At 39.2% G+C, this 58,386-nt stretch overlaps 3 protein-coding genes and 1 long non-coding RNA gene across 4 annotated transcripts; 3 read left to right on the forward strand and 1 right to left on the reverse strand.

Moving 5' to 3' along the window:
* Positions 1-14,926: 14,926 nt before the first annotated feature.
* On the forward strand, positions 14,927-16,228 carry LOC139723935 (uncharacterized). Its single transcript, XM_071635135.1, has one exon. It carries the CDS (start codon positions 14,927-14,929, stop codon positions 16,226-16,228), a length of 1,302 nt encoding a protein of 433 aa, XP_071491236.1.
* A 2,620-nt stretch (positions 16,229-18,848) lies between these two features.
* On the forward strand, positions 18,849-26,088 carry LOC139723955 (uncharacterized). Its single transcript, XR_011710404.1, has 4 exons — positions 18,849-19,587; positions 20,732-20,797; positions 22,160-22,237; positions 24,035-26,088. It is a non-coding gene; the product is annotated as an uncharacterized lncRNA (long non-coding RNA).
* A 4,231-nt stretch (positions 26,089-30,319) lies between these two features.
* Positions 30,320-42,578, forward strand: LOC139723936 (acid-sensing ion channel 1A-like). Its single transcript, XM_071635136.1, has 4 exons — positions 30,320-30,613; positions 39,388-39,659; positions 41,231-41,340; positions 42,472-42,578. The coding sequence occupies exons 1-4, from the start codon at positions 30,320-30,322 to the stop codon at positions 42,576-42,578; spliced, it is 783 nt and encodes a 260-aa protein (XP_071491237.1).
* Positions 42,579-45,998: 3,420 nt separating this feature from the next.
* LOC139723937 (uncharacterized) lies at positions 45,999-51,677 on the reverse strand. The gene has a single exon (XM_071635138.1). The coding sequence runs from the start codon at positions 51,675-51,677 to the stop codon at positions 45,999-46,001; it is 5,679 nt and encodes a 1,892-aa protein (XP_071491239.1).
* Positions 51,678-58,386: the final 6,709 nt, after the last annotated feature.

The following is a 58,386-nucleotide window of genomic DNA, read 5'->3' on the forward strand; positions in this document are numbered from 1 at the left end:
ATAGCAAATATAAAAGTTCTGATATAAATGAGTTGGTAAGCTATGAAAATATAACGTGACTCTGCTGACAGTCGCTTATACACACTGCACAGTATACCAAATCCTTTCCGAGCAATACAATATTAAAAATGTATCTTGACATGACGTGCATCATACATAAATAAGGTTGGTCACCTCAGAGTGACAATATGTACGTTATACAGCGTGCAATAATCTACTTTGATAGTTCAAGGGAACATTGCACACACGTATGGAGCCCATTTCACAGTCCCCTCCTGAGCATTGTTTGGGAGGGGAGGATTGCCACGCTATTCTTTTGAATTCCACACCGACAGTATTGCGTCATATGCCATCACTGATAATGCCCTTTTCGACAATGCAATGCATATTATATGTTTCTAAATCTGCCCTCAAAGGCTCTAATGTGTAAGATTCCATTATGATTACTCAAAAGCTGAGAAAACATCTTTAGCGAATATTTATTAAGACACTGAGAACAAAAAGAGCAAAAACCCAGCCTATTACAAATTCCGAATTTGCGTGTGTCTAATGGTAACAGTTAACATTTACGTACAATATTTTTGCACACTAATGCATCAAATAAAAAAAAAGGAATTATATGGATAAACAAATACTTGCTGATAAAAAGCTGAAATACCCGTGGAATCGTGAAATAAATGACTATGGAAATGGCAAGATTGAAACCTTGTCACACTCCCAGGTACAATGACTCTCCAAAGTAGATATTTAACAAAAATGTTTAAATAGAAAACTTTTCATAGAGGATACTTTGGCAACTGAATGCATCTTATACATTGTAAATTTTGACGATCATAGAATGTGTACAGATTATTAGATTATTTAGATACCGTCACACACTACTACAACAAATGCAATACTACAGCTTGGAATACCAGAATGCTGAATAGGTCAACTGGCAGTGGAATACCTGGAATGTAATTAACATATACATGCATGTATACCAACGGCGTAAATCCGTACTGAGAAGTGGGGGGGATGGTCACCATCACCACGATTACAAGCCCATAACCGGACCGGCGCAGCCTTGGGGGGGGGGGGGGGGGGGGGGGGGAGAGAAGCTTGATCCCCCCCCCCCCACGCACACTTTACAGGGATCGGATGTCCCACTCTTTTGCATGAAATATAAAGTGGGAGGAAAGTGGCAACAAAAATATGAAGACTTTTTGTTCTTGTTGTTGCTTTTTTTTTTGCTTGTCAGATGACTTGCGGCGGAAAATCAGACCTTAAAAGTTTGAAGACATTTTTTGTTTTTAAAATATCTGTGAGAGAGCGGAGCGACCGGGTTAACGGGGGGGGGGGGGAGGGTGTGTGTGGGGGGGGGGTGTCCCTCTCCCACACGAGGAAGATTTTGCATTTTCAGACCTGAAATTCAGCGATCTGGTGCACACTTTTGGTGAAATGTTTGATTGTATTTTCATAAAAAAGCAATAGAAAATGAAATATTCACAATATATTATTGAATGACTAAATCGTGGTATTTCAGCTCTTGCTCCGCCTGTGCAACATCACTGCGAAGGCCTACTAAATAGTGGGGCCTATCACTAGCGTAGACAGGATTGGGGGAGCGGTTATGAGATCGTGAGGGAGCGAAGCTAGCGAGGGGGGGGGGGGGGGGAGGGTATGGTAGGGGGGGGGGTTCTCCCTCCCACGGTGAAATCTTTTTACATTGAAAATTTTGACATTTACAATCCAAAAACTGCCGTTTGTTGCTATATTCTTCGCTTTGGAAATTAAGGGGGGGCACACCGTGCGCAACTGCTGTCAATCACTGGCAGCAACATCAGGAGAATGGCATAGTGATTAAATGCGAGCGAGCGGAGCGAGCGAGCTTGAAAATTTTGACATAATGCTTTTACATGCTAAAAACTGCCGTTTGTAGCTGTACTTCTTCGCTTTGGAAATCAAGGGGGCCGCACCGGGCGCAACTGTTGTCAATCACTATGTAACATCAGGAAAATGGTATAGCGATTAATGCGAGCGAGCGAAGCGAGCGAGCTTGAAAATTTTGACATTTTACAGTAAAAAAACTGCCGTTTGTGGCTGTATTTTTTTTTGCTTTGGAAATTGATTAAGGGGGGCCGCACCGGGCGAAACTGCTGGCTATTAAATACGAGCGAGCGAAGCGAGTGAGCTTGAAAATTGTGACTTTTTACAGTCCCAAAAACTGTCGTTTGTAGCTATATTTTTCGCTTTGGAAATTAAGGGGGGCGCACCGGGTGCAACTGCTGGCAATTACTGGCAGCAACATCAGGAGAATGGCATAACAATTAAATGCGAGCGAGTGAAGCGAGCGAGCTTGAAAATTTTGACATTTTACAGTCCCAAAACTGCCGCTTTTGGCTGTATATTTTCGCTTTGGTAATCAAGGGGGGCTGCACCGGGCGAAACTGCTGGCTATTACTGGCAGCAACATCAGGAGAATGGCATAGCGGTTAAATACGAGCGAGCGAAGCGAGTGAGCTTGAAAATTGTGACTTTTTACAGTCCCAAAAACTGTCGTTTGTAGCTATATTTTTCGCTTTGGAAATTAAGGGGGGCGCACCGGGCACAACTGCTGGCAATTACTGGCAGCATGCAACATCAGGAGAATGGCATAACGATTAAATGAAAGCGAGCGAGTTTGAAAATGTTGACATTTTACAGTCCCCAAACTGTCGTTTGTGGCTGTATTTTTCGCTTTGGAAATCAAGGGGGGGGGGGGGGGACACACGGGGCGCAACTGCCGGCAATTACTGGCAGTAACATCAGAAGAATGGCATAACGATTAAATGCGAGCGAGCGAAGCGAGTGAGCTTGAAAATTGTGATAATTTACAGTCCCAAAAACTGTCCTTTGTGGCTGTATTTTTTCGCTTTTGAAATTAAGGGGGGGGGGGCGCACCGGGGGAAAATTGCTGGCAGTTACTGGCAGTACAGCAACATTAGGAGAATGGCATAATGATTAAATGCGAGCGAGCGAAGCGAGTGAGCTTGAAAATTTTGACATTCTACAGTCCCCAAAACTGTCGTTTGTGGCTGTATTTTTTTGCTTTGGAAATTAAGGAGGCGCACCGGGTGAAAACTACTGGCAATTACTAGCAGCAACATCAGGAGAATGGCATAATGATAATGCGAGCGAGCGAAGTGAGAGAGATTCAAAATTTTGACATTTTACAGTCCCCAAACTGCCGTTTGTAGCTATATTTTTCGCTTTGGAAATTAAGGGGGGCGCATCGGGCGAAAACTGCTGGCAATTACTAGCTGCAACATCAGGAGAATGGCATAATGATTAAATGCGAGCGAGCGAAGCGAGCGAGCTTCAAAATTTTGATATTTCACAGTCCCAAAACTGCCGTTTGTAGCTATATTTTTCGCTTTGGAAATTAAGGGGCCGGGGCGCACCGGGCGCAACTGTTGCCATTCACTGGCAGCAGCATCAGGAGAATGGCATAGCGATTAAATGCGAGCGAGCGGAGCGAGCGAGCTTTAAAATTTTGACATTTTACACTCCAAACACTGCCGTTTGTAGCTATATTTTTTGCTTTTGTTTGTCCCACTTTTATGGGGGAACCATCCCCCCCCCCCATCGACGCCTCTGTATATGAGGGTGCTTTTGTTAAGTGAAAGATCTGCTGCACACTCTTTGATAAATTAGGGAAATATACGTCAATCTCAAAAGTGTACAAAGTCTATCGAAAGGGATCCTGTATAGTGGAACTTTTGCATGTTTATGATTGCAATACAACGATCTGGTGCATAGTTCTGGCGATATTTGGACAATTTTCCATTAAGAAAGTTCGAGATTTGTCCTCATCTCGGGAATTGCTTGGGGGATAAATGATTTGTCTGCCTAAACACTCCCGTAGGGGCGGGGCAAATGCCCCTTTGCCCCCCCCCCCCCCCCCCCCCCCCCACCCCCGAGATAGATTCGACGCCCCTGATCTTCCCTGGGTATGCTCATAGATGTATCCTGACTGAGTTACCAGTCACTGTCGTTTCTCAGGAATGATTCAGGAAATGGAGGGGGTTCAATTATGGCGATATAGTTTTTGTTATTGTTTGTTTGTTGGTTTGTTTGTTTGTTTTCGTATATATCTTGCAGATGGTCCCCAGTTACTCGCGTCATAGCATGTTTACATATAGGCCTATACTATTTGACGTTGTCAACGTCTGAGCCATACCTAGTACAGTGTATGTCGATGTTACTTTCTTCGCGAGCGAGCGAAGCGAGCGAGCGCTTGAGAAAATTATGTATACATTTTCCTACAAGATAGAATGCTGTTCAGCTCTGTTACCTGTCTGAAGGCCGGCGTACAAACGTCATGCAATATGCCAAAATTGATACAATCACATTTCTGCTTCCTCCATTTTTTTTTTCAAAATTCAGGGGGGGATGATTGTACAGGCCATCCCCCCCTCCTCCATTTCAGGGGGGGATATATCCCCCCCATCCCCCCCGCGATTTACGCCCATGATGTATACATCAGAAATGGCAAGATTGGGAGACTTGTTACAGTCCCAGTCTGAATGACTTCCAAGTCACAGAGGTTATTTGGCAACTGAAAACAACTCAAGCTGAACAATCATCGATATGATTATAGTCCTATGTACAATCCGTTGCTTTTTATATCATCACACACTACTACAACGAGTGCAAAAATGAGTCTGGAATGCTAACGCCGAGTAGGTTGGATGGAAACAGTGGAAAAGATGCTCATGAAGATATGGAAGAATCTGTGGTAAGTAATACCTGCAAAGGGTTTCTATAGGGATCCTCAATAAATATGCTGATAGCTCAGCTATGGTATGTCCTCGTTTGAATATGATAACAATTTCTGTGTCAAATTTGCAGTGTTATGTCCTCATACATTTATTGAAACAAGTTCATTGTTGTATTTGCAGTGTAATATTCTCACACATTTTTGCAAACAAGTTGTGTGTTCTTTAGTGTATCAGGGGGAGGGGCATGTCTACACCATTGCCAGCACACTGGACCAAAAATGCAATAGAGAGAAAGACAAAGAAGAGAAATTAGCATAGGAAGCAATGTAATGTCCTCATTCATGTAAACAATTTCTGTGTCAAATTTGCAGTGTAATGTCCTCATACATTTATTGAAACAAGTTCAATGTTGCATTTGCAGTGTAATATTCTCACTCATTTATTTCTCTCCGAAACTACTTTGTTCTTTAGTCTATAAGGATGGGGGAGGGGGAGGGGGAGGTGTATGTCTACACCCTTGCCAGCACACTGCACCAAAAATGCAATAGAGAGAAAGAATAAGAAGAGAAAAGAAGAGAAATTAGCATAGGGAGCAATGTTGTGTCCTCGTTCATATATGTAAACAATTTCTGTGGTAAATTTGCAGTATAATGTCCTCATACATTTATTGAAACAAGGTCAATGTTGCATTTGCAGTGTAATATCTTCACACATTTATGCAAACAAGCGCTGTGTCCTTTATTGTATATGTGAGGGGTAGGGGGGTATGTCTACATATTTTCCAGCACACTGCACCAAAATGCAGTAGAGAGAAAGAAAAAGAAGAGAAAAGAAGAGAAATAGCACAGGAAGCAATGTAATGTCCTCATTCTTATATATAAACAATTTCTTGGATGAATTTGCTGTTGTGATGTCCTCATATAGTTCTATATTTCAATGATGAAATGTTTTATGTCTTTTTCTTATGAATTGCAGTCCACTCTGGCTAAGGAAACCCCAGTAAATGGAGGAAACAGCGGAAAAGATGCTCATGAAGATATGGAAGAATCTGTGGTAAGTAATACCTGCAAAGGGTTTCTATAGGGATCCTCAATGAAAATGCTGATAGCTCAGCTATGGTATGTCCTCGTTTGAATATGATAACAATTTCTGTGTCAAATTTGCAGTGTTATGTCCTCATACATTTATTGAAACAAGTTCATTGTTGTATTTGCAGTGTAATATTCTCACACATTTTTGCAAACAAGTTGTGTGTTCTGTAGTGCATCAGGGGTAGGGGGATGTCTATACCATTGCCAGCACACTGCACCAAAAATGCAGTAGAGAGGAAGAAAAAGAAGAGAAAAGAAGAGAAATTAGCATAGGAAGCAATGTAATGTCCTCATTCATATATATAAACAATTTCTTCGATGAATTTGCTGGTTTAATGTCCTCATATAGTTCTGTATTTCATTGATGAAATGTTTCATGTCTTTTTCCCATGAATTGCAGTCCACTCTGGCTAAGGAAACCCCAGTAAATGGAGGAAACAGCGGAAAAGATGCTCATGAAGATATGGAAGAATCTGTGGTAAGTAATACCTGCAAAGGGTTTCTATAGGGATCCTCAATGAATATGCTGATAGCTCAGCTATGATATGTCCTCGTTTGAATATGATAACAATTTCTGTGTCAAATTTGCAGTGTTATGTCCTCATACATTTATTGGAACAAGTTCAATGTTGTATTTGCAGTGTGATATTCTCACGCATTTTTGCAAACAAGTTGTGTGTTCTGTCGTGATTCAGGGGGAGGGGGATGTCTACACCATTGCTAGCACACTGCACCAAAAATGCAGTAGAGAGTAAGACAAAGAAGAGAAATTAGCATAGGAAGCAATGTAGTGTCCTCATTCATATATGTAAACAATTTCTGTGTCAAATTTGCAGTGTAATGTCCTCATACATTTATTGCGACAAGTTCAATGTTGCATTTGCATCGTAATATTCTCACATATTTATTTCTCTCCTAAACAACTTTGTTCTTTCATGGATAGGAGGGGGAGGGGGAGGTGTATGTCTACACCCTTGCCAGCACACTGCACCAAAAATGCAATAGAGAGAAAGAAAAAGAAGAGAAAAGAAGAGAAATTAGTTTAGGAAGCAATGTACTGTCCTCATTCATATATGTAAACAATTTCTGTGTTGAATTTGCAGTGTAATGTCCTCATACATTTATTTCTCTCCTAAACTACTTTGTTCTTTAGTGTATAGGAGGGGGGAGGGGGAGGGGTATGTCTACACCCTTGCCAGCACACTGCACCAAAAGTGCAGTAGAGAGAAAGAAAAAGAAGAGAAACTAGCATAGGAAGCAATGTAGTGTCCTCATTCTTATATATAAACAATGTTTGGATGAATTTGCTGTTGTAATGTCCTCATATAGTTCTGTATTTCAATGATTAAATGTTTTATGTCTTTTTCTTATGAATTGCAGTCCACTCTGGCTAAGGAAACCCCAGTAAATGGAGGAAACAGTGGAAAAGATGCTCATGAAGATATGGAAGAATCTGTGGTAAGTAATACCTGCAAAGGGTTTCTATAGGGATCCTCAATAAATATGCTGATAGCTCAGCTATGGTATGTCCTCGTTTGAATATGATAACAATTTCTGTGTCAAATTTGCAGTGTTATGTCCTCATACATTTATTGAAACAAGTTCATTGTTGTATTTGCAGTGTAATATTCTCACACATTTTTGCAAACAAGTTGTGTGTTCTTTAGTGTATCAGGGGGAGGGGCATGTCTACACCATTGCCAGCACACTGGACCAAAAATGCAATAGAGAGAAAGACAAAGAAGAGAAATTAGCATAGGAAGCAATGTAATGTCCTCATTCATGTAAACAATTTCTGTGTCAAATTTGCAGTGTAATGTCCTCATACATTTATTGAAACAAGTTCAATGTTGCATTTGCAGTGTAATATTCTCACTCATTTATTTCTCTCCGAAACTACTTTGTTCTTTAGTCTATAAGGATGGGGGAGGGGGAGGGGGAGGTGTATGTCTACACCCTTGCCAGCACACTGCACCAAAAATGCAATAGAGAGAAAGAATAAGAAGAGAAAAGAAGAGAAATTAGCATAGGGAGCAATGTTGTGTCCTCGTTCATATATGTAAACAATTTCTGTGGTAAATTTGCAGTGTAATGTCCTCATACATTTATTGAAACAAGGTCAATGTTGCATTTGCAGTGTAATATCTTCACACATTTATGCAAACAAGCGCTGTGTCCTTTATTGTATATGTGAGGGGTAGGGGGGTATGTCTACATATTTTCCAGCACACTGCACCAAAATGCAGTAGAGAGAAAGAAAAAGAAGAGAAAAGAAGAGAAATAGCACAGGAAGCAATGTAATGTCCTCATTCTTATATATAAACAATTTCTTGGATGAATTTGCTGTTGTGATGTCCTCATATAGTTCTATATTTCAATGATGAAATGTTTTATGTCTTTTTCTTATGAATTGCAGTCCACTCTGGCTAAGGAAACCCCAGTAAATGGAGGAAACAGCGGAAAAGATGCTCATGAAGATATGGAAGAATCTGTGGTAAGTAATACCTGCAAAGGGTTTCTATAGGGATCCTCAATGAAAATGCTGATAGCTCAGCTATGGTATGTCCTCGTTTGAATATGATAACAATTTCTGTGTCAAATTTGCAGTGTTATGTCCTCATACATTTATTGAAACAAGTTCATTGTTGTATTTGCAGTGTAATATTCTCACACATTTTTGCAAACAAGTTGTGTGTTCTGTAGTGCATCAGGGGTAGGGGGATGTCTATACCATTGCCAGCACACTGCACCAAAAATGCAGTAGAGAGGAAGAAAAAGAAGAGAAAAGAAGAGAAATTAGCATAGGAAGCAATGTAATGTCCTCATTCATATATATAAACAATTTCTTCGATGAATTTGCTGGTTTAATGTCCTCATATAGTTCTGTATTTCATTGATGAAATGTTTCATGTCTTTTTCCCATGAATTGCAGTCCACTCTGGCTAAGGAAACCCCAGTAAATGGAGGAAACAGCGGAAAAGATGCTCATGAAGATATGGAAGAATCTGTGGTAAGTAATACCTGCAAAGGGTTTCTATAGGGATCCTCAATGAATATGCTGATAGCTCAGCTATGATATGTCCTCGTTTGAATATGATAACAATTTCTGTGTCAAATTTGCAGTGTTATGTCCTCATACATTTATTGGAACAAGTTCAATGTTGTATTTGCAGTGTGATATTCTCACGCATTTTTGCAAACAAGTTGTGTGTTCTGTCGTGATTCAGGGGGAGGGGGATGTCTACACCATTGCTAGCACACTGCACCAAAAATGCAGTAGAGAGTAAGACAAAGAAGAGAAATTAGCATAGGAAGCAATGTAGTGTCCTCATTCATATATGTAAACAATTTCTGTGTCAAATTTGCAGTGTAATGTCCTCATACATTTATTGCGACAAGTTCAATGTTGCATTTGCATCGTAATATTCTCACATATTTATTTCTCTCCTAAACAACTTTGTTCTTTCATGGATAGGAGGGGGAGGGGGAGGTGTATGTCTACACCCTTGCCAGCACACTGCACCAAAAATGCAATAGAGAGAAAGAAAAAGAAGAGAAAAGAAGAGAAATTAGTTTAGGAAGCAATGTACTGTCCTCATTCATATATGTAAACAATTTCTGTGTTAAATTTGCAGTGTAATGTCCTCATACATTTATTTCTCTCCTAAACTACTTTGTTCTTTAGTGTATAGGAGGGGGGAGGGGGAGGGGTATGTCTACACCCTTGCCAGCACACTGCACCAAAAGTGCAGTAGAGAGAAAGAAAAAGAAGAGAAACTAGCATAGGAAGCAATGTAGTGTCCTCATTCTTATATATAAACAATGTTTGGATGAATTTGCTGTTGTAATGTCCTCATATAGTTCTGTATTTCAATGATTAAATGTTTCATGTCTTTTTCCAATAAATTGCAGTCCACTCTGGCTAAGGAAACCCCAGTAAATGGAAGAAACAGCAAAAAAGATGCTCATGAAGATATGGAAGAATCTGTGGTAATTAATACCTGCAAAGTGTTTCTATAGGGATCCTCAATAAATATGCTGATAGCTCAGCTATGATATGTCCTCGTTTGAATATGATAACAATTTCTGTGTCAAATTTGCAGTGTTATGTCCTCATACATTTATTGGTACAAGTTCATTGTTGTATTTGCAGTGTAATATTCTCACACATTTTTGCAAACAAGTTGTGTGTTCTTTAATGTATCAGGGGGAGGGGCATGTCTACACCATTGCCAGCACACTGGACCAAAAATGCAATAGAGAGAAAGACAAAGAAGAGAAATTAGCATAGGAAGCAATGTAGTGTCCTCATTCATATATGTAAACAATTTCTGTGTCAAATTTGCAGTGTAATGTCCTCATACATTTATTGAAACAAGTTCATTGCTGTATTTGCAGTGTAATATTCTCACACATTTTTGCAAACAAGCCGTGTGTTCTGTAGTGCATCAGGGGAGGGGCATGTCTACACCCTTGCCAGCACACTGCTCCAAAAATGCAGTAGAGAGAAAGAAAAAAAAAGAGAAAAAAAAAGAGAAATGAGCATAGCAAGCAATGTAATGTCCTCATTCACATATATAAACAATTTCTGTGTCAAATTTGCGGTGTAATGTCCTCATACATTTATTGAGACAAGTTCAATGTTTCATTTGCAGTGTAATATTCTCACACATTTATTTCTCTCCTAAACTACTTTGTTCTTTAGTGTATAGGGCAGGGGGAGGGGGAGGGGGAGGGGGAGGGGGAGGTGTATGTCTACACGCTTGCCAGCACACTGTACCAAAAATGCAGTAGAGAGAAAGAAAAAAAAAAAGAGAAAAGAAGAGAAATTAGCATAGCAAGCAATGTTATGTCCTCATTTATATATATAAACAGTTTCTGTGTCAAATTTGAAGTGTAATGTCGTCACACATTTATTGAAACAAGGTCAATGTTGCATTCGCAGTGTAATATTCTCACACATTTATTTCTCTCCTAAACTACAGTCAAACCTGCCTTAGCGGCCACCTGTCTATAGCGGCCACCTGTCTACAGCGGCCACTGAAAAATCCCCCGAGAGAAAAGCCCTGTTAAAGACCCTGTGTATAGCGGCCACCTGTCTAACGCGGCCAGCGGCCACAAATTTTGTTTCCCGCGGTAGATTTTAACCTGTCTATAGCGGCCACAGAGCCGGTAATTCAGCATGTTTTTCTGATTTGTGGCCGTGCCAGACATTCATGGGCAACGTTCAGTGATCGCCACCGCTGCATTCATCACTTATTCAGTCATAATAATGCATTAGTGTAAAGCTTTCTTCACGACTGTACACATGCTACTGTGCAACAATTTTATAAACACCGGCATTGTTCAATGCATGAAATACACGCGTGTATACTTACGCATAGTACATTATGTACATTAAATTCTTATCGACGTATCCAACGATGATATATGTACATGTATAGGCAATGCACATTAAGTTGGGTAACCTGTCTATAGCGGCCACCTGTCTATAACGGCCACTTTTTTCGTTTCCCTTGGGTGGCCGCTATAGACAGGTTTGACTGTACTTTGTTCTTTAGTGTATAAGGGAGGGGGGAGGTGTATGTCTACACCCTTGCCAGCACACTGCACCAATAATGCAGTAGAGAGAAAGCAAAAGAAGAGAAACGAAGAGAAATTAGCATAGAGAGCAATGTTGTGTCCTCGTTCATGTATGTAAACAATTTCTGTGTTAAATTTGCAGTATATTGTCCTCATACATTTATTGGAGCAAGTTCAATGTTGCATTTGCAGTGTAATATTCTCACACATTTATTTCTCTCCTAAACTACTTTGTTCTTTAGTGTATTGGGAGGGGGGAGGGGGAGGTGTATGTCTACACCCTTGCCAGCACACTGCACCAAAAATGCAGTAGAGAGAAAGAAAAAGAAGAGAAAAGAAGAGAAATTAGCATAGCAAGCATTGTAATGTCCTCGTTTATATATGCAAACAATTTCTGTGTCAAATTTGCAGTATAATGTCCTCATACATTTATTGAAACAAGTTCAATGTTGCATTTGCAGTGTAATAATCTCACACATTTATGCAAACAAGTGCTGTGTTCTGAAGTGTATCGCGGTGGGGGTGGGGAGGGGGAGGGGGAGGGGCATGTCTACACCATTGCCAGCACACTGCACCAAAAATGCAATAGAGAGAAAGAAAAAGAAGAGAAATTAGCATAGGAAGCAATGTTATGTCCTCCTCATATATGTAAACAATTTTGTGTCAAATTTGCAGTGTAATGTCCTCTTACATTTATTGACACAAGTTCACCGTGCATTCGTGATGTAATATTCTCACACATTTATTTCTCTCCTGAACTACTTTGTTCTTTGGTGTATAGGGAGGGGGGAGGGGGAGGGGGAGGTGTATGTCTACACCCTTGCCAGCACACTGCACCACAATGCAGTAGAGAGAAAGAAAAAAGAAGAGAAAAGAAAAGAAATTAGCATAGGAAGCAATGTAATGTCCTCATTCATGTGTAGACAGTTATTGTGTCAAATGTGCAGTGTAATGTCCTCATACGTTTATTGAAACAAGTTCAATGTTGCATTTGCAGTGTAATATTCTCACACATTTATTTCTCTCCTAAAATACTTTGTTCTTTAGTGTATAGGAGGGGGGGGGGGGAAGGGTGTGTCTACACCCTTGCCAGCACACTGCACCAAAAATGAAGTAGAGAAAAAGAAAAAGAAAAGAAAAGAAGAGGAATTAGCATAGGAAGTAATGTAATGTCCTCATTCTTATATATAAACAATTTCTTTGATGAATTTGCTGTTGTGATGTCCTCATATAGTTCTATATTTCAATGATGAAATGTTTTATGTCTTTTTCTTATGAATTGCAGTCCACTCTGGCTAAGGAAACCCCAGTAAATGGAGGAAACAGCGGAAAAGATGCTCATGAAGATATGGAAGAATCTGTGGTAAGTAATACCTGCAAAGGGTTTCTATAGGGATCCTCAATGAATATGCTGATAGCTCAGCTATGATATGTCCTCGTTTGAATATGCAAACAATTTCTGTGTCAAATTTGCAGTGTTATGTCCTCGTACATTTATTGAAACAAGTTCATTGTTATATTTGCAGTGTAATATTCTCACACATTTTTGCAAACAAGTTGTGTGTTCTTTAGTGATTCAGGGGAGGGGTATGTCTACACCATTGCCAGCACACTGGACCAAAAATGCAATAGAGAAAAAGAAAAAGAAGAGAAATTAAGAGAAATTAGCATAGGAAGTAATGTAACGTCCTCATTCTTATATATAAACAATTTCTTTGATGAATTTGCTGTTGAAATATTTTATGTCTTTTTCCCATGTATTGCAGTCCACTCTGGCCAAGGAAACTCCAGTAAACGGAGGAAACAGCGAAAAAGATGCTCATGAAGATATGGAAGAATCTGTGGTAAGTAATACAGTCAAACCTTGTTATAAAGAGCACTGATCTAACAAACTCTTGTTATAACAAGGTATTTTTTTCTGGTCCCAACTCTTTGTATTCTATTGTATTTTATGCCCTGATATAACAAAGTTTTGAGAGAAAGAAGTAATTTCTCTGGTCCCAAGCACCTTGTTATAACGATGTTTCCACTGTACCTTCAAAGGGTTCCTATAGGGATCCTCAATAAATATGCTCAAATTGCTTACGTTGTAGTAGTGATACATGTATGTCCTCGTTTTAATATGTAAACAATTTCTGTGTCAAAATCCATCCATAGAGATGATGCAGAAAATACCAAAGTTTAGGTATGAAACATATTTAGGGTTGACCATAAGTATGTGGCATTGAAAGTAAATTGAGACTTCTCAGACTTTCATGACATTTCTTCTGTTCCCCAATGTTAATTAAACATGTAAATAATTTGTTTCCCTCCCTGTTTTCTTTTCATTAAAATTGTACTTTTCCCAGGGTTTGGTTTCTTTCAATTGTTAGATAACTAAGTGTGGTCTATCAGTAGATTCTAGTTCCGTGGGGGGGGGGGGGGGGGGGGGGGGGGGAGGGGGTGCTGTAAAAGAAAGAAGCAAATATTTAAAGATTGATGTGTGTTGTGTCTGGTATCATGTCATAAAGTGACTTATAGAGATGACTCTTTATGGGGGGTATTAATAGAAATAGGTGATAATTATGAGGAGACATTCCTCAGCTATTTTCAGATCCAGCTTTGCTTGGCAAAATATTTCATTTTGATTATTGCATTTGTATTTACTTTGTGTTTTATTTGTTTCCATAGGAAGAAAAAGATGATGATGATGATGATGCTGACCCAACATGGGTGAATCCAAGTGGAGTCAGCAGTGATGATTGTGATTCTGATGTCTTTCCATATCGCTTACCGCGTACATCCAGAGCAGCTCATCCATATGAGGCTAATACTAGTCAACCTGGCTTTACACATAGGTCAGAATCAGAAAACTATGCTGGAAATCAAGAGATGGACATACCGTGTACATCCAGAGCAGATCATCCATATGAGGCTAATACTAGTCAACCTGGCTTTACACATAGGTCAGAATCAGAAAACTATGCTGGAAATCAAGAGATGGACATACCTTGTACATCCAGAGCAGATCATCCATATGAGCCCAATACCAGTCAACCTGAATCAGAAAACCATGCTGGAAATCAAGAGATGGACATGGCAGAGAAACCTCAGGATATCAAGGTTCTAACAGCAAATAATGCAACTGGAAGGAAGTGGGACAAACGTCACTTTTGTGTCTTTTGTGAAAAAGACACACCAAAATTTGCCCGACACATTGAAATGCATCATTCCAATGAAATTGAAGTGAAAAGAATCATGGCACATCCAAAGAAGTCAAAGAATAGGCATAATTTACTTGAGATTTTGCGCAATAAGGGCAACCATTCTCATAATCTTCAAGTTCTAAGAGAAGGAAAGGGTCTGATCATTCCTTACAAACGACCAACATATGAAACAGCAGTGAAAGACTTCTTGCCTTGTACTCAGTGTTTTGGATGGTTCATTAGGAGTGACCTATGGAAACACAGAAAGAAGTGTGTTGGAAGCGAAATAAAGGAATCTGGAAGTTTTCAGTCTCAATGTTCCATGATGCTGCCAATGCCAAAAGAAGTGCCTGTAAGACTTCGGGATGAGGTCTTCCGTCGAATGACTCATGATGATGTTAGTTTGGCAGTGCGGCATGATGATTTAATCATAAAGCTAGGTGCACAACTTCTGTCAAAGTTCCAGGATTCAGAAAACCATTACAACTATGTTGGACAAAAGTTGAGGGAAATGGGTCGGCTACTCCTTCAAATGAGATCTATAAGACCAGGCATCAACTGCTTGTCTGAGACCATTGACCCACAGGTGTTTGATGATGTGGTCAGAGCTGTCAACAATATAGCAGGCTTGGATGAAAGCTCAGGGAAGTATAAGACACCTTCACTAGCGCTGAAAGTAGGACACTCACTCAAAAAGTGTGCCAGGATTCTTATGGCTGATGCACTGAAAAAAATGGACACAAGTCAGAAAGAAAAGGCTGAACAGTTTGGTGAACTGTGCTCTATTGAATGGGCTGAGAAAGTTTCAACAGGTGCCCTCAAGACTCTGTACGCAGCAAAGAGGAACAGACCAACAATAATTCCTTTGTCATCTGACATACAAAAGGTGCACAAGACCATCCAGGGCCAGGTGCAGGAGTCAATGGCACACATCACAGCAGGTTCTGTAAGCAGGGAAGATTTCTCCAAGTTGGGTCAAGCTATGCTTGCCCAGACTGTCCTGTTTAATAGGAAGCGTAGTGGAGAGGTGGAAAGGATGACAGTAGAAAACTACAAAAAACGTACTGGAGAAGTCAACAAAGACGTTCTACAGGGCCTCAACAAGCTTGAAAAGGAGCTTTGCAAGAAACTGTCAAGAGTTGAAATACCCGGAAAGAGAGGGAGAACAGTTCCTGTGGTTCTGACGAAGGGAATGAAAGAAGCACTTGATGTTTTGGCAGATGAAAACGTTAGGCAAGATGCTGGAGTCCTAGAGTCCAATATGTACCTGTTTGCACGCCCAGGTTGTACCACACCGTATAGGGGTTGTGATGCTGTGAGAAAGTGTGCTCAGTCGTCTGGAGCAGAACATCCAGAAAACATCACATCCACTCAGCTGAGGAAACATGTGGCGACCATGTCCCAGATATTATGTCTGAAGGACAATGAACTGGATGTACTCGCCACCTTTATGGGCCACAACATTCAAGTACATAGAGAATTTTATAGATTGCCCGAGAACACACTACAGGTAGCTAAGATCGCAAAAATACTGCTGCTAATGGAAAAGGGACAGATGAGCGAGTGTTCTGGGATGTCCTTGGACAGTATCAATGTCAATCTTAATGGTGAGTACAAGTATTCTTAAACATCTTTATTCCAAAACACTTTTCATTCTGATATACGAGTACAACATTAATCCACAGAGGCTTATTCATATATGCTGGAAGTATACATTCACCCGCATGTTCCTAGAGTTGTGGTAGTACAGCCCAGTGTAGTGAAAAAAATATCCTGGTTCATTCGATGAGGAAAAGGGAGGGGGAAGGTATCTAGAAACCCATGGAATGATTTTTGATCCAGTTTAGTTCTTTAGATCTATTGACAGTCACAGTAACACAGAGGTACAAATTTCAATGTCTGGGAGTATGACATCTTTTTAAGACATTGTACAGGAAATGATCACACCCACTTTTCGAAAGAGTGCTGAAAGGCAGTGTTTTAGTATTTTTCTTGTAAAATATGCATAGAAGAAAAACATACGTGAGAGAGAGAGGTGTGCCACTTTTGTTTCTCATTCCCACTCAGTTTCTTCGACTCTTTTTTCCTGTAGTAGCGTTGCAGCTCATCGCAGATATGTTGATTCAGTTGCATTTGTTGCTGAGCTTGTTGTTGTCTGTACTGGCTGATCTGACTCGGTTCAACATAGTCCATCAAGTCAAGACTCTCCTTGATCTTCCTGAAGAGTTCATACTTCTCACACCCTTGAACCAGAATGTAGAACGTCTCTTTGTCCTTCTTCGCCTTCTTTGAGAAAGATGTAACGCCCACCACTAATGTCACTTTGCTCCAACCTCTCGAGGGGTTTACTATTTCTTCTGAGGTGCTTTGGACCTCTCAAAGGCTTTCTCTTCCGTTTTCCAATCCCTCCCTGGGCAAGCGCACACCCTGACATCCAACACCTGACGTCCAAGGATATTCCCACTCTTGTTGTCTAGTGTGGAGACCAGCTGGATCTTTCTCCTGTTGAGCCCACCTACACATGATGTAAAACATTTGAAGGTGAAGAGGTACTTGGAGTACTCTGTGCCCACTTGAGGTGCGGTGTATAGGGCCACAAGGCTGTGACGTCCAGAGGAGAAATCTGTATAGTAGGCTGTTGAGGGATCATTTAACATAATTAGAATGACAGCTACTGAAAGTGCCACATACCGGAGAATTGTGCTTTAAGTAGGTCAACCTTTCTGAAGTCAACTGTCTTTCTAAAATTTGAAACATTGGACAAACCCCCTCTCCCAAGTCTCTCATCTCTCTATTTTCACTGCAGAGTCGTGTGAAGAAGACGATGCCCCTGATGGAGATGTTCAAGAAGATGACCAGTCAAGTAGACGTAAGTTTATTTAATGGGCAATTCCACGATAACACTGTGACACTTTTGATTAGATTTTCACTCAATAAATGTAAATAATAAACAAACAGTGAGACTTGAGAACAAAGTTTTATTGTGTATCTATGACTATCATCACAAGCAACTTTGAAAAGAAAAGAATGAATAAAACTTCACAGTGATAAATGAGTTATGAGCTATTAATTAGTACCATAACACCATGACGCAAAATGGACATGGATATTTGCGCACTTGATTTTCTGTCCAAACTCTGTGAAGTTAATGAACATTTTGAAAACATGGTAATGTTGAATGGGTGTATCAGAGACTCAATGACAATAACCAAGTAGAACCCAGTGAAAGAAAATTTTGATTGACAGTAGAATTGTGACTTAGATTATAACTAAGTGCACAGTAATACCGTGACTGTAACAACGTGACTTCAACAAAGTGTGTACAAACTGTATGTAAAATCTTATTGTCGTACTCACAACTCATATATTTTTCCCTGTAGGTAGTTAGAAGCAATCATTTACAGTGAATGTTTGACATAGCTGTGTAACACGTCAAGATAAAACAAGACATGATTGAAATTATAAATCACTAATAAAAAAACAAAATAAGGTAAACTTTGAACTGTAACACTGACACTTTGATTAGATTTTCACTCCATAACTGTATTAAAATAATAAACAATCAGTAAGACTTGAGAACAATGTTTTATTGTGTATCTATGACTATCATCACAAGCAACTTTGAAAAGAAAAGAATGAATAAAACTTCACAGTGATAAATGAGTTATGAGCTATTAATTAGAACCGTAACACCGTGACGCAAAATGGACATGGATTTTTGCGCACTTGATTTTCTGTCCAAATCTGTGAAGTTAATGAACATTTAGAAAACTGGTAATGTTGAATGGGTGTATCAGAGACTCAATGACAATAACCAAGTAGAACCCAGTGGAAAGAATTAATTGACAGTAGAATTATGACATAGATTATAAATACATGTTCTGTAACACAGTGACTGTGACACCATGAGTTCTGAAAAGTGTGTACAAAACGTATGTACAATCTTATTGTCATATTCACAACTAATACATTTTCCCCTGTAGTTAGTAAGTAGCGATCAATTACAGTGAATGTTTGACATAGCTGTGTAGCACTCCAAGATTTAAAACATGACATGAATGAAATCATAATCCACTTATAAGAATAACAAAATAAGTAAAACTATGCACTGTAACACTTGTAAAATATGCATAGAAGAAAAACGGACGAGAGAGAGAGAGGTGTGCCACTGTTGTTTCTCATTCCCACCCAGTGTCTTCGACTTATTTTCCTGTAGTAACGTTGCAGCTCATCGCAGATATGTTGATTCAGTTGCATTTGTTGCTGAGCTTGTTGTTGTCTGTACTGGCTGATCTGACTCGGTTCAACATAGTCCATCAAGTCAAGACTCTCCTTGATCTTCCTGAAGAGTTCATACTTCTCACACCCTTGAACCAGAATGTAGAACGTCTCTTTGTCCTTCTTCGCCTTCTTTGAGAAAGATGTAACGCCCACCACTAATGTCACTTTGCTCCAACCTCTCGAGGGGTTTCTTCTGAGGTGCTTTGGACCTCTCAAAGGCTTTCTCTTCCGTTTTCCAATCCCTCCCTGGGCAAGCGCATACCCTGACATCCAACACATGACGTCCAAGGATATTCCCACTCTTGTTGTCTAGTGTGAAGACCAGCTGGATCTTTCTCCTGTTGAGCCCACCTACACATGATGTAAAACATTTGAAGGTGAAGAGGTACTTGGAGTACTCTGTGCCCACTTGAGGTGCGGTGTATAGGGCCACAAGGCTGTGACGTCCAGAGGAGAAATCTGTATAGTAGGCTGTTGAGGGATCATTTAACATAATTAGAATGACAGCTACTGAAAGTGCCACATACCGGAGAATTGTGCTTTAAGTAGGTCAACCTTTCTGAAGTCAACTGTCTTTCTAAAATTTGAAACATTGGACAAACCCCCTCTCCCAAGTCTCTCATCTCTCTATTTTCACTGCAGAGTCGTGTGAAGAAGACGATGCCCCTGATGGAGATGTTCAAGAAGATGACCAGTCAAGTAGACGTAAGTTTATTTAATGTATCTTAGAGTTACACCTTGTTTGCACACCATCCTATTACTGATATTCAGTTACTTTTATATTTATATTGCATCTGGCATCATTTCTTTTTTTTAAACAACTGTGTCCTCATGATATTCAAATTAAAAGAAGTTAAATGTACCTAGAAATACATCTACTGACATCACAGATATTTAACTGGTTAGTGTAGTGTTTGGTCAGTAATCCATATCTCAAGGTTTCTCAAAGGAATTTGTGTCTTCCAAACTTCTTTATTATATATTCTACTTCATTTTTTGCCAATAAAGTATTTCATGAAAACATTGTACTTCATGAAAATATGGGTGTATGGTGGGTATCCCTATGTCTACATGTAACATATCATAAGCTGAAATTGAGTAAACATGTTATTAGTAATGTGTCATGCTTAATCTTATTTTGCTCTTTCTGTTATCTTGAAGAATGTATGCATGGCCTAAATTTTGTATGCCTTCGCCCACCAAAGGTGGGTGCTGGAGGGATTATGTTTTCGGGTTGTCCGTCCGTCAGTCTGCTGTCTGTCCGTCCGTCGCGTTTTTGTTCTCGTGATGACTTCAGAACCATTTGACGAATCAACTCCAAACTAGGCTCATGTATGCATATGGGAGGAACAATGATCTGATTAGATGAGTGGGTCTCAAGGTCAAAGGTCAAAGGTCATAGAAGTCATATACATAAAAATGGGTTGTTCTCACAATAAGTTAACCATTTGACGGATCAACTTCAAACTTGGCTCATGTATGCATATGGGGAGGAACAATGGTCTGATTAGATTTGAAAGTCATGAGGTTAAAGGTCAAGGTCATAGATGTCACTGTATACATGAAAATTGCCCTTTCTCACGATAATTTAAGAACCATTCGATGGATCATCGTCATATATGGCTGACACGGTGTCATTTGAATAAGACCAATTTCCTACTTTAAATGTATCCTGATACATTTCCCATAATTAAAAGTGATATTCATGCACACTGGAGTGGTATGGTGCCATGGTATATTATTTGTAGTAATCTCAGATATTAAATGCAATAAACAGCATTAAGTTGTGTGGAGTGATTTAGTTGGCTATAAGATTGTACTTTGTGTTGCAACTATTTTTTTTTTCTAGAGCCCTCAGATGAGAGGGATGGAACTAAGTTAAGCAAGAGCCATGGAATTGGAAAGAGATCAAGAGGTAACTATTAGTACATATTTTTCTGATGGTCCTATTTCAACTTGGAAAAAGTTAAAAGCAAAGAACATGTATTTAGAAAGTTTAATAGAAAAGTACGAATGAATACAAAGTAGTCCAATTAATATCTGGGGGAGGGGAAATGCTTTTTCATTGGCTTTTAAAAGAGGTGCAAAAAAAGGCACAATAGAGAAAGAAAAAGAAGAACGGAAGAGAAGTTATAAATTCAACAATGGAATGTCCTCCTTTGTATAGGTGAAAAATGTCTGTGTCATATTTGCAGTTTTGATGCCCTCATACTTTGTGCGAACAAGCACTGTGTTTTTTCTTTGCTGTTTAATGTCCTCATACATTTATGGCAACAATTTCTGTGTTACATTTCTGTGTAAGGTCCTCGTACATTTATGCATACTAGTTCTGTGTTTCATATGTAACATTAATCCAAACAAGAACTGTTATTTTTGCAATGTAATATCCTCATGCATCTATGGAAATAAGTTCTGTGTTACATTTCTGTGTAAGGTCCTCGTACATTTATGCATACTAGTTCTGTGTTTCATATGTAACATTAATCCAAACAAGAACTGTTATTTTTGCGTTGTAATGTCCTCATACATTTATTGAAATAAGTTCTGTGTTACATTCACAGATGAATGTCCTCACAAAGTTGTTCAGTAAAGTACTGTACTACATTAGGAATACAGAATTTCTACACAGACACATGAAATTTTGTCCCAAATATTTCTCTCGCCTGCATAGTAGAAGCGAGACATAGGCGCCGTTTTTAAATGGCGGCGTCATCGACATAAAAAAACCTAACGTAAGGTTAAGTTTTCGAATTTTTAACATAATTTAGAAAGTATGCACATGCACATTCTATACAACTTTTAGGGATATTAAAGAATTTGTGTGATATTTCCATGTCACAAAGTCAAGAATGTTGCCATGAATTGCATAATGCAGGGGAGACTGCCAGTTGCACTCCACTTGTGCTAATTTATATGATTTTTTTTTTTTTTTTTAATACCACAGCCAAACTAAATTTGAAGGAGGTGTATAGGGATCAGCGTGTGGTTGGTCGGCTGGTCCGTCCGATGCAAATCTTCTTCCTCAGTTTCTGGGCAATGCTCATAAAATTTGGCACACACATTGGTCTTATGGTGAAGATATGCAAGACCTCTTTTTTGAATGTGTCAGAAACTGCATTGCCATGGTAACGGCATATGGCAATAAATCAGGTAGAAATATTGCGGATCGAACTACTTCCTAATTTTTCAAGCAAGACGTCATGTTTTAATGTGTTGGAAACTGCATTGCCATGGTAAATTAATGTAGGATATTAATGGGTTGTTTTTTTCTTCCCAGAGCTCTCAGATGAGAGCGATGGACCGTGTGGGACTATGAAGCCAAGCAGGAGCCATCCTGTTGCAAAGAGATCAAAAGGTAACCATTACATGTAGTTCATATTTTGCTGGTAGTCCTATTTTAAGGGGGTGTATTTACTTATCTCTCGGTCAACCCAAAGGTGGTGCCAGAGAAATTGTTTTTAGGTTGTCCATCCATAGATCCATCAGCTTAACCTAATCTCAAGAACTGTTTGAGATTAAAACTTTGAACCTGTTCAAAGCATGTATCACCCTGGGAAGAAAATCTGGAGATCTAGAGTATGAAGGTTAAAGGTCACAGGTCAAATTTAAAGAAATTTCAGGTTATAGCTTCTTTAACCCGTTGCCTATGGGAACCGGGTGGGCCCTGTACAAAGTCTATGGGGATTTACAGAATATAGTAGTGAATGGGTTAATATGATATGTCAAGGTAGTGAAGAGTCAAGACAACATACCTGTCGCGCTATGTTCAGGTTTATAATTCTATCACAGTTAAGTTACGTGTGAATACACAGAAAGTTGACTCAGACGTGAATCCATTTTGTTTGTATTAATCTTGAAGACCTTATTGGAAGCAAAAATTTGAATTGACAAATTAAACACTAATGGAATGCTTGTAAGCTACAAAATACAACAATGCAAGTTTCATGCATTTTCACGGATTGCCAGCCGAGTATTTACTTTAGAACTCAAATTCACAAGCTCTGAAGATGGGCTGTATTGCATTGTACATCAGCCAGAATTCTCTGACATCGTCTCATGAGAACTAAGGTGTGATTACTTGCGTTAGTATTGTGTTTGTTTACTAGCCGGTTTCACGCAACTTGCTACAACCAATGACGTCACAGGCTTTGGAAAGGAAAAGACGACTGGTTTTTGCCATTTCTGGTCGCTAGGAGGTGCATATGAAAATTGTGACTGTAATTAACATATTTGAGCATTATAGATAAATTTCTTCTTACATTTAAGTTCTTTAGCTCACAAGCTTTCTATTGATTTATAATAAGCCATTCTTTGAGGTTCTACTATAAAAAATTCAAATTCTTGATGTGGAAAATAAAAAATAATCCATTTTTTCAATGTAAAACCAATGTAATCACAGCCTTGCTCTCTCATGACATGATGTCAGATAATTCTTCTTCTTCTTCTTCTTCTTGGTAAGCCCACGTCCTTCACTGGAACATGTGAGGGGTGCAATGAAGCCTATATTTGAAGCTCGCATATTTTAGTGTTGCTGAAGCAAAATGCTCAGCTGGTAAGCGGTGAAAATGCACGAAACTTTCATTGTTGTATTCTACTTCTTAGCTTTCTACTGATTGGTTTTGCTTCTGAAATGGTCTTTAAAGAATACTGCATGGACAAATTACCGCCATTTATTTTGATTCTTTTACCAAGCTTAAAATACACCACACTATTAGTAATTCAAGTGGGACAATATAGGGGTTTGAAAAAGGTCAAGTGAAAAAATGATGAAATAATACCTACCAACTGTACCTGTTTGACAGAGACAGTCCCTATTTCTCGGGTTAACAGGAAGAGCAAATTTCACCCTTCACAAACTTTTTTTGTAAAAAAAAAAAAATAGATAAAAATTTGTCCATAGTAATGTATAGGGAATTCAGGAATGTCCCAGTGTTTGACATTTTCTGAATCATTTGTCCCAGTTCCTTGGTTCCATGGTTTGCACGTACATATATGTGACATCTGTACATTACTAAGTAAAACAGATTTTGAAAAGTTTTCAATTTTAGTCGAATTTTTGCATCACATGTGGCTGTCCTGAAGTTATCAAATACGTACGTGAATTCTTTTCACTCACCTACAAAAGCTCTTCTTTTCTTTTTCTTTTTTTCAGCTGAACGTATTACCTGGACAACAGCCCAACAGCATGCTGTGGACACATTCTTCAAAACAAATTATAGGACTTTCAAAGTCCCAGGGAAAGTAGAATGCATTGAGTGTCAAGAGAAATATCCTGTACTTGCGAAACTACCCTGGACTAAGATTAAATACAGGGTTTATAACATTATCAAACAAAAGAAACTAAATTCTCATTGAATTCCTCTTAACTCAATGAGGAAAAGAATACAAGAGCTATATATGTACACACACAAAGATATGGGTCGCAATTATTAGGGATCACCATGATGAAAATCATAGCTGCAAGAAATGGTTATGTGTATAAACTTCCATTGAATTATCAAACCATGAACAAACATTCCATGCACAATTGCAAATGTTTTGCATGACTAATTGTATTTTCTAAGAAGGTGTGAAAAGAAACTCATCACATGACACTTGTGAAAGGTAAGATATCATAAATTCATTGCTGAAATAAAACAAACATCACAATTGTATCTATCCTTCCTAAGAAGTATGGAAGTTATTGACATTAGATCTGCATGTTATACCATGGACTGCAATGGATTATTTGTAATCAAAGAGAATGTGTGTGTGTTTGCATTTAATTTTTTTAACAAAGTGTATAAAGGAGGAAAGCGTCCACTTGTGCAGTATACTACATCCACATTTTATAGATGTATTGTGCATTACTTGAAGCGGACATGTTTTTGTAGCATATCTGATATCTGTCCTAAGTATATTTGTGTCAAAGGTCAAACAAAATATTCTATATTTGCCCATTATTTGTCAATAAGCAATCATTGCCTTCACAGGAAGTGAAGAGGAAATAGAAGAATAAGGCATTCACTTGATTAGATTTAGGGTGAAATTGGCCTGAGGTCAAAGGTCAAGGTCGGATCATGAAATTTATCCGTTTACGCGATAACTCAAGACTGGAACGAGCAAATTTCCCCAAACTTGGTGCAAGGATGAAGTGTGATGGGGCAATCACTTGAGTAGATTTGGGGTGAAATCGGCGAGAGATCAAAGGTCAAAGATCATGGTCAAATCAAGAAATTTATCCGTTTACATGATAACTCAAGACTGGTGGGAGCAAATTATCCCAAACTTGGTCCAAGGATGTTGTGTGATGGGGCAATCACATGATCAGATTTGGGTTGAAATCAGCATGAGGTCAAAGGTCAAAGGTCAAGGTCAAAGCAAGAAATTTATCCGTTTACATGATAACTCGAGACGGGAAGGAGCAAATTTCCCCAAACTTGGTCCAAGGATGAAGTGTGATAAGGCAATCATTTCATTAGCTTGTTAGTTAACTCAGCTGGAGGCCAAAGGTCAAATCATGAAATTTATCCTTCAATGCAATAACTTCAGACTGGAAAGAACAAATTTCCCCCAACCTGGTCCAAAATGATGAAGTGTGATGTGGTAATCACTTGATTAGCTTTTGAGTGAACTAGGCCAGAGGTCAAATTTCAAAGGTCTAGTGAAATGCTCAAATTTCACCCATTTTCCACGTTTAAAGTGGCTCCATGTACTGTCCTGAAACTCTTTTTGTGAAAGCCCATTGTCTACAACATTGCACTGTTTGCATCGGACGCTAGGGAGCGTTGCTCAGGGAGACAAAATGTGTCAATACGATTAGGTTGTGAATTCAATTTTGTTTGTGTGTTATGCATGACGTGCATTTGATAGTTATAGGGACTACTTTTGAAATGTAGGAGAGCCCTTGTATTTGTTTTACTTTTTGACAATTCGTAGCTATTGTGTTTGTGTGTGTTACGATGGATATCGTATCGTTTTATAGTGGGATTTCTGGAATATAACCCGGATTTGGCTGGCATTACTGTTGGACTTGGTGGGGATGAAGTATAATGTTAATTCCCAAAATCTCAAAATGAGGCTGGGAATGCACTGGAGAAATACGGGCCAATTATTAGGAACAGTAGGGATTACCTTTTTACCTTTGCTTTTCTGTTAACCTCACAAAGAGACTGGGATGGATGCATTGGTAGCAGAGAGGGTTGGCCTTTGCGTTATAAAATTTATCTGTATGTTGCAATAGTGGATTTTCATTTCTTAGTAGTTTACTAAGATATACGTCCCATTGCATGAGAGCTTACTGATATAATAACTTTGCCATTATATTAAGTACATGCACCATGGAAAAATTGATTTTGATTGCTTGCTGAGCTCTGTTACCATGGTAGTTACCATAATGGCAACGTTACCATGATAGTATTTATGCAACGGGACCCTGGAAAAAATCCATTGGGCATTACTGACATTATTTGTTCCTTTGTTTTGTTATGGTTTTTTTATTAGGGTGTGTAGAGGTACCGTAAAATAAATACTTATCAATTTCTTGGTGCTTAAAGAGACACTGTGTACAGTCATTGGGTAAATGCTATGAAGATGATGTGATTTGTTTGTTAGGGATACATGTAATGTGCAGATTTATGTAGGTAACTAAGGTTTGTGGTACAGGGAATCCAGAATTGTTGGGATCAGTTAGGTAGCACTTACATAACTTCTTTTTCTCCCTCTCTCTCTCTCTCTCATTTTTAGGTAGAGGGATAGAAGTTAAAGAACAGAACATTAGCCTTGCATAAGTTTAAAAGTGGATATATGCAACACTAATTTTTCCCCTTGTGTTGAACCAATTATATGTAGTTTGCACATGAGAAAGTATGCTTATGTACCAATGTAGTAATCTGTTTAACTTGTCATTTATAATTTCTATGCTAGAGATGAATATTAAAAAAAGAAAAATCGGCCCTAGAAGACAAAGATTCTAAAAATATTTTTTTGGTTGATTTATACTATGCTTTTTGAGTTCTTAAAATAAATCCTTGGTCGTGGACAACAAAAGCCATCACCTGGGCATTTTTTTTTTTTTTTTACCCGATTTTTTGTAGTTGAAATTTAACGAAGTCCTTCTGTAAAGGGGGTTTTCAGGTTAAGTTACTTCTGTCCTTTCAAGTGAAATGAAGAGGTGATTTCTGGAGATTTTTGCATTCCATCAAGATTTTGTACATGTAAGAGAAAAGTTGTTTATACATTATGAATGCCTGACAGCATGTATGTCAAGTTCCTTCTTCCCTGTTGAGTTTTATTAAAAAAAAAATTGTTAGAAAACAATCTATATGAATATTTGTAGTGGATGAATTTGCTTGTATCTGAATTCTATAAGTAAAATGGAACCTTGTTATGATAATCTCCTTATGATAGCTAAAATTACCTAATGTAAAATGCATTTATATTACTGCTTTTTTGTTTTGTTTTTTGTTTTTTTTATAAAGAACTGGCCCAGGGCCTAAACGTACTTGATACACGTTACACAGAATGATTTTTTGTTCCTTTAAAGTATGGTTCCACCTTATTGAATTATTTCCTCATCTATTTGGCTTTTATTCTTTCTTTCAGAGGTGTTCCACTGTTAACTGAATCTCTGTCACTTGTCTGCTTGTCTCTACGAATAATTCTGAAACAGGCCAAAGCACAATAACTGTATTAAAATCTTAGTCTTATTGCTGTTCACTGGATTGCAGTAAGAATATTAATGATGATGATGTTAATGATAATAGCAATAATATTCAAGATTCAAGATTCATTTATTTCACTCATCAGTATAAAAATACATAAAAGTGCACAGTTGCACATGATGATCATACATAATTATAAAGTACATACAAATCTGAATGAGTGAGAATCGAGATGAAAGATCATAAGGAACTTGGCTGTTCGACCCCAAAGTCATAAAAATCATACCAGGATTTCTGGCATTTACAACACACACACACACACACACACACACAAAGATGAAGAGGGGCTGGGTTGCAGAGAGAAGAGAAATGAGAAGAGAGAAAAGGAAGAGATAAGTGAAGATGAGAGAGAAAAATAGAGTTTGGAAAATTGAAGAGATTATAAAAATGATAAAAAGAAGAAGACCACTGTGTTGTTTGAGATAATAATAACAACAATAATAATAATAATAATCATAATAAAGATAATACCAAAAGTACTCTTTTCAAAAGATACGAAGTCCATGGTACACCAAAATAAACAAAACAGTACAATGAGAAATTTAAAAAGGGATTAGAAAAGATGCTTGTTTCCAGATACACGTACTTCTTGAATGTTGTGAGAGTTAATAAAACGAAACGTATGAGGACATTAAATTGTATAGGAAACACATACCGGGTTTGCAAAAGCTTTCGAGGACATTACATTGCAAAGGTAACACATATCAAGTTCGCGTAGACTTATAAGGACATTAAATTGTACAGGAAACACAAACCAAGTCTGCAGCAACGTATGAGGACCTTACATTGTACAGGTAATTTACACAGACCGAGTTTGCATGAATGTATGAGGACATTGCATTGTAAAGGTAACACAGATCATGTTTGCATAAACTTATGAGGACATTAAATTCTATTGGTAACACAGACCGGGTTTGCAAAAGCTATCGAGGACATTACACTGTATAGGTAACACAGATCAAGTTTGCATAAATGAATGAGGACAATGAGTTGCAAAAGTAGCACATTCCAGGTTTGCATAACTGTATGAGGACATTGCATTGCAAAGGTAACATAGATCAAGTTTGCGTAAACTTATGAGGACACTCAGTTGTATTGGGAACACAAAACGGGTTTGCATAAACGTATGAGGACATTTCATTGTATAGGTAACACAGACCAGGTTTGTAAAAACATTCGAGGACATTTCATTGCAAAGGTAGCACAGATCAAGTTTGCCTAGATGTACGAGGACACTACACTGTATCTATAACACACATATCCGATTTACAAAAGCGTTCGAGGACCTATCATATGCGTTTAAAAAGAACATTTTTATGAATATTTATGAATGTGCAACATTATTTTGGAAAGGAAACAAAGTACGTAGGAGGACGTACAATGTAAAAGTGATTTACCAAAGCCCTATTGCATTATAAGTTACGATTAAACACTCAACAATAAAATTACCGATCTTTAAAAAGTGAGGCATGTTGGAGATTTTACGACTCAAAAGGGGGGCATGTTCAAGGATATATTTTTCAAAAAAAGCGACCCATCTGAACGGCACAGGCCGGTATACAATATTAGGCGAGTGCTCCCCCTAAAGAATAATAATAATAAATGGACATTTCATTATGCTTTTCAATGTATAAATGCATAAACTGTAGCTATTGACCTTAGTCACAGAAATCTTATTTTGTTAGAATAGCAAGTTTTAATCAAACAGAACCCAGGTTTGCATTATAATGTCTGACAAATGTAATTGTGTGTGGTTGACCTCTGTCGAATGTTGAAACATAAAATGTTAACATCAGAGAAAGCTATCTCGGACGTATACCAAAACGAGAAATCATGTCCTCTGATGTATAGGTCTATGATTATTTTGTAAACTTAAAAAAACGCGCGTAATCTTGTGAGCGTCGTTAAAGGCATTCTTTTTTATTATGAGTCTTTTAACCGTATGACGATTGAGAGCTAAATAACATCTGTCCTCAAGAGGAGGTAGTTTGTCATGGTCCTCGGACATACTAGGCATGTACGTATGTGTGTGTGTGTGTGTGTGTGTGTGTGTGTGTGTGTGTGTGTGTGTGTGTGTGTAGCCTTGGAAGTAAACTCAATGGCATAATTCATTATCCTGTCACAGTAACAAATGACTAATCTAAATTAAGCTCGGCGCACTTATACGTTTTGGTCAAACGGAACTGTCATGACCGCCAAGAACATGGTGTAAACGTAGTATCTATGACTGCAGAAAACAAAAAACAAAAAATCATATAGAGGCAATAAGTTGCGCAGTAGCTATATCAATGCAACTAACAATGATATGGGAAACAATGAAACGGCCTAAACACGCGAGAGCTTTCACTTCTATAGCTGCCCAGCAAAGAAAATTTGATTGTTATCAACGCATTCAAGGTAGTGAGATAAGAACGGTGGAATGAAGGGGCGGGGGGGGGGGGGGGGAGTGGTCTCTACAGTTGCTAAAAAACCGTTGATGGAATTGATAGGTACGAGGCTCCAACAGATGAATGGGATCAAAACTGAACTGTATAATCTGTGTGTCGTGTGGTATCATAACTCACACTCCTTCAAATTAACCAGCGTGAATTCGTGCTTTTCGTTAAACAGATAAAACGAACACTTCATTTTGATCAGATATAGACACAGATTTCATCAGAATAAGAACATTTCGATAAACAGTCAGAGCCAAACTTTCCTCTAGTCACTAGAGAGAGCCTGAACCACAAGCCGTGATGGCGCAAGCAGAAAAGGATGATGATGCGGGTTCGAAGCGCCAGGGTGCAGGTTATCGCTCCCTGCGAGATATTATCAAGGAGTTTGCCGACAGCACCACAGTGCACGGGATCCAACGGATAGTCTGCGCCGAGTCGTTTCCCGCCAAATGTTTTTGGACAGTCATCTGCTTTGTTGCTACGGGCCTTCTTCTCTACCAGGGCACTCGGATCATCCAGGACTTCGGCCAGAGACTTGTCAACACAAAGATGGAGCTCGTGAAGAGCAGTAACATCGAGTTCCCGGGAGTGACAGTAAGACGCAGAGTTTTGCTTGTTTGTTTGTTTGTTTGTTTTTCGTTTAATGCTCAGCAGTTACAAGCCTCTGTTGCATCATATCACGCCCAACATCTTAATCTTTGTTTTTGTTTTTGTTTATTTTTTTGTTTTTCATTGACTGTTGAAATGATTAAGAATACAAAGTTATAAAGGTCGATTTAGGAGAAGCTCACTCTTATGTTCAAGATCAAGTGTCCAGTTGACTTGTGCACAAACATTGCAAGAATTCATTGATTATTCATTGAATAATATTGATGTCAACATGATATTAATTTTGAAATAAACTAAATAACTTTCACCAAATTGTTTTGTAACCCATGCAAATGTCGCATGAATCAGTGGACCTGTATGGACTCTGTAACGTGTATTATATTTAACTACTCATTGTGTTGAGCATGTTAACCGGTTAATGGTTAAGGCAAAGTAAATTACCATGGGACCCGCAGGTCTTCTACCCCACACCCCATCAACTATGTCAAACTCTGTAGGCCCTACATAAAATGCAAAAGACAGTCACATTTAACTTTCTGCTCCAACATCTTTATCTTCGTCTGTGAAACCCCAGGCAAGATGTTATTCACTAAACTTAGTAGGTCCCAGACTTACTCTCAGAAAAGGGGCAAGCGGAACAACATTGTCTATAGGTCGCACATTATAGCTCCAATGGTAAACCCGAAACTGTGCAACTTCATAGCAAATCTTTCTCCCAGATCTAAAAGTAGTACAGTAATCTATCGATTTATCAATCGATCAATCAATCTATCTATCTATCTATCTATCTACCTATCTATCTGTCTAACCGTCTGTGTATCTATCTATCTATCTATCTATCTATCTATCTATCTATCTATCTATCTATATCTATCTGGTCGACATCTGTCTATCTATCTATCTATCTATCTATCTATCTATCTATCTATCTATCTATCTATATCTATCTGGTCGACATCTGTCTATCTATCTATCTATCTATCTATCTATCTATCTATCTATATCTATCTGGTCGACATCTGTCTATCTATCTATCTATCTATCTATCTATCTATCTATCTCTCTATCTATCTACCTATCTATCTATCTATCTATCTATCTATCTATCTATCTATCTATCTATTTATCTATCTATCTATCTATATCTATCTGGTCGACATCTGTCTATCTATCTATCTATCTATCTATCTATCTATCTATCTATCTATATCTATCTATCTATATATCTATCCATCTATCTACATTATCTATCGATCTCCACGTCTGTCTGTTCATCTTTCTATCATTGTGGTCAATACATAAGTGACGCTTCTGCGATGAAAATTGGAACAGGTATGGAAATGTATTAACATGAATTGATTAGTGTGTTTATATCATTTTTGTGTTATATATCATTAAATCTACATGATTTTTTTTTTCAGTATGAACTACTGATAGTGAAGTCCGAAGTCTGAAGCCTTTTATTAATGCCTTACCAAGTTGAAATTGTAATGAAATTTGAAAGTGTTTGTATTTTGGTATTTGAGTGTCTGAGATTGATTTGTAGTGCAGTTTTTATTTTCATTGTTTGTATTTTCTATGTTCATGACATTTTTATTATGTACATAATCTAAGCAGGGCCCTTCGTATAACGATGGATCTACTACAGAGATGGTATAGTAGCTCCATAGCATGGTACAGCAGTTAATCAGCTGAGAGGGCTACCCTGCTAAAAGGATATTGAAATGAATAAATAAAAACAGATCAATAAATGCAAATAACTCGCTCTGGAAGCCGTGACCAGCATGGGTTTAGGACGGGCATGCTAAGCGGTAGTGGGGGCAACAACGGTTGAACTCCGTTATTCTTAAATTTCGTTTACTGTTGTATCCAAAAACGGGTTCGTTAATCTGAACATTGTGGCGTTATTCTGCAGCTTTGTTGTTCTGAAGGTTGATTTATCCGAAAATGAAAATAAGGTTCTTTACTCCTAAGGTTCGATATAGTACGCATTTTTTTTTTCAGATTAACGAACCAGATTAACGAACCTTCAGAATAACGAACCACATGTCATTTTCGGATTAATAAACTTTGGGAATAACGCCACAAATATTCAGATTAACGAACCCCATTTAATTTTTGGATCAATAGACATTTAAGTATAGAAAATTTCAGTGTTTCGGAATTACGTACCGCCGGAATAACGAACTATATTTCATTGTCGGATTAATGCACATCTAGGTTTACAGAATGTGTGTGTTTTGAAATAACGAAACTTCTCAATAACGAACCTTATTTCATTTTCGATTACTTTGGAATTACAAACATCATTCGCGATAACACGGGGATGTCAATGAAGTCTATGTAGAGCAGAGTCATTGGTTCGGAATTAACTTTGTGCTGGGTGAATCTAAGTTTTCCGAAGGAAAATAGCAGAAAATGATTTTACAAAGTACATGGAACGTTATATTTCGATAGATATTCGTTTCACCACAAAAATGAAGTTGAGAGTACACGCATCATGATTCGACACAAGTCAACATGCATTTGCACCTCATAGGTCCTTAAAACTCTTTTGCTCGTGCATTTGCACCTCATAGGTCCTTAAAACTCTTTTGCTCGTATAGAAGCAGAGAACCCAAGAGAGAGCAACAACAACCACAACAATATACTGTCAATCAAATTTTAATCAGCTTTAAGATATGGTGATATACACCTTGATAGTAGATATCTCTCATCAATTAAATTACAGCGATGAAAGGAAGAGGCTTTTCTAATTTAGATCATGCTTAAATTATGTATTGGATTTGTTTCAAATCAAGTACGAAATCATGCGCAATTCTTTCATGTTATTTTTCAAATTATCTTTATCATCATATTTTGTAGTGAGAGGAGGGGGAATCATGAAACCACACAGCGAAACACTTTTGTGCTCCTTTTCTTTTGCGATGTCTCGACATCCAAAACTGATTCTCATTTTGTCAGCATTTGAAAGTATTCATTTTCATCAAATCTACCTCTTTTCTTCTTTTCAAATGATCACCGCCGTAGAGACATTCATCGTCTTTCGTTTGGTTTTGTTTCTATATACTCCCATCCCATACAATTTCTCAGATGAGGGCTAACCTTAATCATAGCCGTCCTGCGTTTTGCTCTGCGGAGCAAAGCAACCCATAGCTGTCGCTTAAGTAATTACCTCTAGGTAGTTTGATTGGATCGACACAGAAAGAACTGTGCAAGGATCAATTCATTTGGACGTAATTGCGAACTGTTTACTGTAAGTGACGCTCACCTGCGTCGAGAAAGGACTGAACACAGCATTCCCTGCTTGCACTCTATAGCACATATGGCTTTTAACTGATTATCTAACTTGTATCATCCCGGGGTATACCATTCCCGCAGTGGACAAAAGAAATTAAAAAAAAAAAAATTGGGGGGGGGGGGACCGTACGCCCCCTTTAATTTTGTAAAGGCGCCTCCCCTTTACGGAATTCCTAGATCTGCCCCTGCATTCAAGAAAAACAAATTAAGTTGATAGAACGATTTGAAAAAAAAAAATGTTTAAGTGTTTTAGATATAGAATATGAAATATCTAATCCCGTGGTATATCACTTTTTTTTTTTTGGCATTAGACCTGGGTAAAGATAAAGATGGTCTTCTTTTAAACTGCGCGTATTACAAAACTGATACTGAAATTAAACTCGCTTCTAAATCGAGAGAATGTGAGAAATGTGAGAATTCAAACTAATTCAGCTATAGTACTATGAAAGTTACACTCTATGTCACTTCTCGACTTCCCCCCTTTTGATTCACTTTAGCAAAATGATTATACAGGGTCTAGAAAACTTAAAGGAGAGTGTAATCCAAAGACATATAATCATAATGATTATGTGAATTGAGTGAATTAAGAGTGACAGTTTACAAGGATGATAATACAGTATATGAAATTATTAAAAATCATCTGACTTACCTCTTCCACAAAGCAGGGAGAATAATATTGAGAAGTTGAGAAAATGTGTAATTTCATAAAACACGAAATTTCATGGAATTTCCTCTCAATTTCTTTATATTATTACCCATTGTGACGTCATGTACTGTAGTGCAGAGTAGTCATCTTATCCAGACCAATTCTAAAAATTCATAACTTTCCAACTGATGATCCGATTTTCGTCAAGCTTCGCCCACTGTCATGACTGTGTTCTCCTAATATTGTTGCACTCACTCAGTGCAGATGTACATTTTTATCCAAAATTTGCGCGTACTTTATAGCATCGATGTGATTTCTATTTTTAGTTTACGTGTTCTATTTGTTTTGCTGCTGCTGCTACTGCTGCTGTTGTTGTTACAGATGTATTTTTGCTTGTTTCTCTTCCAATACCCGTCATGGATTTTGAAAGTGGTAGCTTTTTTATGTCCATCATGCGTAAAGGGATTTTATAGTTTTGGTTTTTCATTTTCTGGTGAGTTAATGAGAAATCTCTTATGAAATATGAAAGAGCATGCAATTCCAAGAGGGATTCAATGTTTTATTTGATGAAAATTGGTTCTGAAATTGCTGAGATATCCAGAGCAGAGCAAACATAATAAAAGGTGGCACCTACCTTGTATGACAATCGCTTTGTTTAATACTTTGCATTTGGATGTCTCAGCCATTCAAAAACCGATTTTCATCTGATAAACTCTGAATTCCTCTTAGAATGCTATGCCCTGTATTATTTCCTTTAATATGTGGTTTCTTGGTATCTCGTAAAAAGTTAAAAGCCCAATCCTCATCCCCACCAATTATTCTATAGCATCCCTTTAATATAGACTGTGGGCGAAGGCGATGTGTTCTTTCTCTGCCGAGCTTAATCAAGGACGCGTCCCCTATTGAGACATGCAGTTTTCATTATCAGTAATTGAAAAGCTACTCTTCTGAAATGATTGTTCTATATTCCCCAGTTGTATATAGGCCTTTGTGTGTGTGTGTGTGTGTGTGTATATGTGTGTGTGTGAGAAAGAGAGAGAGAGAGAGAGAGAGAGAGAGAGAGAGGGATGGAGAGAGAGAGCTGTAGTGAGTACCATGAGTTTCATATCAGTTTTGACTCGTGCTTTTCAAAAAGGGACGTGTCCGGAATTTAAAAAAAAGTAATTCTACAAATGTATCTATACACGTGCACCATGCGTTCACAATGAGGACTGCATGTCATGAATCGTATAATGATAATGATAATAATAATAATAATAACAATAATGATAATAATAATAATGATAATAATAATAATAGTAATAATAATAATAATAATAATAATAATAATAATAATAATAATATTATGAAATATCTATATGTCGCTTAATACAACATGTTCCATAGAAATCGCGTGTGACAAAATAAATTTGGTTAACGCATTTCTGTCAGCCTCTTTCTCTCTCTCTCTTTTCATCAACTTGTAAATTTTATAGCCAGTTTTGGTCGTCTTTTTTTTTCTATTGACAAGAAAAGAGGCATTATATGTGATTATGTGCATTGGTACGTAGCTCTCTCTACATTATTTTACTAAGGGTAAAAAGCAAATAAACGTCTGGGTTAAATCCCTTCATATTCAGTTTATTCCTGAACTTAAATTTGTGAAGTTCCCATTTGCTGTAGTTTGTAGGACGGTGTTACCTCAGTCGGTATAGCGCGTCTGCCTCACGATCCAAAGGACCTGCGTTCAATTCCCAAGTTCCACTGAGCAATGTTGTGTGTACCATCTTAGCAAGATGTAAAACACTCTGTATCTCGGATAGGACATAAAATGGAGAGTCACAACTCATACACGTAAAAGATCCTGCTTCATTTATACATCGCAAAGAGCAGGGTGTTTAACCCGGTGAAGTGGTCCCATTTCACATCCAACTGGACTCCATGGAAGACCAGCTATTGCTGCTGAATATGGGCTAGCAAACCACCTTCTTAGATGGATATGAGCATAACAAACAAACAGCTTTACATAAAGTTCATGTCAATTACTGGCAAATTGATTCAGAAAGAGAAGAGTTTTATCACGACAGCAATTTCCCATAGAAATGTTCATAACATGCAGTACATTTCATTTATTTCATAACAAACAAAATTTCCCGTTCAATATAACTTGGACAAGGCAGTTGAAGCACTATGTATATAGGGCATCATTATCCCGACAACTATAACGGCATAAGGCACTTGTACGGTGTATCTTTCTATTTTGGTTTTTTTTTCACAGTGGTTTTATGCGACTTTGGCTGCGAATCAAAGACTCAGTTAAGCAAGGCGGAAATTTATTAGGCTCCGATGGAATAAAGTGCATCCATACTACCAATTCATCACGTTATTAAGCGTTCGAGGCAGCGTTCAAGTGGAAAGAACCGTATAATGCCTATTTTCCAATGAGTTGTTGAAGTCTGTAGGACCTACTAGAGAAATGTAACAGCGGTATATCACTGTGCTTGTACGTGAAGAGTATTATATGACATATAGTTGTTTGCAATTTTGATCATGTTCCGTTTGTTTCAACGTATTAATGTCTGCAGTATTCATGCTTAATTTAACTTATAATAATAGTTTTCTCCCTGATGTATTCTCTGATTATTTTACCCTCAATACTTCAATTCATGATTATAATACCAGAAATGCTCAGAGTATTCATCCCCCATTACATCGCACATCTTGTACGCAGTGATCAATATTTTACAAAGGTATTTTTTAATGGAATAATTTGAATATAGTTTTCAGGATCAGTAAGACCGTAAGACAATTTAAAAGATTATATAAACAACATCTTTTTGATGCAATTAAGCTACAAGTGGACCAAAAGTTAAATATGGAGTTTTCTTCTTTTCTTCTCTACTTTCATATCTACACGTATCCGTTTCTTATTGATTCAAGTTGTAAATCTTATCGTATTTTGCATTCATGTTTGTTTCAATTCAGTTACAAACCAATGATTATAAATGATTACATAATATTTACATCACAATATTTCTTAAGGGATCATTTTCAATAAGCCTACTTTGTGCTTCTCATGATTCCGCCACCATCATATTTGACACCATGTATTTCTGCTTGTTTGTCTGTCTGTTTGTTTTAATGCAAAGTTTGTAAACCAATTATTAAAGTGGAAATAAATGAAATGAAATGAAATGAAAATGAAACATGTGAATTTAATACTCTTACATGTACACGATCATGCAAAAAGAGTGCACGCATGAGTGGGGATATCCAGTTCCAAGATTTGATATCGATAGAAAATTCAGAAAAATAGTTGTTTGCAATTTTGATCATGTTCCGTTTGTTTCAACGTATTTGATATAACTAAAGAGCATGATTGAAGAATATAACGCTTAAAGGGAATATGCTGTTTTCTACAGATAATCCTGCATTTTCTTTCTTCACTAAATAAATTTCGGGCAAATTGCCCTTTCACTTACTCTCTAAAAAAAATCGAGTGAAAATATTTACTCTTAAAAGAGTCAATACAAAAAAGAGTGAATTTAGAGTGAAATTGGAGTGAATTTTGAGTGAAAATGTTCATTTTCACTCATTTTGGAGTGACCTCAGGGATCACTCGAAGATTTTGGAGTGATCCCTGAGGTCACTCCAAAACGAGTGAAAATCGAACATTTTCACTCAAAATTCACTCCAATTTCACTCTAAATTCACTCTTTTTTGTATTCCCTCTTTTAGGAGTGAATATTTTCACTCGATTTTTTAGAGAGTAATGCTATCACAAACCTTGCTAATTCTAGGTCGATCCGTCAGGTGCCACACTATTTGTTTCAAGAATTGTTTGTTATTATATCGTGCGGATGACAAATAAAAACAAAATAAATAGAAATGAAACAGATCGTTATTGCTTAATAAGATTCATTGCTCTTGTCTGATCGGCATTTAAACTCAAGTCAGTACATTTTAGCACTTGATTAAAATATGAAATAAGAACTTGTTCAGTGATATGACATAGAAACAAACAAACAAACATCCAACAACAACAGCAACAACAATAAAAAAAGAACAACAACATCAACCACTATAGGCAAATAAAACACAGCCACAGAATAGCAGCCGCTGGTACGCCATTGGAGCCACGGAACAAACTGACTTAACTTTTATCGTTCGCCATCAAGTGAATAATTCCTTGTCTTGTGGTAAGACGCATTACTGTTATACACAATCTGTACAGTACTTTTTGTTGTTGTTGATGATTATTCAAGAGGGGCCCACATTCTACAAGCTCTGTCTTTTTAGTGGGTCTCTCCATTTTTCGCACTTTAAGCAAAGTTTATTTCGATCACTTCTGTTTGTTTTTTTACTACAATGTATAATTACTATAAGGTCCTCCTCAATTGTTTTACATTCTTTTCGATACATAATGTTGTGTTTACCTTATTCTCTGTTGTCAAAAGAAGTGTAACTTATATGTTTTGTCGAAAAATGAAATAAACTTTGAATTGAATTGAATTGAATTGTTATCATCATGTGGATGACAAAATAATGAAAATAAACAAAAATGAAACTGATCGTCATTGCTTGATATGTGATTCATTGCTCTTGTCTGATCGGTATTAAAACTCAGTTAGTACATTTTAGCACATCCTTGAAATATGAAATATGAACTTGTGCAGTGAAATAACATAGAAACAAACAAACCAACATCCAACAACAACAACAACGATGGAAAAGAACAACTTTTTTTTTCTTATTGGGCAACATTGTGAGATTTCGTCGAGAAAAGCGTTGACAATATCAGTGATTTTGACACTTTTGTTCTTTACCCGACAAGGTGTGCAACATGAACACGATGCGACGGAGTGCATTACGTAACAGCAAGTACCATCCCCTCGCCGTCTGGGAAATGGGGATCCCTCTGAACTCTACCCAAAACGAGTATCCCGAACTCAGCTTCAAGGCCATCGAGCAGTTCGATCTCGAAGGCGACCGGACCTTCGGCATGCCCGTAGTGTGGCCGACCAGGGAGGACATCGAGAAGTTCGGACATCAGGCCGAGGACCTCATCCTTGACTGTACCTATAACTGGAAACCATGTCGGATAGAGTGAGTAAAATGATATATCCAATGTCCTGAAACATGCAAATACATACACTGTATTCTATTTTTTTTTTTAAATTTCATTCAATATCGGGTTCATTTTCACAATGAAATGAGTTTGAACGAGAATAAAAAGCTATTCTCATTTCTGCTGCTGAATCACAGTCTTCTTGTTTTCAACACAGGATACATTTTTAAAAATCAAACCACGTATACAAAAGTGATATAAAAACTGTGCATAAATCTCAGACCATATAAATCTCATACATATACACACACATGCACGCACACACACACACTCACACACACACATTCTGTCGATCCATACTTAAAAATTATCGAATAAGAAATTGTGAGAGCAATGAAAGGCGCAAACACCTGGCATGGAATGACGATCAGTTCGGAGTAAAGATTGATTGATTGATTGATTGATTAAAAGGTCTTTATTCAAATAAAATCTGAGTCGGCGACTAAAAGTCGAATTACACAGATATACAGAGATTATACATCAAAACAGATGAAATAATAACATAATCATAATACATAAAAAAATACATTACATTCAAACATTCTGTATACACAACTAATACATTTTTAACGCTACAGATTGTTATATAAATACAAAAAGAAAAAAAAATGAATGGACATTTTATAAACAGTAGCGGTACACTCCTAATTTTTTTTTTTCACAGAAAAAAGAAAAGAAAAGGAAGAAACACTCAGGGCTACTCAACTCATTGTCGAAAGAAGAAGAAAAAAAAATATGTAAGCTCTTCTACAGATACAAAAGGGAGTACAGGAGTTTGCAGTGTGGTTGGAAAGACGCGTCAACAACCTACACTATACATTCCACAAATACTTGCAGTAACATTATTTTGTTGGTGAGGTGATCATCCCCCTCCCCCGTAATGTACACACATTCACTACCCACTCATACCTAAAGCATTTCTCACTGGCATACTCTCTCTCTCTCTCTCTCTCTCTCACACACACACACACACACATGCACACATACAGTACTGTACATTGATGTGTAGATCGCATATCTGTACAACACTCACAAACGCGCATGAGCATAAACACAGTGCACATGCTCGATGTACAATACAACGTATGTACACACTCACATTCACGCGCATACATTTACATACATATACACCATTATTTTCATAATGGTAAAGCTTACCATTATGAAAATAAACGTAGGGGACCTTTCAATTGGAGGTTGCCGATTTCGAATCCCGTTAAGTGATTCCTTCAATCTCGCGATGATTACTTCATCATTAAAATTTTCTCCAACAATCTTTTAGACTATGTATGTGTGTGTGTGTGTGTGTGTGTGTGTGTGTGTGTGTGTGTGTGTATGTGTGTGTGTGTGTGTGTGTGTGTGTGTGTGTGTGTGTGTGTGTGCTCACAAAGTAGGCCTACAACTTTAAGAATGTTTGTTATAATGGAGGCTTGGAGTGCTAGCTCCGTTATGTAGGTTGCTAGCTTTACTGGTGATAATCATTTTCATCGATGCTATTCAAACACTATTCAACACTGCTTTTAATGGTGTATACCCCACTTTGCCACAGAAATTTCACACGGTTTCAGCACCCGGTGTACGGCAACTGCTTTACTTTCAACTTGCCCGACTCTAAGACCGGGATGGCTTTACGGACTTCTCAGATCGGCTCAAAAAGTGGTGAGGAGAGCACTTCTTGCTTTCTTTTAGCACGCAAACCACAGAGAACAGTGCACGAACAAATATTGATTCATCTCGGTGAAACGTAATTTTTGAAGAAATAGTTAACGTGTACTCCACCTGAGATATGTACATAACAAGTCTGACGTGAGAAACAAAGGCCATTTCACACGCAAGAAAGTGCTGCAAAGAATTATATGCAGCGCAACCGTTGTCATAGTATACGCACAAAATATCAAAACAATGATGAAATGGTTATGGTTGGCAGATTTTCAGAATTACTCGGCTTGGAATAATATATATATATATATATATATATATATATATATATATATATATATATATAGACAGAAGTATTGCAACAAGTTCACTCGGTTGACATCAGGTTCATCCGTATTTTATTGCTACTCGGAGTTTCATGCCACCTTCATTTAGGGGCAATCATTGCCTGATGATTGCCCCTAAATGAAGGTGGCATGAAACTCCGACTAGCAATAAAATACGGATGAACCTGATGTCAACCGAGTGAACTTGTTGCAATACTTCTGTCTAAAGCTCTTCCTTTGAGGATATCGAGCACTCTTCATAGAAGGATAGAATCACCAAGTGTATATATATATATATATATATATATATATATATATATGTATATATTCTGTGTATTAGTCCAAGAGAAAATCTACAGTTATTATTGAAAACGTCACACCCGTCTTTGTCAGCTGTGAAATAAGAGGGTATATCGTTTGTAAACAGACAACAATCATAATGGGTATCATTTAATTTCATGAAACACAAGGTGACGGCAGGTGTTATTTCGAAATCACTCGCTTCGAAATCGCTCAGTGATATATTTCAAGGAAGCATATCAAATTCCTATAACATTATGATCGGCACGGCTCCTGATTGGCCCAAAAGGCAAAGTCACCTTGGAGATGTGTTAGCACGCTACAGTGATGGTATGGCCTAATTTCGGTGATTATCTTTTCTCTCTTTTTTTAGACTGAAACTAACACACTTTTCATTCATTCTGATATCGCAAACATGGCTGTATATCAACAATCCAGCAAACAGCATGGACTTAGAGTTTGGACTTATAATCTTGAAATGGGTGAATCCTGTTCATGTTTCCAGATTCCTTCGATTACAGACATCCTGACAGACTTAGAATCTTCGACCCAACGTCACACAGCCACGAGCTCGACCCCCACGAGTCATGCAACCCACGAACCAGACACTGAATGATAAAGGCCAATGTGCTCGCGACATCAAGTAAAAAGAGGCCCACGAGCTATATGTCCACCTGCTCAACACTAGGCAAAAAGACCCAAGAGAACGGCACTGCGTACAGGAAGTGCCCCGTGATGTAATGTCGGTCCTTTGGGTCTTTATGCCTAGTGTCAAGCTTGTGTTCCCTGCCGGTCTCATGGGCCATATTTACCTTGTGTAGAATTCAGTGGCATTATTGGCCTATAGTGTCCAGCAGCACGGGTCTATTTTCCCTTGACTCGTGGGCTATCCAATGCTGAAATGGGCTGTACGACTCATGGACCTTTTATGCAGTGTCGAACTCGTGGGCTGTAAGACTCGTGGGTGTAAAGCTCGTGGGATGACCCCCCCCCCCCATACACACACATCATCTCCTATCTCTCTCGCTTCTGCCTGCGTTCCATTATATTATAGGCATCCACCTGACCTTGTTCATTGAGCAGTCCGAGTATATCGGGTACTTTGCGGGCGAGGCGGGCGTACGTGTGGCCATCCATCCAGCCAACACCATCCCTTTGCCAGAGGAGAACGGGTTCAGTATCTCACCCGGACAGCAGACATCTGTCGCGCTCCGAGTGGTATGCTGTTGTTGTGATTAGTATTCCTTGACTGTAGTTTGGTATAAATACGGAATAAATTCAATAGTTTTGTCTCTAAAAGACATTCTTTAGTAAGAATCTGGTTAAACACGCGGCAGTCCCAAGTTTGAACTTCCCAGCAACCAATACGAACTTCCCGACCAGTTCAATAGCGTTTTATAAGACCAACGCCAAATTTTTGCATGAAAATCCTGTTCGTTTGGCCGTACGGGAGGTATAATAATATATTTTCCTTGTTTCAGATGGCTTTTAAAATGTTCTGGGCAAGGTCTAACTACATGCTTCTTAATCAGTGCTTTTGAGTATTCGTGACGGTATTAAATAGTAGTCAATATTTTGTGTAATATCGTTTAAGACTGATTTCCATTTATTTCTTCCTCAAACAAATCGCAAATCACTACATGATATCATTAGAAATTACGAATTACTGACATAAAATCTGTTCGGTAAAGTCTTTGCACTGAAATGGACATCTCACTATAGGACATTAAAGTTTCCCCTTCAAGTAACGATGACTTTGAGCGCAAGACAGCGCCTATTATACAAGCATGACTATGCATGACGGTCGATTTTTGAACGGGGGTGGAAGGGGGTCTAAGACAATAATCTGCTACCTCAGAAAATGGAGATGAACCCGTAATGTCATATCATGGCATACTGAGTATCCAATCTATACCCCTAAATGGCGTCACACTTGTAGAATATTATATCCTAACCACTGACGCCATACATCGCGTGGGGCGTCAACAACCAGAAATGTTGTTTTGAATACATGCTTCCTTTATACACCATTATTTATACGGTAATTGGACATTGCAAAAAGAAAACAACAACAACCACAACCCAAAAACCCCCACTTTCCTGTCGTATAATATATGCTGGCCTCGGATTTCTAGGTAAAACTAGATCCTATCCAGTCAGCTAACCGCCGTACACACAATGTACAACAAGAATAAAATTGCAGACAGTCGAGTCGAACGTTGCACTCTTGTCTTTATTGAATTATCCTTCTTGCTGTGCATGCGCAAGCCCAAGTGCGTGTGCGCATGTATGTGATGAACGAACGAACGGTAAAACTGCAAATGAAACAATGAATGATACACTGTATGAATATATCAAACATACATTTCTCTGGATCACAAATTGAATGTATATGGATATAATTCTCCATTAACACACAAAAAGGTTTGCTTCTTCTGAACAAACAATAGTACACTGTCTTGTACTGCATCATTATACATACACATTTTGTATATCCATGCATGCATTCACTACACATCATGACATGGCAGCTTTGGAATGTAATTATCCATCCACTGTTACACTATAGCAATGTTAATTATACACCTTGTACACTGTTGCAATATCCATTTTCTGTTGCAATATCAACAAGAAAAATATTGTTTAAAGGCTGTAATATACATGTAAAGACCCTATACCAGACTTACAGACTTGTGATCTTCCAAGCCTAGAAGCTTAACCCCTCTGGACCCATTCCGATTGCGATCCTGTCCCAAGCTGTGAAATAATACAGTAAGTTGCAAAGGATTGTATGGAAAATGCAAAATAACTTACATCACACATTGTATGCCTACATGTGTGGCACTACGCTTGCCTTCGTACATTTAAGCAAGGTAAATTATACTTTCTCTTAAGCTAGAGCTGCTTAAGATGCCTTAATAACGTACTGTGGTACACTTCATATCACATAAAAATGTGACAATATTTCAGTCTGTACGCTACCATACATCAAACCACATAAGTATGAATGAATACGTAAAGCACGTAAGTCGAAACACAAAAACACAAAAGACAATCTTTTATTCATCCTGACCTCTAAATGCATTATTTAGACTGAAACTGTCCACACAGCAAAATTATCACAAATCTTCATCATTACTAATATTGAATCCAACCTCATATCTATTTGTGAATCTCCACCTGGAAGTCTTACTCAACAAACCGAGTTGCTCAACTGTATAAATCAAACTCTATCTTTACAAAAGTTGTGAATTAATTCTGAATGTATTACCACCATATGAACCGAGTTCTGAATACTGCTCTGCAGACTACACATCATATCAGCTCACGGCCAAGTGATAACACAAAGAGCCAATGCGAATCTACGACGCTACAATTACTACAAAAAGTCTTTACACGCAAAGTACAATACGCAGTGCGTAGCTGTCAATCCTATGCTATATCAATATGCACCGTACATAACCTACACTAGCGTTACTTACGCTAGACCGTCCATGAAATCCGGACACACAAAAGGCATTTAAATTCTCTTTTATCAAGAATTGTAAACAACGAAATAATCATAAACTTACGCAGAACCATCAGATGCAAGACTTCCATCCGGGATTCTGTGATTATCGTAAGATAATCTTACAAAATTGTTGCATTTTTGCTAGAGTCACGAACGAGCAAACCGTCGGTTCGTGCGCCATCTTTCTAGCCCATTATGGAAGGCCGAAAATCACACTACTATATATTGCGCGCGCGCATACATTTAACACACAATCACTGCTACATTTGAAGCGCTAACACTAGCCTACGTATGAGAAGCCGAAATTGCAAACAAATTCAGCGCGAACAGCACACTCCCCCCAACGTCCGATGGACGTTAAAATTCCAGAACTTAAAATGTTACTTAGGATGTCCACAACACATCCCCTATTGATTGAATACAAATACACATAACTTATGGTACAAATCACATGCGAAATGTAAACTCCAAAACTGAACAATTGTCAACAAGTGGCCTTCGAACTGACCATGAACAGGCGTTTACTCCGCCTCAAGCAACAAAATTAACTCCTGGATTGGCCTACAATAGGTTTTTCCAGTTGCAGGCAGACGGACTTGAACTTGACGGACTAAACCATCATCTCCAGAACCAACACTCTCAACGATCCCAAGAGGCCACTGGTTTCGTTTGACCTCCCTGTCTCTCAACAGGACTATGTCACCCTTCATGACATTCCTCTCCGTACTTGTCCATTTGCGCCTCTGCTGAAGGCTTTGCAAGTAGCGGAGTCTCCATTGTTTCCAAAACCTGTCGGCCAGGATTTGGACGCGTTTCCACTGAGCAGTGTACATGTTACGCTTGCAATCCTCGACAAGCACCTCTTCAATGCTCCCATGTTTCTGAGTCAAGAGCACCGAAGGTGAGAGGAAAGATGTGTCCTCTGGATCAGAACTCAGTGGAACAAGAGGTCTAGCATTCACGATGGCCATAGCTTCCATCATGAATGTGACCAAAGTCTCATGGGTGAAACTTTTCTCTCTAGTCTCGAGCAGAATGCCATTGAGAATTCTCTTGAATAGTCCTACCATTCTTTCCCAGGCTCCTCCCATGTGTGGGGCATGGGGTGGATTTAGCTTCCACTCTGTGTTGTTCCTCTCAAGAAAGGTGCGAAACACCTTGTCGTTCAAGACTCCCACAAAATTTGATCCTCTATCGGACCAAAAGGTTTCCACTTTGCCTCGCACAGCCATGAATCGCCGCAGTGCATTGATACATGACGAAGTGCTCAATTCCTCAAGAACTTCGATATGAAGAGCTCTGGAGGTCAAGCAGGAGAATATCATTCCCCATCTCTTGCTTTTCGCAGCACCTCCTCTGGTCTTCCTGGTGACTACTTCCCATGGACCGAAGCAATCTACACCAACCTGGGAAAAGGGAGGTCCGATCTTCACACGCTCTTGAGGGAGGTCAGCCATGCGTTGGAGCACAGTCTTCCCTCTGAGCTTGCGGCAGATCACACAATGGTGGATAACGGCAGATATGACTCTCTTGCCCCCGATAATCCAAAACCCAGCATCACGCAGAGAACCTTCTGTCAACTGTCTGCCAGGGTGCCCGTTATTGTGATAGTGCATCACAAGGAGCTTGGCAATGTGACTCTTGCCGGGGATTAATACCGGGTGCTTCACTACCACAGGAAGTGAGGACTTCCTCAACCTCCCACCAACGCAAATCAAACCATCTTGGTTCAGAATGGGCGCTAAGTCCCGTAGTGAGGAGTTAGAAGGTAGAGGTACTCCCTCTCTGAGACATTCATATTCCTCATGGAAGATCTGCTTCTGTACTTCCTTCACGATCATCATCTCTGCATGACGTACAGATTCAACATCTGTGTTGCTACATGTGTGCCAGCCATGGCAACCATTGCCACTCCTGGAGCTAAATGAGTGAGCAATGTGTATGAGCAGACGGAACGCTCTGACTAGGCTTTTCCAAGTTGAGAACTTTTCAAACCTTGGAACAAGTCCTTGCAGTTCCACACTGGTTTTGGTGACCTGGATGTTCACTTCTTCCTTTATCTCTTCATCTAGGTCAGGATCTACAAGTGGAAATTCTGACACTGGATTCACTACTTCCTGAGTAGCTATCTTCTGAGGACCTGTGAGCCATGATGAGCCTTTCAATGACCGAGCTGAAGCCGGGCGTGTGCCACAGTCTGCAGGATTGTTGGCCGTAGGCACATACCTCCATTGTGAAGGTTGGGAGAAACTGAGAACCTTGTGAACCCGGTTCGCCACATAGGTATGAAATCTTCTGGTCGTGTTGTTCAGGTACCCAAGAACAATCCTACTGTCCGTAAAGAAAACTACTGTTGCGGCTTGAATGTTCAACTCTCTACACACAACACTGGCAACTTCCGTGGCCAAGACCGCAGCACAAAGCTCCAGTCTTGGTATGGTGTGACCCGACTTTGGAGCCAGTTTGGACTTTCCAAAGACAAAACTTGCACTGGAGTTTTCAGCATCCCCATCTATCAGGTACGCAACAGCAGCGACTGCTACCTCAGAAGCATCACAATAGACATGCAAGATCCCTTTCTCAGGACAGGTAAGGTAGTTGCGAGGAATCGATAGTGACTCCAACTCTGACAATCCTGAGGTCCAAGACTCCCAGATAGGCCTGTACACCTCAGGGAGCACAACATCCCACTCTACCTTGTGAGTTATCATTTCTCTGAACAGGACTCTTGCCTGAATCATAACCGGGGCAAGGAAACCCAATGGATCAAACACTCCATTTATCATGGACAAAACTCCTCTCTTTGTGTAGGGCTTTGTCACCAACTCGATTTGGAACCTGAAAGTGTCATCAGTCAAATTCCATTGAACACCCAAGCTCCTTTGAGTTGGGGTACCATCGCTCAATGTGAGGTTCCTGATGTCTTTCTGAACCTCTTCTGGATCAAACGCATCAAGTACTGTCTGGGAGTTTGATGCGATCTTGTGCAAATGAATGCTAGCTTTCTCCTGCAGCATGGCCCGTGTCTTCTTCATGAGTGAAACGGCTGTTTCTGCATCCTCACATGAGGTGAGTCCATCATCAACGTAGAAATTGTCGTGGATGAAATCCCTAACGTCTGGCTCAGCATCTCTGGCCAGGTCCCTTAAACCATAGTTCGCTACGGCTGGAGAAGGGGAATTGCCAAACACATGCTTGAGCATACGGTACTCGATAAGAGGCTTGGCAAAGTCGTTGTCTTCGTGCCAGAAGAATCGGAGGAAATTCCTGTGCTCTTCAGCTACTGAAAAACAGAAGAACATTGACTCAATGTCTCCGCAGACTGCAACAGGTCCTTTCCGAAACCTCAACAGCACTCCAACCAAGTCATTGGTCAGATCAGGACCTTTCAACAAAACCTTGTTCAGGGAGTGTCCCATGAACTCGGCCGAGGAATCGAAGACTCCTCTGATTTTGTCCTTCTTCTTGGGATGATACACCCCAAACAGTGGTAGGTACCAGCACTCTTCATGTGCATCAAGAGGTGGTGCCACCTCTGCGTGGCCTTGGGAAATGACCCCTTCCATAAACGTCAACATGTGTTCCCTCTTGATTGGATCCCTCACCATATTCGTCTGGAGGATCTGAGCTCTTTTCAAAGCTTGTGAACGATTGTTGGGAAGGCGATCCCTTCGCTCTTTGAAGGGTAGTGGAGCTGTCCACTTGCCATTTTTCAGGCCTCCCTTCTCTACCATCAAACGGACAAACTGTTGTTCCTCGATTGACAGACTGATACTGTCATCTTCATTGTCAAAGAGGTGTTTCAACCTGAACTCGTTCGGACAGGGTTCAAGACATGTGGGCCGGCCCGTAGAAAGAATCTGAGTGCGCAAGGGAGAAATCCTCACTGTCTGTCCAGCACTCCGGTGGACCCCTCGAAGGCACACATCACCAATGATAACCCAGCCAAGGCATAACTTCTGTGCAAATGGTGAGTCAGATGGCCCAATCTTTTGGTCTAGCACATGGTGCGCTTCAACCACATCCCTGCCTATCAACAGAGTTGCTGAGCAATTGTGATCAACTGGTGGGATCTCAACGCTCCTCAAATGATCATATGCCTGGACTATCTCCGGAGTAGGAATTTCATCCTTAAAATCCGGAATGTATGAACACTCTGTGACTGTTGGCAACTCCAAACAGACAGTGCCGTGGATGTCTTCCACCACAAAATCGTCAGCACATCTGCCGTGGGCAGACACCTCTCCACTGCATGTGCGTAGAGTGTAGCTAATCTCGTCATAGGCAACATCGAACTTATCTAGGAGTTTAGATGTGGCTATGGTCTTATTGCTTTGGTCATCTATGACTGCATATGTCTTGACCACAATACTCTTATCCCTCTTTGACCTCACAAGTACTGGTACAATCTTTGCACAGGATTTCCCTCCTATGCATTTAGAACCCTTCATCTTAGAGCATGCACTTGTGATGTTGGTTCGAGGATTATCTTTGGGAGGGTCTTCAGGTTTCTGCGTACTCTTCGCAGGTTCGTTACTATTCTCCCAATGAAGAATCGTTAAGTGGCGTTGACTTCCACATGATTCGCATTTCACCCTTGCCTTGCACTCCCGGGCTGCATGTCCCGAGAGGCAGCACCTGAAACACAGCTGGTACTGCTTGAGAAGATTCTTCCTCTCAGGTACCGTTTTTGCAAGGAATACCTTGCACTCAACGATCGAATGTGGCTTCTTGTGGATAGGACAAAACTCCTTTGAAGCCGAAGGACGAACCTCCTTCACGTCAGTAGCCCTGACACTGACCGTTTTCTTCGCAACCTCCTGATGCTTCATGTCACGAGGCAACATGAAGCTGGGATCATTGCGAATCTTCGCGTGATAGCGAACAAACTCGCTGAACACCTTGAAAGGAGGGAAAGTCACCCGGTACCTTTCCTTGTACCGGGATCCCTCCATTACCCACTTCTCCTGGAGATTGTAGGGCAACTTCTGCACTAAGGCCTGCAACCCTCTGGCAGAATCCAGATGCAGCAATCCTGGGAAATCCCCATTCTCTTTAGCATACTCGATCTCCAGGAGCAAATGACCAAACTGCTCTAATTTTTCGTTCTCCCTATGTGTAAGTCTAGGGAAATCTTCAATCCTCTGTTGAAGATCGTGTTCTACAGCCTCTGGGGAGCCATACTTCCTGTCAAGGAGGTCCCACATTCTACTCACACCAACATTCGGTCGGTCAACATGAATGTCATGAATGGCAGAGACCAGTTGGGAAGATTCCTTACCCAACCACTTCATGATCAAACCCATCTCTTGGGATTGTGTCAGCTGGAGCTCTGTGATAACGCGTCCGAGCGTAGCTTTCCAGGATCTGTAACTGAATGCACGGTCATTGAATTTAACCAAGCCACTTGACACTAATTCCTTCTTAAGCAATACATTACTTATGTCAGAAACTACGTTTACAGTGTCTAAGTTAGGTGGGATAGCAATGCCTTCCCTACGATTAACACTCTTTGTTTCATTGTCACACTTTGACATCCCAACATACTGGGATGAATACACACCATCTTCAGGAGGTACACCAAGTTTTGTTTGTACTTGACTCCCCTGATTTTCTTTCACAAACTTAGGGGAGGGAATTGCACTCCCCTGGTTGATGAGATTTCCATCAACTGGAATCTTACCATCTACATCAAGTGAGGACAAATAATCCTCCACACGTTCATTGACATCTTTTTGCATAAGATTCAATTCAACACCTTTTACAGACTCTTCGCATTCGTTTAAGCCTGCTTCGAGGACAGAAACCTGCACTGCTGCTACAGCAGCATCTCTTTCTGCCTCTAACACTACACGTTCTGCATCCTGAGCAGCCCTTTGCTTTGCAAGATCTGCTTCCTGAGCAGCCCTTTGTTTTGCAAGATCTGCTTCCTGTGCAGCCCTTTGTTTTGCAAGATCTGCTTCCTGAGCAGCCCTTTGCTGCGTAAGATTCGCTTCCTTTCGAGCAAATTCTAATCTTACTCTACTTGCCTCTGCCTTTGCACGAGCTAATAAAGCCTCAGAGGCCACTGAAGAATGTCTACTTGCATTAGACGGTCTCGAAGACACGCTCCCCGTCTCACGTCTGTCACCCTGTGTGGACAGCGACGGCATTTCCGGTGACTCCGGTCTTTGTAGTCGTGGTTCCGTTTTCGTCGACATGATGAATCCTTGCGTACGGTAAGCGATGTGAAATCTCTTCACTCTGCCTGACGACTAAGTCCTCTACTCGGCCTGAAGATAAAGTCTCGTTACTCGGCCCGAAGAATAAGTCTTTTTACTATGCTGGCCTCGGATTTCTAGGTAAAACTAGATCCTATCCAGTCAGCTAACCGCCGTACACACAATGTACAACAAGAATAAAATTGCAGACAGTCGAGTCGAACGTTGCACTCTTGTCTTTATTGAATTATCCTTCTTGCTGTGCATGCGCAAGCCCAAGTGCGTGTGCGCATGTATGTGATGAACGAACGAACGGTAAAACTGCAAATGAAACAATGAATGATACACTGTATGAATATATCAAACATACATTTCTCTGGATCACAAATTGAATGTATATGGATATAATTCTCCATTAACACACAAAAAGGTTTGCTTCTTCTGAACAAACAATAGTACACTGTCTTGTACTGCATCATTATACATACACATTTTGTATATCCATGCATGCATTCACTACACATCATGACATGGCAGCTTTGGAATGTAATTATCCATCCACTGTTACACTATAGCAATGTTAATTATACACCTTGTACACTGTTGCAATATCCATTTTCTGTTGCAATATCAACAAGAAAAATATTGTTTAAAGGCTGTAATATACATGTAAAGACCCTATACCAGACTTACAGACTTGTGATCTTCCAAGCCTAGAAGCTTAACCCCTCTGGACCCATTCCGATTGCGATCCTGTCCCAAGCTGTGAAATAATACAGTAAGTTGCAAAGGATTGTATGGAAAATGCAAAATAACTTACATCACACATTGTATGCCTACATGTGTGGCACTACGCTTGCCTTCGTACATTTAAGCAAGGTAAATTATACTTTCTCTTAAGCTAGAGCTGCTTAAGATGCCTTAATAACGTACTGTGGTACACTTCATATCACATAAAAATGTGACAATATTTCAGTCTGTACGCTACCATACATCAAACCACATAAGTATGAATGAATACGTAAAGCACGTAAGTCGAAACACAAAAACACAAAAGACAATCTTTTATTCATCCTGACCTCTAAATGCATTATTTAGACTGAAACTGTCCACACAGCAAAATTATCACAAATCTTCATCATTACTAATATTGAATCCAACCTCATATCTATTTGTGAATCTCCACCTGGAAGTCTTACTCAACAAACCGAGTTGCTCAACTGTATAAATCAAACTCTATCTTTACAAAAGTTGTGAATTAATTCTGAATGTATTACCACCATATGAACCGAGTTCTGAATACTGCTCTGCAGACTACACATCATATCAGCTCACGGCCAAGTGATAACACAAAGAGCCAATGCGAATCTACGACGCTACAATTACTACAAAAAGTCTTTACACGCAAAGTACAATACGCAGTGCGTAGCTGTCAATCCTATGCTATATCAATATGCACCGTACATAACCTACACTAGCGTTACTTACGCTAGACCGTCCATGAAATCCGGACACACAAAAGGCATTTAAATTCTCTTTTATCAAGAATTGTAAACAACGAAATAATCATAAACTTACGCAGAACCATCAGATGCAAGACTTCCATCCGGGATTCTGTGATTATCGTAAGATAATCTTACAAAATTGTTGCATTTTTGCTAGAGTCACGAACGAGCAAACCGTCGGTTCGTGCGCCATCTTTCTAGCCCATTATGGAAGGCCGAAAATCACACTACTATATATTGCGCGCGCGCATACATTTAACACACAATCACTGCTACATTTGAAGCGCTAACACTAGCCTACGTATGAGAAGCCGAAATTGCAAACAAATTCAGCGCGAACAGCACATAATAAGGAATTTAGTTAAACAGATGTAAGTCCACAACACTGTGTTAGTAGGCCTAGTGATCGAAATACTATTGTTTTAAATTTCCTGACTGTCGAAAAGCCATTGTGTGAAATAGGACCCTAAAATAGCGACAGAAAGAGAAAAACACTCCCTTTGGAGGAAAACGTTGAAGACGCCATGTGCATATTTGGTGTGCCTTATCCCTGTGTGCCTGATAGACCGTTTTGACGCTTTTGTTGTTGTTGTTGTTGTTGTTGCTGTTGTTGTTGTTCTAACGCGGGTGTTCTAGCAGGTGGCTTATGGAGAGCGACCCTCGGGCTTTTTCAACAACAGCAAAGGACAGGATTAATTATTCAGCGTCTTGAAATTTACCACGTGCATGATAACAGAGAGACTTGATCGTTTTCGTGCGTCAAGGTGGAGATCAGGCGAAAGGGCTGGCCATACAGCAAGTGCCTGGGAGACCACGTCAAGCAGACTTACGGGCCATTCAAGGGCATGCACTACACGTCGCAATTCTGTCTGCAGCAGTGCTACCAGAGGGTGCTGCTGGAAAAATGCGGCTGTCAGTCCGCCCTCTACGCTACGACGGAGGGCAAGAATGCCACCACGTGTAACATTACCGACAGCTACCAGTGTAAGTCACCTTAACGCTTGATTTGCTCGTCATGCTTTCGTTGACGATTTTAGGGCGGGTCATATAGCGTGATAATGTGCTATTTATAGTAAGTTCTTTATCAACGACAAAGCCGCCATGCACTCAAACTGTTTTCATATCTTTAGTAGATGATTTGGCTAGTTAAGTTTCCCCTCCAGTGGTCATTTCAATTTGGTTTTAGTGCCCTGTATCTATTTACGGATACCACGGTGTTTACGCTTCATTACGCCTCTCTCAGTTGTGAATTAAACATCTACAAATTGGCAAGCAATGTACGAAGATGGGTGGGAAGCTGTATTGCACCCCAACCTTGATAGCTTGTCGCTGTTTTCCCTTTATTAGTGTAAGTGACAGAAGAAAACATCAAATAGCAAATGAAACAAGCACCGGTCAAAATTCACTCATAGAGCAGAAATTGAAATTTCACTTTGTCTGTGAGAAGGAATGCACATTCAGGAATAAAAATCAAGACGAGGAGTAGCCAGTAACAGGGGAATCATTGTACCCCACAAAAGGAGAAATTACACGCAGAGAAGAGAATGCATCGCGGTCATCATGTGCCACGGAACTGGGGTTTGCAGTCCCCGCCCACACTTTTAGCTATTGATAAACTTGACACACATTTAGCGCGCACACACAAAAAGAGTCGATCCGTTAAAGGAGGTATACATTCGCTTAAGCTATAAGATCCACAAAACCCCACTAAAATCAAGATTCCTCCCCTAAATTATCCCCATAGCATATTGCACCTCTCCTCGCGCCTGGTGTTACTGTGCCCATCCCAGGGGTCCGTTTCATGAAGTCATCACACAAAAATCTTTGTATAAATCTCGGAATGGCCGAAGTCGCTGATTATAGCTATGGAAGACTTTCAAATCCATTTCATGAAGTATCTCAAAAGTGTGCCTAATTATGAGCAAAAAGTCTCACATAAGACTTTCATGAAACGGACCGCAGGAGCAGGAGGACAGGCCCTTAAAACGCTCCGCATATAAGTACAATGTATTTAGAAGAAAAACAAAAGAAAACAAAAGAAAACAAAAAACATTCGCAGCCCGTGATTATTGCCTCTCACGTACTAATGCCTTCAGATATAATAGTGACAAGGCCTACTTAAGATTAATGGATATCAAAGGTCTCTTCCCACCTCCCTGGTCTGAGGGGCTCTTCTGTGTCGAGCATAGACAAATAAAATGAATGCTATAAAAGATACAATATCAAAAAGATAAGGACGTTTCGAACTGTCATTTCGCAATAACGACACTGAGCCATTATTCTGATAAGGGGAAGGCAAAAATACAAACAGTAGCGTGGGACTCAATGAGAACAGGACTGGATGTGGTAAACACTGTTCTAATTCAAAACCTATCCTTTGACTAGGAATCCCGTTGATTAGTAACATTGACTAACCCCAACAAATTGTGGTGCTACACTGCAAAAAATGCGGTGTTAAAAGTGTAACACCAACCGGGTGTCAAACTGTGGGTGTTAAATTTGGTGTTAAATTGACACAATTTGACACCCTTCGGTGTTAATTTAACACCAACATTCTCTCATTCATTGGGTGTTAGATTCTCGGTGTTAAAATGACACCCAAGTGGTGTTATAGTTTTGTCATGAAAAGGGGGTTTTCACTAATAACACCGTATCGGTGTTAGTTGTCCACCAGAGAAAGTCACGTGTTCGCAGTCCGATGATCTCATTGGTTACACATGCCAATGCCTGAAATTTGTTGCTGTGGCGCGGAGTCGTCAACGTCTGTCATCGCGATAGTCAGGTTTTCGATGTCGTCTGGGGCTAAAAATGACATTGAATCTATGATGGTGACTTTGCTAAGTCTGTCAGCGGGGATAAGTATCTTTTAAGGTAATTATTTCCTGTACCAGTTATTTTCTATCATAAACGATGTGCATGATTTTCACGGATTTCATCGCATATTACAGACAACTTTGTCTTTGCACGCACGTAATACTATAGTATACTATGTAGCGCAGCATACTAAGTACATGTAGCCTATAGTGTTTGCCATACATGATAGGCCATAACACCAACGCGCTGCAGGGGTGCATTGAGTCCGAATTTCGCTGAGGGTTCCTTTGTCCAATAATTGCATTTTAAAAATATCATCAAATTTTGAATATAAAAGGTTCCGTGGCATTTTGTATTGTTATTGATGTAGTTTTCTTACCTCTGAGGCTCTGGTGCGGATCTTTGTTAGCGCGCAAATCATTACCCGCTACTGACGTGCACGAAGACGAAGTTCGAACAATGTTTGTGTGTACATGTTCGTAGGTTTGTACATGTTCGTAGGTATACTGGTGGTAGGCCCCTAGGCCTACTTTATTTTTTGTAGGGCCTACTGTAACTGTTCTAGGTCCAAACTGTTAGGTTTGAATTAGTACTAGGTACTAGTAGCAAACATCGCTCTAAAAAGAGCGTAAATACCCGATTAAAGGGGCTGGGTGGGGGGTTCTCCCGACCCGATTTTTGTTTATCACAACAGGTTACCGGTACGTGATGTTTTCAGTAGCTACAGTGTACACGTAGGAACGTAGGGGCCTATATAGATTATAGGACGCTAGTGTTTACGCGTGGATCTTACGTTAGAATCTACTAACTAGTTTCTAATATGAGTACTACTATTTATGAGTTTGCTAACCGCTTACAAATTTACATTATATAAGAATACTTATATGCTCTTATAAAGTTGATGACGTCACATGCATGTAAAACCGGTATTTCCACCGAGTCCATGTTAAGACTCTAGACTCTAGATCTAATCGTAAGGTGCGAGTTCAAGGGTAGCGAGAAACAGAATCACAGCCCATATTACTAATTGGCAGTTGTTCTCTGTCTGAGAACTGATCCTAAATTTCACAAATGAGTCAAAATGGAATACATGTACTGTATCATCGCTTTTTTCATGATTCAGGTGAGGGAATATACGTCTACTTTGATGGTAGTATTTGTTGAAATAATCTCTTGAAAAAAAAAATCCCTTCTGGAATATGCCTCTTCCCCATACTTATGTTATTGCCACACTTAATGATATTGGCAATAGTGCACTTGAGAATCTTGAAAATGACAGAATTGCAAAAAGACCTTTTATTATCTATCTAAAAAACCTTGAAAATGAGAGTAGATCAATTGCAAAATGGCATTTGATTTTTCCATTTCTCCTCAAATAATATTTGCATAAATGTACACTGCATAAAGATGATGAATACCTGGAAGCAGGATATTATTGCCCCCCCCCCCCCCCCCCCCCCCCCCCGTGGCTAATTAAAACGAACTTGAAATTATGAGCATATCTCAAGTAGGTATATATAATAGAATCACCGACTGAATTAATCTGAAGCCACCTGAACAAAACCCTTTGTTTTCTGCAGTTCTGATCAAATCTTTCATGCACACAAGATAAATCTGTTTCGTACACTTGTATACAGTAAATACACTAGTGCAGTTATGTGGATGTTCAGTACTTTGAATCCTAAGCCAGTGCATCACACCTTGCGCACCAGTTTGACAGTTTGTGGACTTGTAGCCACTTGATAATTATGTATGTTCATGGTCCTTACACTTGCAGGTTGAACAGTACTTCTCACTCCTTCTCCCAGGCAACGATGCCAAGCTTTTTTGAGCAGTGGCCAGTTTTTGGTGGAAGGTCTTGTCAAGCTAGCAAGAGGAAAGCCTTCAGAAACCACAGTCAAGCTGTTGAGATTGCTGGGAGAACACATGCGGAAAACTGATGTGGATTCATGAGACTTGGAGCAATCATCAAATAGTGTACCACCAGACCTGGTAGCTGTCAGGGTATGCACAATACTATAGGTTTTGAAAGCCCCTTTTTCATGTTCTAGATGTCTATCCATCCAATATCGTTTCTTGTGTATCATGCCGCAAGTTGAAAACAATCATCTGTGAATGAAACTTGGTAAGGCTATGTAAATCCAGGGGGCGTTCCACAAAACTTGTCATTGGTGACAACTGTTATAAGTAGCTGAAATCTTTGCATCTGACAATACATTTTATCAAACGTTTCCCTGGAGTCGATAAGGGTCATGAGGTCAATAATCAAGGGTCAGGAGCCCTTCATTATGAAAAAAAAATGCAGGAAATATCTTGTGACTTTGATTTTTCAAAGGCAGATGAATGGATTTCACCAAACTCAATTGTAATATAAAAGTTCACAGTCACAA

This window comes from Diadema antillarum, unplaced genomic scaffold (assembly GCF_040938485.1).
Source record: "Diadema antillarum isolate AM-2024a unplaced genomic scaffold, OU_Dant_1.0 scf00000203, whole genome shotgun sequence".
Lineage (NCBI taxonomy): Eukaryota > Metazoa > Echinodermata > Echinoidea > Diadematoida > Diadematidae > Diadema > Diadema antillarum.

What these genes read in the sequence shown, in the direction of transcription:
- LOC139723935 (XM_071635135.1), top strand. Translation starts at nt 14,927, where the DNA reads ATGCTGCCAATGCCAAAAGAAGTGCCTGTAAGACTTCGGGATGAGGTC.
- LOC139723937 (XM_071635138.1), bottom strand. Translation starts at nt 51,677, where the DNA reads ATGTCGACGAAAACGGAACCACGACTACAAAGACCGGAGTCACCGGAA.
- LOC139723936 (XM_071635136.1), top strand. Translation starts at nt 30,320, where the DNA reads ATGGCGCAAGCAGAAAAGGATGATGATGCGGGTTCGAAGCGCCAGGGT. An exon ending in TCGAGTTCCCGGGAGTGACA is followed by an intron (nt 30,614 to 39,387) that starts GTAAGACGCAGA and finishes TTACCCGACAAG; the next exon opens with GTGTGCAACATGAACACGAT. An exon ending in TCAGATCGGCTCAAAAAGTG is followed by an intron (nt 41,341 to 42,471) that starts GTGAGGAGAGCA and finishes TCATGTTTCCAG; the next exon opens with ATTCCTTCGATTACAGACAT.